Genomic DNA, 72,089 nt, shown 5'->3' on the forward strand with positions numbered 1-72,089 from the left:
TGCGAGCCCCTCTTGAATGCTAGTTTGACGTCTGCATGCACTGGCAATGTTGTAGCTTCTGGGCGGGCACGGGCAGTGTCCTCTCTCTCCCTCTTGTTACTGTGCAGCTACCAGCTGCTCAAACTCCGCCACAAAGGCTCCCACACCTCGTGGATGTCGGCCGGCATCCTGGTCGCAATTCAGCTCCCACTGCGGCTGCCTCCTCATGGAAATGGTCCTTTGGTCTCTACTACAGTGACCTCTATGTTGCTCTCTTTCTCTCTTCACTGGTCTCCTTTATACACCTGCAGCCCCTTGACAGAAAAGAGAGAGTTAAAACAGGGAGGGGAATTTCTTTCTTTTTCTTCTAGAAAAAAAAGTTTACTTTTACATGGCCCCAAATAGATGTTCATGTCATGTTAAACTGGTTTCATTTCAACCAAGTTTGCAATTAAAATGCTGAAGTTATAAGAACTATGTTATTTCAGTATTGCAAAATAAAATTACATTTAAATGGCTAACTTAGATGCATATTCTTTTTACCAAGTATTAAATATTGTTTACGTTGCCAATAAAAACTCCAAAACATGTATTGCTACTACCACTAGGTGATAATAGCCTTTACAGACCTCAGGAGGGGTCACTATTGCTTGGGATGATGACCTTTCCCACAACTGAGGGCCCTTTGCTTCTCCTCTGGCCATAACTTGGTGGCAGGTAATTATCCAACGATAATGGCCCCTCTCTCGGTCTGTAAGGCTATATTTAAACTCAAAATTCTTAAATACAATGTCAATACTATTGTGTTCCTAATTCCCATGTTGCTAACAAATACAGCATTATTTAACTGTTGATAGAGCGGGAGTGCAAAGAAGCAAGATGGATGGAACTATCACGATGGGTGGATCTGACATTCTCTTTTGCCGGATCAGTCATTTTTTCAAAATTGATCCTATTTTCGAAAATGTTGTACTTCTTCTCTTACCTCCCATGTCGTCTACCCAAATTAATCTTCTCCCGAAGTAACAGAATGCTGAGTGAAATGCTCTCCTGAATAGGAATAAGCATGCATGCTAGACCTGTCAACAAGGGAGCATTGGCCATCCCAGATAGAATTGTAGGTATACAATTATTGGCTATAAAAATGCAGCGTACAATACCATGGATGGCTCTGGAAATGGTAGCATCTCACATCTTAAAGACTGATGTGCATGTAGTGTGACTGCCCTCCCCCTTTTACTCTGTAAAAAGGTGCAAACTAGAGTAAAGCTGTGACCCCCTCGGTTCTGGTTCTACCGCATGGAATATAAAACAAGAATGAGACAACTTCATATAATAATAGTCACATAGTTACATTTATTGAGCATCTACAAAACACTTGAGTGGAGAGAGGCTACAACATATGTTGTTAAGGCTCTCTGCCTTACTTAAAATCTTTTACCCTTAAATACTTTTTTCTCAGCTGCATTAGCATAATACGTAAATTACAAAGGGTCCTTGAACGGTAACTCACAGACAGGGTGAAGAGAAGTTTCGGTGAGTAATTATAGTGAAATACACTGACATGCAGGGGGGAGACTCAACATGTGTTCTTTTCTATCCTTAGCCTGAGCTCAGGGGGATGGTCGCCACCTGCTGGTATTTGTACATGCTATTTTGACCGCAAGCTATTTTCTGGCTTGAGAACAGTGCCTGCAACTTAACACATACAGAGAGGTTGTATGAATGCTGTTTCGGGACCACAGCAAAACTGTTGTCTGACATTTTATCAAAGAAAAGAGAAGGAACTGGAGTTCATTTAATGTATATTTCCACAACCTGTTTGCCATACTTGGTGATCTCCTCTCATTCATTCAATGTATGCACTGTGTACCATTGATAGATGCAGAATCGGACCACATATAGAGACCAGGGAACATTCTAAATAGTTCCTTTCCCTAACAATATACAAGGCTTGTTGTGGTAGGCTGGGCCTGACAACACTGAGGCATGTGTAACTGGCATATATGGCTCATAAAAAGCTGGCCATCTTGCCTGGTGAGCCCAAGGATGACAGAATTTCTTACTACAAGAGGATGTAGACTGACCCAGCAATTGTACTGGCAGCAAATATGTCAAGATCACGTTGTGCTGCTCCAGCTCATTTAGCTTGTTATGTAGTGTCTGTTTCCCAGTGGTTTCAAACTTGTGGCATATGTGAGTAGCACCAACCATAGGGTAGAGCTTGTTGCGAGTGGAGTGAATGACTTTGGTGCTCTAGAAGCCGATAAGTGTGTGTTTTTGAGTAGTGCTGACCATCATTTGCCCTTTTGCCAATATAGCTGCACTAGTGCCAAAATATAGTGCCGTTGGTGAGTGCATTGCAGAATTCAGGCAGTGTGCATGCATATCGTACCCAGGTGCAGCAGTGGCCCAGTTTTGTGTCTACTGTACATCCCTTGTGACTCCTGACATAAATTAAATGCACAGAGAGCAAGCATTGTGGTAAGGTGGTAAAGTGGCAAGGAGGGTCACCGTTTGAAGCTGCTCTGATAGGAAGGGGTAGATAATGGAATGATGCAGCTCCCAGCCTTCTTAGATTGACTTGCTAGGTTTATAACCAGCTTCATGAGTATCTTTATAATTAGTCAATCAGGTTACATATAAGTTACAAGTAGGACATGAAACACTGGCGGCCCATCACCCAGGCAGAGGGCTGACCAACTGACCAGGTTAGAACATTCACACATGCATTCCAACACTCGGGCATAAACACTCCACATGACATCACAACATTCCTACAGCACAGCCAAGCCATACACAACACATCTCCTACCTTTACATTGGTACATCACACACAGCAAAACATTACACAACACACCTCCCCTCTACTGACAACAACGCAAGACATTACACAACGCACCTCCACACACACCAACATACGCCATACACACTGACTCGCATTGTCAGGGCTAGCACACAACACGTGCTCTGACACTCTACCACTCACCTCATACCCGATGCTCTGGCCAGGCACACCGCGACCAACAACCAATATCACTGTCACACTCCGGACCCTGATGAGGGTGGAAAGAGTCATAGAAGCGCACACAGTACAGCTAAACACAGCTGAATGTGCACAGAGAAGAAAAACAAATTATTTGTGGTAAATAGACCACAAAGTCGGGGTAATGTGTGACCATGCAATGTCTAATACCACAGACACGCCCATACCAAAACCGGGGGCGCTACCACCCGTGCACACATACCCCTGCGTGACTTATGCTGCAGTCGCACCCCTACTGGGAGTGCTACCACCCAGATACCAAACCATTCACCTCGCATGACTACCCTCAGTCACACCCCGACAATTAGTGGAGCTACCACCTGACACAGCCATACGTGGGATAACCATGCATAACCTCATTATAGTCACACCCCAACATAACTGGTGGTGCTACTACCAGAAACACACACTGTTTAACCATGCGACTCATCACAATCACGCCCATTCAGTACTGGAGGCGCTACCCCCAGACATCACATTACGTGGCACTACCTCCCAAATGCCCTTGTGTCATACCATTCCACACCCATACTAAAAACATGACTGAAGGCGCTATCCCCAGAAGTCACACTTGGAAGGCACACAAGCATGCTGACCTGGCACTCACTCATACTCCATTAGCAAAACCATACTTATATATACTTCATATAAGCTTCACCCAAACCAAACTCATTGGAGGCGCTACCCCCGCAATTACCAGACAATCATATCTGCACCCGTATAAGGGATAATTTGAAGGCGCTACCCCTCAAATCACTAAAGTCCCAGAGCAATACAGATCTTCCATACAGTACACCATACATTACATATAACACAGCATGCAGTTCACATTGCAACGTTAAATACCTTTGCGGCTTGATGTATTTCTTTAAAACACCATAAATCATGAATCCCAAACCCAATCAACTCCTAAAAGTCCATGTTGCAATTTAGTGACCTAACTGCTGAAAATCCTCAAGAGGTTATAACTTATCTCCACACGAATGGATGGTGTAACCCCAATCCAAAAGCAACCCTAAAGTCCATGTCACAACTGAGCAACCTAAATGCTGAAAATCCTCAAAAAGTGAGTTCTAAACTTCATTCATGCCCACACCGCACAACATCAACCATCCATAAGAAAGCATAAGCAGATTTAACCACAATTCCCAACAATACCGATGATGCTTATGCTTAAATGTTAAAAGTCCATGGCAACTCCTGTGACCATAAGCTGAAAATCCTCAAAATGATGAAGCCTACACATAACATACCATATCCAAACCATAGACGACCCATCCACACTTAAATGGTAAATAAAGGCACTCGCTCCCTGCAGATGCAAAAAGGTCACCATCCCCTTCCAGACCCAGCTCTCCTTGCAGTTCATGGACATCCTATTCCTCCACTTGTGGGCATATCCAAACCATACTGGAACCCATCCACATGTAAATGCTAAAAAAAAGGCACAAATACAGACAAAAGGATACTTAAGTTCATTCTCCTTGAATCCTTGGGAGATATAGCCTGACACCATCACACCCAGTTCCAAATTGAATAGATCTGTCCCGTGCCGTACAAATTCACTCTCCTTCCCTGGCGTCATACACAGTGATATGCCCACGTCGCAGACTCTTCACTTGCGCACAACATCTCTGCCGCCGCAGCCTTTTCCCAGCTTGACTCACAAGACTGCAATTCCTGTTCTCTGACTTGACGCGGGAAAACACTGCGTTTGAGAATCGCAAGTCCTTTACACGAATTCGGCGGTAACCCTTAAATCCGGCAGTAGCGCTATTACCGCTGGATTTAAGGGTCCGCCAAAGCAGGACTTCGGCGGATTTCTCCCCAGCTCTGAGCTGGGGGGAAATCAGCCGAAAATTTGTGCTATTACCGCCAGCGGGAAATCCGCCGGCGCTATTAGCGCAACATTTCCCCATTGAGCCCAATGGGGAATGGGGCATTCCCGAATGGGCTCAATGGGGAATGGGGATTGACATTACCACCGAACTCGTGATCCGGTGCTATTAGCGCCGGGGAGTTCGGCGGTAGGGCTAATACCGCCCACGCTAATAGCGTTACCGTTACCGCCCAAGTCGTGATGAGGCCCTTTGGCTCCTTTATACCCATTCCCCTCTGATGAGCGCAACAGCACTCTGGGAAAGTATTCTTCAGTAATGCACTTCTGACACTTCCTGGTCACGTTCACCAGCGTTTTATGGGTTCTTTCCTCGAACGCTTCCAAGGCAATAATACAGCAGCAGCCTCGTACATCAAAGACGCCGTAGCAGAGTTCTGAACGCCGTAGCAGAGTTCTGAAACAGACGGCATTCGAAAACGATCGCCGACACATACGTCATTCGCACACCGCCTGCTGCACCTCAAAGAGCTCTGAATGTCCAAACTCCATCCCCGAATAAGCGCTCTTCTCACCCTCAATGTTTTCAAGGTGCCTGCTCATTCCAATAACGGGGACATCTCTTCCAACGTGCAAAGTGAACTGCCCAACCACGGCACTTCTGATACACTGTCCCCCCTTCACAGCACTTCAAATGTCAATGGGCACGAACAAACAGCTCCTTCCTCCTGCTTTCCGCCTCCATACACCGATAGCACCTGATACCCCTCTCTGCGCGGGGCACCAACATGTAGATCACAGCCTCCCAACCAGGCCTGTTTAGCTTCTCACTTGAGGATATGACCCTTCTTCTTTCTTGATCCCCAGGACCCAGGTCTCCCTGCATTCCAAGAACTGCTGAAGGTCCCTCTTGCCTCCATACCTCCCTCCAAACAGGGGCCTTATTTTCCTTCCTCTTCTACTGCCCTGGGTGATGGGCCTTACTTGCGTTGGAGGCAGTGTTGTCCTTCGCCTTCTTCCTGTACCCCCTCGCAGCAGGTTTCCAGCACAGATTTTTCAAGACCACCTCGTCGCCAATGAAATGATGCAGCTCCCAGCCTTCTTAGATTGACTTACTAGGTGTATTACCAGCTTCCTAAGTGTCTTTATAAGCAGTCAATCAGGTTACATATAAGTTACAATTAGGACATGAAACACTGGCGGGCCATCACCCAGGCAGAGGGCTGACCAACTAACCAGGTTAGAACATTCACACATGCATTCCAACACTCAGACATAAACACTCCACATGACATCACAACATTCCTACAGCACAGCAAAGCCATACACAACAGATATATTATATATAAAGAAGTTGGGAAAAAATATCTGTGTGACATATTAGCAGCCCTACCTCTGGTGTCATGGGCGGATCTTTGGAAGAATGTTAAACCTTTCATATTGGGTGATGTAATTGCATTGGATTTTAAGACAAATATTCCCTGGTAGTCCTGCATCCATTCCAATATGGGAATGCTAGGCTCCTCAAATTGGTATTTTACACCAAGTTTGATAGTTAATAACTGGCATTGTCAAGTATCTGCTTGTTATATGAAACACAAGGTAGAATTGAGGGAATCAACTTTTAGTGAGTAGACCTGGTGTGAGATCTTATTTACCCATTGTTCTTGTAGAAGGGCCCATGGATTAATTTTTAAAGAAGCCATAGATATTTTTAACACATTTTGGGACACTAGCCAACATTAAGTGGAAATTGGCAAAAAAGGGCCAATAATGAAATGAGATGTTACGGCGGAAAAGGAGATCTAGAGAGAGTAGTGCATGTCATTATGTTTTGTCCTACATATGAAGAATTTAGGTGCCCATTGTATTACGCCGATTTTAACAACTAAGGAATTTGTGCGGCATAGTCGCTTTTGTGTTCTTACATTCACACACACATTGCATATCTTTGGAAAGTTCCTATCTGACGTGTTTTTCTGAATACAGGAAATATGTTTGGTTGGTAGTAACTAATTGTCAATTTAATCTCTATTAGTGCTCTATTTAATCTCTCCATAACATATTTAGTGTTTATTTATTGATTACATTTTAACTTGTTTGATATTGTTTTTTTAGATAAACTGAATTGATCTGAAATAAAGTATGTGTGTTTGTGTAAGAAGTGTTTTGTACGTGTGTAATGGAATAAATGCACGCCGTTAACACACCCTATTGTTTAATGTAGTGGGTGAATGAGTTGGGGGCTAGCATAAAGTAAGGATTAGTCTTCCAAGTTGTCAATACTGCTACCGGATTATAATCTTTCTAAATTTGCTGAGAATGTATCCTTTTTGTTTTTCATTTAGCAAAGGAGAGGGAACTTGCAGGAAAAAATCACCCATAACAGTAATGGACCCTCTAATGATTGAAAGTAAAAGTGGCTAATTGCTAAGTGGAAAGTGGCTGGAAGTTGTAAGAAAGGCATGGTATCAACAGTAAAACAGACACAAGTAACCACAGTTCAAGGATGTTTATCGAACCTTCGCAAGGGTGTGATAAACGCCTAACTAAATCTAAATCTACAGATGGGAGCAAGCTATGACCATCAAATAATAATAATGCAGTCATTGTGGAGTCTTGTCAAAATAAAAAGACCTATACTAAATAAAACGATTTCCAATCCTTACCGCTAATTTAGCAATAGTGTGGGGTAGTGTTCATGAAAAAGAAAGAAGTGTTCAGAAAATGATATGTGTTAGGACTGATTTTCTATACTCTGGCCTGGTGGACATATGTATAGAATGCCAACCTATATTGTGACAGGAACAACTCTGGGAAGCTGTAGCCAAACCAGATTTGGTAGCAGTGACAGGCGGTCTAGGTTAACGTCTTCAGAGGTGGTGAGCATGTAAGGGGTCCACAATGAGGTCACACCATGGGAATCATGGATTACACTTAGACAGGATGTATAAAAATACCGTTATTTATTTATGGACAAAACACACAATGAAAAATGACTACTAGCAAGTAGAGGTATCACACAAGACTAATACACTAAATACATATATACATTCATAGAGCATAATACACATCAGAAACTTCTGCAAAGGAAAAGTTAGAATAGTATTATGCACTTATGGTCCACAGAGATGATCCCTAACTAGAATTGTTCAGTCCTAAATTGTCTGGGGCCTTTTGCCCTCAAAAGTTCAGGTAAATGTTCCACAGAAGTTATGAAGCAGGATAAAATGTAGTTAGGGTTTCTGGAGTCCAGAGAAGGGTTTTTAGGGTTAGGGTTCAAGTTAAACTAATGCCCAAAAGTAACCCCAACAGTGAGATGTCTTGTGAAATCAAGCAATGGCAAAGCCAATACTGTTAGAATTAAGGTTTATTATAAGCCCTTTGACTTATAATGGGAATATAGGGGCAGGTTAGAAGCTCTGTAACTTACCCCCCGTACTCCGATTCTTCCCCATACTTGGCAGGACAAAGTAAGCGGGTCCGACATGCTTGTCCCACTGAAAGTCGCAGTCCTCAATTCACAGGGGTTGCAGGTTCGAGCTCATCTCTGGTTGGTGTCTTTCACTGTTGCAAGGCCTCTCGCTTAAAGAATGCAACAAAACTCGATGCAGGACTGGACTTGGGTCAGGTAAACGATTTCGGATGGTAATCACCGCAGCATGGTGACGCAAAAGGACTCAGCCGCCACGGTCAGGCTATACCTCCTATCTCGGATCCCCTCGATGCAAAGACACCGGAAATTCACAGAGTGTAGCCTTGTATAGCCAGCTCAGGATTCGCCATTTTCAGGCCGGAACTCGGTATGGTGACGCCGGCAGCACAGTAGCCCAAAAACAAAGCTGGTCAGCCACAGGATGGTTCCAGGGCACTTCCGAAGGCTTCCTTTGGCAGGGCACTGAGTAGACATCAGGAATGGATATACCCTCCACTCCAAGGGACGCGGCTCCTTCGCAGGACTGGTAAAGATCACAAAAAAGACAAGGCTCCTCCAGGACAGCAGCAGAAGTTGGTCGCCAGGCCTCCTTGAGTCAGGTTTCAGGTTTCTTCGCAGGTCTCACAGCTGGACAGGATACTTAGCTCCTTCAGGTTTCACCAGGTTCTCTGAAGAGTGGGTGCAGGGGTCCTCTTCTTATCCTTAAAGCCGGGTGAGAACAGCTGCCCTCACTAGCCAATAGCAGGACTAGCCCACACAATCCATCAGTGGTAGAATCAGGAACAATGGCAGGAACATTCATGCATACCACTCAGACAAACCAAAACCAGTTTGACGATTGAGATCAGACAGTCCCAGACCACATCCTGCCAACAAACACACACAGCCCTCCAGTAGCCAGCCAAAAGCTCTTGCTTTCCAGGGCACTGGAAGTCCTTATGAGGATTTTCCTGCCCTCTCAGGCCAGGAAGAAGGCTAAAGGACAAGATGGCAAAAGGACAAGCGAAAAATCTTGTGGCACGGTTGTGTTTGACCAGTAGCCACAGCAAACGTAGGCAAACGTGGTAAGGCTCAAATGAAAATTCCCAAAAAGTGGGAAAAGGTGACTGTTCCCACCAGCTTATCCCTTTAGCACACCTAGAGTAACCAAAAATCATCTGAGTGTTAGTCTAGGGCAAAACAAAAATGGATCTCATTGTACTGCAGTGTAAGCTGCTGTGCACAATGATAACAAGTAACCACAAATGATACAAAAGTAACCAAAAGTAGTAACACAGTAACACGACTAAAGGAAATAATTTTCTCAGCACTGACAGCCTGAAGGAGATATCAGTTTCTCCATGACATATGAGCACAAGCCAGTGCAGTGAAGCTTAGCGCTTCACTGCACTGTAAAAAGTACAGGTCAGATACAAAAATAAATAAAAGCAAAACGGTTGGGGGTTCCATAATGATGGGAGAAAAGGTGCTGTAAAGAGGACTATTTCCTAACAGTATGTCAGGATGTTCGGGCTGTTGTCCTCCCATCCCCACATTTTGAGCACAGGGCAAGGTGGTTCACTTGAGCAAAGCACACACTATGGCTTCTGCGGCACAAGGATACAGTTCCATTACCAGCATCAGGACCTTCTGTGTCCAAGTCTCTTTACTTCTTAAAAAGTCTCTTGAGGGCCTGATGTACAAAAAAACAAGATGCAAAAGTTATTTTCCTTTTATCAGCATTCAAATTGGGTGTTCACCCTGGATCCCCCTCAGCTGGGCTCAGATACCTTTCAAAAACAAAGGTTCAATTTTGGATCCCCCTCTTCTGGGCTCAGATCCCCTTCTTACAGTGTTTGGAGAATATTCTTTCTCGGGTGACTCTTGGTTCACCCTGGTTGCCTCTCTGCTGGTCTCAGATCCCTTTCAATTTCCCAATTAGTCTCCCTCAGCTGGGCGATGACCAATTGCAGTATACATTAAACCACTGAAGACCTTTGAATGTGCACAGGGTTTAGCTTGTCCCGTTACAGGATCACTTCAATCTCAAGATTCATTTTTTCGCAAACTTAGCATCAGTTGGATACCTAACAGAGACTTTCGAATGGGCACCCACCGGGCGCTGGCCCACTCTGTCTTCTGTATCTTTTCTTGGCCTCCCAAAGTTCAGTCACTCCTTTGTTTTCCAATTATATTTGCATCGCTCGTCACATACGTCTCACACACTGTTCGCTTAGATATCTTCATACAATGTTCTGCTTGCAACCTTGGTTCAAAACACAGGCTGGTTTGGTATCAGTCTCCCTGACTCACCGGCTGTGATGTCTTTACTGAAGCTGCTTTGCTGTAGGAGCCAAGGACCATAGCATGGCGGCAATCGCTCCTCCCCGCCTTGGTTATTGATACGGGAGACCCCCGGGTACCTCTGACACACTGTGCAGGTTTCAGCTGCTTTAGTACCTGGTCTTAGGTTTCTTACTTTCCAAGGCTCCCGAAAGTAAAGGTCATTAAAGGTCAAGGGAACTTCCCACCTTGCAACCCTCTCTGGTCTTGCGTCATTCTTCTCATATTAAACTGCCATCTTTAAACTGCTCTTTCCTCGTGTGTTTTGCCTCGCTCAGAGTGTGCTTTCGTGCTCTGCCTTTTATCCTTGTGGGGAACTGTGATGGAAGTCAGGTGGGTGTAATGATCAGTAATTGCCTGACCTTGCCTGACCATTGTATTGGGGCATATCAGATATATGGCTCTGGTGTTAGTCCATTGTCGCTCACGATGAGCTGTCCATGAGAAAGTTTCATTTCGGGAAAGGGGTGGAGGTTGAGTTCCTAGGTATCCTACCTGGTAGGATGGGGAAAAGGTGTTACAGGGAAGAGGACACTGCATCTCACCATCCAGTGTCTCACTTCCACTCCCCAAAGACCCCTCATCCAAGTGATCCTCCCGCACTGGTCCACCCCCAGGAACTGGATCCAAAAGCGATGGCGGTGGCCTGGCCACCTGCATGACAGATTCCTGGGGACTAGCGGGTGAGACATCTTCAGGTTTCTCACAAAGTGCAGTGGCAGACCCACAGCGCTCTCTTTTGTTATAAAAAATGAGTAGGGAGGTTGCAGCGTGTTTTATTTTCTTCTTGTCCATATGAAAGTGGATCCGTCAACTAACGCCATGTCTTAATTGGTGAATTTCAATCTCTTGGTAGATGTCATTTATTATTGTTTTCTTTACAGGCATCCCTTACTCTGATTAGAACCTATTTTTGTTCTTTTTATTGTTCAAATTGAGCCACCCGTTGTTTTGCTTACGTGCTTATTTAAGCCCAAGGAACAAACTCCTTAAATGTTAATCTGGAATTTGAGTTCTGAACAGTAATAACACTTCTAGGAAATGCACTTCGGTAAATCTTCTCTGCTCTTGCTCATGTTTTAATTGGGAATTTATGGAGTGAAACAATTTCCAGGCTTATCAGGTTTTTGGAGATAATGTTTTTGTTTATCTTACATGCGATTGTGTCATTTTGCTTTTAATGATGCATTAGCAAGCTGTTTTCAAGAATAGTTGAATTCAAACTTTTCAAATAGAAATGGGTAAAAAGAGGTAGAATCCTGTTAATGATTTAACAGCTATTACTACCCAGACATCTAAATGTGATGCGATTATGCACAATCGCTAGGTTTTGATATTTATCATTTACTTGGTCTCTGCATACGTCACTTTTGGAATACTTTCCTCAATATGTGATGTGCAAAATAAAGAAAACAATATTGTTATTTTTTCAATTGGACTAAAGTTCAGTCCTAGTCATTATTACAGTTGGATTCTATTAAAGGCAAAGCTGCAAGTATTATACACTTCCCTGATAATAGCAGCAAGAAAATACACATTTTGGGTGAAAAATGTCAACTGCTATAAACCCCTCCTCCAAGTGCTCCTCCTCCACTCGTGAACTCTAAATATAGATATGTCAACTCCAACTTCCTTCATGATCCTCTTTTTAAGCAATCCTCGATTAAGCAAAAGCCAGGAATGTGATCATTTTCCAGGCAGCCTTGTTGCGTCGAGACAACACAAAGGAAGCCGTAGAAAGAGTGAATACTCTATCATTAACAGGGTTCAAAATTGAGATTTGATGAGCAGGAGCTAAAACCAGCTCCTGTGTGTCGAGAATTACCATGTAGGCACAAGCTACCGCAGGGGAACCAGGAGCTACCAGAGATACCACTTTAACTTTTTGTCCATTTTGTATGAACCATTTTGTTTAAATGTGTATTAGATCTGTTCTAATTCTTGTTTATTAACATCCTCAAATACAAAGTTAATATCACATTTACATCTTTGGAAAGCAATAGTTGGCCCTAGGAGCCAAAAGTAGATCCTGGAAGCTGTTGGTTTCAAGCTTACCAGGCTCTACTATGCTAGAAGCAGGAGTGAAATAGCTCCCAGCTCCCCTCAATTTCGAACACTGCCTTAAGATCTATGGCATGAATGTCTGACACTGTACAGAAACCCACAAAACACATTCATGTCGCTAGCTTAGGTGACGGGGATTTCAAGGTCAACTGATCATTAATGGGTCAGTCGCAAAATAAAGACAGAACAAAATTAATATGCCACATATGTGAGCATTTTGGGTAACCCTTATCCCTTTCAATGAAATGCATACTAAAGTATACTGCCCTCCACAAAGACCATCAGCCAGCTCCTAAATGGGAATAGCATGCCAACAAAGATAGACTTCTGATAAGAAGCACTCTCTGCTGACTCTGTCAGTATGTTTGCTACCTGTGTTGTAGCCACCTTAGTGGGATCTTGACCCTCATCCTCCTGCAAACAGCAGCTGAACCAGGTGAAATGCCTGATGAATTCCATCTATTTCAGATATATTCCAGGCCATCGGACAAGTTTGTCTTGCAAAATCCACAGATTGGGTGAATCTCTTGCCATTTCCAGAACTACGGGGTCCCTAGCCGAAGAAGACCAAAAGATGGGATTATCACCAACCAGGCTTTCTGTATCTGAACATACAACACCAATCTGGGCATCATGGGTTGCTGGACCCCAACTCTATACACATATATCTACTTCTAGGACTAAAGGATCTGTATCCCAGCTGAAGAATGCAGAATCTAGGAGCAGAGACATGTAAATCTACCAGAAAAGCACCCAGAGGTGAAGAGGGCAGTCCACTGGATCCATCCAACCATCCAATGTTGGCAACACCAATCCGCTACCCCATTGTAAATTCCTGGAAGTTTCTTCACCTGTACCTTGATCTGCATGGTGTGAGAAACCAGAAGGTGTCTCACCCACTAGTCCTCAGGGGTCTGTCATCCAGATGGCAAGGACAAGGCCATCGCTTTTGGATCCAGTTCCTGGGGATGGACCAGTGCGGGTGGATCACCTGGGTGAGGGGTCTTCACGGAGTGGGAGTGGGACACCGGATGGCAAGAAGCGGTATCTCCATCTCTGTAAGACCTTTATTCAATCATACCAGGTAGGATACGTAGGAACATAACCCCCACCCTTTCACAACACAAACACTTTCTCACAGACAGCTCGCTGTCAGAGAAAACGGACTAACACCCAAGCAGTATACCTGACATGTCCCAATACAATGGGTAAGCAGGGTCAGGCAATTACTTACCATCACGTACACCTGACTGCCATTACACTTCCCCACACGGATAAAAGGCAGAACACAAGAGCACACTCTGAGCAAGGCAAAGCGCACGAGGAAACATCGGTTCCAATTTGGCAGTTTAACACGAGGAGAAAGACGGCGAAGCAGAAGGGGATCGCAAGCAGGGCAGTGTCCTTGACTTTTTCTACAAGGAACCGTTACTTTCATGAAACCTCAAAAAAAGAAAGCATAAGACCAGGAAACCAGGCTGAAGGATCCTGCATTGTGTGTCGGAGTTACACAAGCTCTCTTGCAGCGATAATCAAGGCAGGGAGAATCGCCTGCTGCCGTGGTACTGTCCTTGGCTCCTACAACAATGCAGCACCAGTGAAATCAACACAGCTAGTGAGTTTGGGAGACCGATACCAGACCGGTCAGTGTTGAAGCCAAGGATGCAAGTGGCAACATTGTATGGTGAGCGCTAAAGCGAACAGTGTATGAAATGCATGTGATAACCAACGTGAGTAAAATTGAACAACAGATGAGTGATTAAACTTTGAAACCAAGATATAATACCTTTGAAAGAGTAGTCCGGCACTGCGTGCGTGCTCATTCGAAGGTCTCTGTAAGGTATCCAACTGAGAGTTGACAAAGGTGAAAGAGTGGCAAAGAACTGTGCATCAAAGTGGTCCTGTGGCGGGTCAAGCAAAACCCTAAGCACAATCAAAAGTCTTTGATGTTGATACTGCCAAGAAAGTTGATGATAAAATAGATAAAGTTGGTCCGAGCCTGAATGAGGGAGATCAATTGAAAGCTTCGGGTTAAAGCGAGTTTGTGTTACAGTGAATTAAATTGGTCCAAGCCCGGATGAGGCAGCCTAATTGAACATTGTGTTGAAAGGATCTGTGCCCGGCTGATGGGGATCAGAGGTGAATAGTGAATCACCTAGAAAATTGAGTATGTGTGAAATCCTAAGAGGAAAATAACGTATTGTTTGTTTGTCGGATCAGGCACTCTGAAAGAAGAGACTTGGGCACGGAAGGCTCTGATGTTAATGTTTGAACTGTGTTATCTTGCACGAAGAAGAATAACCCCAGTTTTGATGGTTATTCTTCCCTGTCTGTTACAAGTTCCAAAAGATTCCACAAGGGTTACAAATATATTTAAGACCCACTCTATGTAGACAGAGGGTAGACATTGTGAAAATGTGGGATCAGATCCTTAAAAAATGTTCACTGGATCTGATCCTTTTGACAACTGAGGTACTTGCTAAATCTTTGAGTACTATCGAAAATGAAATCACTGACTTAAAGACATAACTCAATCGTTTCAAATCAGAATCCGAACTCAAAACCATTTTGGAGGATATAAATCAAAAGATTGCTTCATACCAGAGGGATATTGAGCGATGAAAGCTTAGGAAATTGAAGAGGGATACATTTGATTATATGAGCGATATAGTATACACTTGGCAGGAGTATTATGCTCAGAGCTGAAATTACAGATTTACTAAACAGAAGCAAGGTCATTCAGGTACTGATATAAGCAGTGATAGTAGCTCTGGGAATAGTATTCCCACCGCAACCTCTATAGTCCCTACACGTGCACCTGTCTCTAAACCACTAGCGAAGGTTCCAGTACCCAGTATTTCTGGAACGGTTACCTCACCGTCCCAGTCCAAGGTTATTTTTTTTGACCCAAGAAAAAAAACAGACGAGGTAAAAAGATCAGTCCGTCAGCACCACAAGTAGTTGATGAACATAACATTGTGGTTAACTTCTCTAGTAAAGGTTTGACACCAGGGCGACTTAAGATCCTTAATGGGGGCTTTTGTTTGTGCCAACTGCTAATACAAGCTTGTTTGAAGAAAATAACCATTTGCATGGATTAGTATTTAAGATTCGTTTGCAAATATTTGTTTACGCGCAACCTCCAGTGGTGGAAGAATCAGTAACATTTGACACTCTAGAACTGCTTCCTAAGAGTACATATGACCAGCCCATTAACAATCTTGCTTTGAATATTTTCTAGAAATAGGTCATGGATCAATGTCAACAAATTAATTTTCAGAAAGGTTCTCCATGCAACATTAGGAAAGCACAACTGTTGCAGATTGAAATTTTAGCTAAAGATGAAAATGTAACAATTAAGCCTGCCGAGAAAGGGAGAGCTATTGTCGTGAAAGTTGTTTATCATTATTGGAGGATGAATCCACCTACATAAAGATAGAGAGTGACCTGATATATGTGATTAAATCATTGATTCAAGCAACCTTGGAAGTAGCAGTTGATAATGAGTGGATTAGTGAGAAAACGCAGGTGTTCCTGATTAATCTTTTCCCTATAACTCCGGTCTTCTACGGACTGTCGAAGATTCAAAAACATCAGATTTAGCTGCCATTGAGACCTATCGTGGCAGGCACAGAGAGTATTTTCAATCCTTTGGCCATCTATGTTGACAAGATCTTGCAACCTTTGATACAGGCAATACCTACCGTGAGACAGGCATGGTTTCAAGAGAGATGACACAGACAACAGATATATATTTCTAAACAAAGCTTTATTAATAATCAGGATGGTGTAACACCTATGCTATGGTTGGATTTTCCATTCCTAAAGAAATCTAAGGAAAGTCTATGTCCACAAACTCCAAACCAAAAGCATGTCTGGGTCAAAACCTATGCTTGTCCTCACAACTACAATAAAATCTAGTGGGGAAATATTCTCATCCAATTATAAGTGCTCAAGTTCAATACAGTTCCAATTTAACTTCGTTTCAAGGAGGTTTGATCATGTTCTGAAGTTACCTTCTGTAGGTTCATTGGCATCACAGTTCGCATGAAACGAAGGTCTTGGGTTTCCCTTCCTCAAGTTCAAATGTAATCAAGTTCATACAACACTGTGATCTTACGACTCCCTTCCCCAAGATAATCACTCTCTAGTTCTTTGGTTCTCAGGGTTCCCTTCCCCAGGATTTATACTGAACCGTTCACTTGCTTCCTCGTTCACAAGTTCACAAGAAAATGCATGGTCCATTTGACCCGTCCTTTGGTTAGCTTCACCAAGGGCACACAGTTCTTTGCTGCTTTTCCAATATTTAGTGGGTTCTGGTCTAGGCGCAATTTGTCAGACCACACGGTCCACACATTACAGGTCAGGCAACCAGGAAGCACATACCTTATCTGTGATTTGACTCTTGAAGTTGGTAATGTCAGTGTTAGGAAACGTCCTGGTCTAGGCAGAGGTGTTAGACCGCACGGTCCACCCATCACAGGCCATGCAACCATACGTTTCCCCATAGTCGTGTTTCAGTAATATTCATAACAACTCGTCACTTTCACATTATTCTTAAAGTATTATTCTGATAGTGGGTTACTTGATATACTCGATTGTCCCAGAATGTTTATGCAATCTTTAGGACTTCCTAGTTTAATCAAGTAACCGTTTTCTTTTAACTCAGTATTTCACAAAAGTAGCGTTTGCTTGGTTTCACTCAAACCACGACTTTCCTGCCGCTCAAGATTCAGGAAATGTAATGTTGTGTTACATTAATCAGGATAGCACCTTTCATTCCGTTCGGCTTTCAATTAATATAACTTTAAGTTGTGCAAGCTTCAATAACACCTTTTATGCAGTTCGGTAGTCAATAAGTGCAAGTTTCACTTGTGTGGGTTTAAGGAGCACTTGTCGTACAGTTATGGTATTCAATAAGTTAAAGTTTCGCTTGTTTGGGCTTAAGCAGCACATTTCATGCAGTTCGGTATTCAATAAAGGCAAGTTTCACTTGTTCTGTGGACCGTTACCAATTCCAAGTTCTCTTGGAGCGCTGCAGCATTCCCAGCGTCTCATGACACTTACTGGGTCTCTGTAGCTCTGTTCAGGGTCTTCTCTCCAAATGGCAAAACCAACTCACCAGTTCGTCGGGTGCTCCACTCCGCACACGCCGGCTTCCGTGCTTGGCTCCTCCTCTGCTCTTTATTTGTGCTGGTCGTACGCCTTCCCCACAGGGGCTCCCAGTCCTGCACAGACACCTTGACAAGAATCTCAGGATCTTCATCGGCAAGTAGGCGTCTCAGCTTCTCGCTCCTCAGCACAGCAATTGCTTGGTTCTCTTCTCCTTCTGCGACTGCACCTTTCATGTGCTTCTGAATTCCACCTTTTATTCTCTCCTCTATTACTAACAGGCTGCAGGTGAAATGAGGTATACTCAATTGCCTGACCCTCCTTGAGCCTATTAGTGTGACATGTCTGATCTTCATTGCCACATGCCTTCAGAACACTCTTCTTCCTCCCAGTACCATAGTGGTGTTTATAAAAGTAAATCTGCACTACTCATAGTTGCCTCTTCTTCTTCTCAGTACTTAACGGAAAACTATAGGGGAGGATGGGTTGAGATTGGGAATAGCCCATAAAGGCTAAAGGAGGGGAGGGGAGGTCAATATCAGGAAACAAGGGATACCATATCTCGCCTTTGGGTACCCTCTATCTAATCCCCAAAGACCATTCACTCAGGTGATTCTCCCTCCCTTGTCCACCCCCAGGATCAGGATCTGGCAGCCTTACCTTCTTTCTGGTTATCTGAGGGGGTTTTCTAGGAGGGCTAAATATGAGAATGCCCTCATATTTCTCACACTACCTACTCACGAGATACTACACATTTTTTTAATTGTGTTCATGAGGGTAAAGACTTTAATAATGATTGGATTCTGTTCTCTTTGGATGTGTGCAGTCTGTACATATCGATTCCTCATAATGAAGGTAAAAAAGCGGTATGGAATGCAAATGTATAATGCGCATATCTGAGTAACCAAGCAAAAAGATGCATCTGGGCGCGTTTGATATAAAAAGATACACAGTCGGCGGAATAGAAAAAAGAACACATTACTGAAATAGATAGGTTTTCAACTTTTTCCTAAAAAAGGAAGAATGGATTCTTTTGCAACTGGAGGCAGCAAGGGCTAATAAGCAATTTGTAATTGAACGCATTCAAATCATTCTATTTAATATCAACTTTCAATACAGTGGCACCTTCTATGCCGAGGTATCCAGGATGTCTATGGGTTCTGTGATGGCTCCAGCGTGCGCAAATATCTGTATATATTTGAGAAGACACACATATTTTATCATCCACACTGGTCAACTATTGAGGTTGAATCGAATCATTTCCAACCCAGAGGCATTTGACTTTAAACGGGTTGTTCTGCAGATTAAATGTGCAGCCCGGGGTTACCGGAAGAAGTTCTACAAGAGGCGCCACGTAGATCAGACCGACTCGATAGGGAAAGGCTACAAAAATGAATTGACAAAAACACACAAACCCCTCTCCTTTACATCTATAATTACTCTAGACAAAGCTTTCACATAGTACGTATGATTTAAAAAAAATTGGAAGATCCTTCACCATGACCCACAGTTTTTTATATGATTTCCAAAGCTGCCCATGATGGCGTACAAACGTGGTAAGAACTTTAAAAACAGATTGGCACATGCAGAGAAGGCTCGAAAAGATAGATGGTTCTGAAGACAGGCAGGAAAGGTACTTTTCCATGCCTCTCATGCAGTAATTGTAATAATGTCATCAAAGGTAACAAGATTTCCCATTCCTACACAGGTAGCATAAAATGCTTTGAGGTATTACGCCACCTGTATTACATCAGGTGTTATCTACTGCATCAAGCGCCACTGTGGTCTATTATATGTTGGCCAAACTTCAAGACCAGGTTGTGAGAAACATCACAATGACTCACAAGTTCGTTTTATGATATTGGGGGTAGTTAAGACCTTCAATAGAGGTGGGGATTTCACTACACAGCTTTTACAATATGAGACATCTTACTGGACAATGTACCGCCTAAAGGGCTGAACGAGGATTGTATGTCAAGACCTGGAGGCTCAGATTATGCTTTTCTCTCAACTTTACTTCTCGAGCAGCATCAAACAATAACAGTAATATACAAAAAGCTAACAAACTACAATCTCCATCAGTTTTGAGGTTTTTCGTAGTCCTTAATGTTATTGGTCCTTTTCAAAATGTGACTTTACTAAACCAATAGTCTGAGTCCATCCCTAATAACTTCTGTCCACCATCCTATCAACACCTCTTTCTTTGCTGCTTGGGCAGCCAGTTAAGTGCATTTCCGAAATGTTTTCATTCTGTATTTATGTGAAGTATAATGTGATGTTTGAATACATATTAGGAGTGTACGAGCGCAGTTACACCACGCGCAGCGTTAGTCAGAGGAGTCGGATCATATCCGCGAGCTAAGGAAGGGCTTTCTTTATACCTAGAGTGGTCTGCAATAGGAGAAGTGTTCCGGCGGCTGCAATAGGAATATTAAAAGAAAGGGAGCACTACGGTCACAGAAGTGATCTCAGCGCACCGGCGCTCACTGATCACAATTCCGTGACTGTTATGGTGAACGGTGAGGCACAAAGATTGCAATAGCTAGGGAAGTTGAAAGGCTTCATACAGTGTCAACATAAAATAAACCACGCGAATGCAGGATAGTCGAGGGCAGCTGATTATCCACGGAGCTCGACAACAAGACAGCACCACCTCGTGACCAGTAAGAATGTATTCTCTATATGGAGAAACAAGCATTTATATTGCGACTGTGAAATCAGGGAAGGACCTGGTTAACTCAAACGTTCCATGTGGGTAAAAACAGGTCTCCTATTTTTGCTCTTCCCTAGTATTGTCACAATTATGACTGGTACAGGCCCAAGATACCTGTGGTGGAAAAAATAATAGTGGTATATTGTTACTTATCGAGGCCCTAACATGTCCAACTCCAGCGAAGAGGGAAAATCCCAGGTGAGCCAAAAAAGAAGCAGCCCAGCATGGGACAAGTGCTCCATCAGGCCCTGGGAGACAGCCTGGGTCATAGCGCACAGCAGCTATCAATGATAGAGGACTGGCTAAAGTTCTCCAAAGGAATGGGAGCACTTAGGGGAGCGAATGGACAAGGGAATGAAAAAGGGGGAAGAAAGAAAGCCTGCAAGGCCAGGAAGGTCAGGACCCCACCCCCTCCCACCCCCTGCGGTCGCCACTGAAATGAAAGGGCGAGAGATAAGCAATGAGACCAAAAAATAAAGAGCGCAGATGGCGTGATGCAGCGTCTGACAGCTCACATGAATATGAAGAGGGAGATTAGTCTTTCCAATCATCACGGGAAGAAGTAGAGGTAATATCCTCAGATTATGAGGAGAGTATTAGAGCTTCTAAGAAAAAGAAATTAGAAGAGGAAGAGGCTGGGAACGACTTCGACCCAGACGCCTTAATCCATCCACTTTCCTCAGAGTGGGATCCGTCTGTGAAAATAGCAGCGTATATGAAAAAAACGCTTTGGACACCCCTGGCAAAAGAAGCCAGAAATAAGTTAAAGGCAGAATGCCCGAGACCTCACCTACCAGAAGGAGTAGCAAAACCCCTGACATTGATGACGGCATGGTCACTTTCCTGGGGAGATACGTTAAAGACATCAAAAAAGGTTTGGACAGATCCTGGCGTTCATGCAGATGTTGGCCATTATAGGGCCATTGACAAAAATCATGGATATGGCAGAGGAAACAAAGGAGAAAAAAGAATGCATAGATCCAGCGATTCTATCTGGATGAGCCCAGAGAGCGATATCTTTACTGGGCAAAGCTAACAGCGTGATCATGGCAGAAAGAAGGAGGTCCATCTTGGTTAAAATTGACCCAAAACTCAGCGAGCTGGCCACATCAGAGGCAGCCGCAGCTGCCAAAGGGAAACTGTTTGGTGACACCTTCATAAAAGAATTATCAAGATTTGCTAACTCCTATGCGACAATAGATAAAGCCCAGGCATCCCTGGAAAGGGTATTTGGCAAACAGGTTTTCGAATGGGCTGGAAAGGGTATTCGGCAAACAGGTTTTCGAATGGGCTGGAAGAGGTAGGGGCTGCTCTACCAGCCGCTACTCATTCAACAGGTTCCACCATACCAGCGCTCCTAAGCCCGCTATCAGGTCTGTAGCCACAGCCAAGTCTGCACCTACCACTGTTGATATGCCCTGCACTGCTGATGCCCCTGCTCATGTGCCATGCATTACTGTTGTGCCTGTACCTACTGCTGATATGCCATGCACTGCTGATGCCCCTGCTCATGTGCCATGCATTACTGTTGTGCCTGTACCTACTGCTGATATGCCATGCACTGCTGATGCCCCTGCTCATGTGCCATGCATTACTGTTGTGCCTGTACCTACTGCTGATATGCCCTGCACTGCTGATGTGCCGGCGCCCCCTGCTCATGTGCCATGCATTACTGTTGTGCCTGTACCTACTGCTGATATGCCATGCACTGCTGATGCCCCTGCTCATGTGCCATGCATTACTGTTGTGCCTGTACCTACTGCTGATATGCCATGCACTGCTGATGCCCCTGCTCATGTGCCATGCATTACTGTTGTGCCTGTACCTACTGCTGATATGCCCTGCACTGCTGATGTGCCGGCGCCCCCTGCTCATGTGCCATGCATTACTGTTGTGCCTGTACCTACTGCTGATATGCCATGCACTGTGCATGCGCCCATTGCCAACCCCATTCCTGCAACCCCCCTCAAATGCGCCTTGATTAACTGCAGATCCCTCACTGCCCACTCCCTTGATATCAATGATCTCATCATTCTCAACAACCTAGACCTTCTATTCCTCAGTGAAACCTGGCTTTCCGATGCCTCAGGACCTGCCCTCGCCCTAGCTATCCCACAAGGATACCTCATCTACAGACGAGACCGCTCCTCCCACAGAGGTGGAGGGGTCGCCATCATTGCCAAAGATTCCCTCTCTGTTGGGATAATCCACAAAAACCTTGATGATAGCTCTGACTACCTCCTCCTAAAACCTAAGCTCTCCCATAACCACACCATAGCATTTCACCTCATCTATCGCCCTCCAGGCATCTCCTATGAATTCCAAGAAGCCCTCACCCACTCAATCACAAACAACCTCAAGAAATCATCTAAAATCCTGCTCCTCGGTGACTTCAACCTGGGCCTTAACGACCCCAAAGACACCCACGCCAAAGCTTTAAAAAATACGCTATCCACCCTTGGGTTCACACAGACCATTTCGAGCCCGACCCACTCAAAAGGCCGTACCCTTGATTGGGTCGCTCACCACAACTGCCCTATCAGCCCCACCCTAATCACTCCTCTGCCATGGACCGATCACCATCTCATCTCCTTCAACATCAACACCTCTAGAGACTCTCAACCTCCCACTACACCTCTCCCCGCCGCCCTCACGCGCAGCGCCAAACTCCTCACCCACGACAACCTCTCTCAGCACCTCAATGTACCTGCACTGCTTCCCCCTTTCGTGAATGACCCAGTTACCCTCGCCAACGACTTCAAAAGGGTCCTCTCCCATGCCGTTAATGTAGTAGCTCCCCTCACTCTTAAAAAAGAAAAGAAGAATAAACACTGCAATGCCTGGTTCACCCAGGACCTCTTTCAGATGCGAGGGAAAAAACGAGCGGCACTGACGACCTGGCGCAATAACCCAACAGAAGCCACCCATCTAGCATTCAAAACCTCCTCTAAACGCTACAAAGCTGCCATTACTGAAGCTAAGGCAACGTCATTCAATGCCAGAATCTCCTCTGCCAAATCAAGAAGCCGCGAAATCTTCTCCATATTCAGAGAACTGGAGACACCCCCTTCTCCACCCTCTCCAATAGTGAAGGATGGATCCTGGTGCAATGCGATCCAATCTGCACTGCTTAATAAACTTGAAACCCTACAAACCAAAATACTCAACCACCAAAAGGAGATATCCAAGCTAATAACCAACAGTCATTCCACTCCACCGACCAAGCCTCCTAACCCCTCCCCCCAGTTCGATTTCAGAGACATAAGTGTCTCAGAGGTCATCTCTCTCCTCCAAATCATCAAACCATCCAACTGCAAGGGGGATGTATGCCCAGCGCAAGTAATTAAAGACTGTGCCCCCTCATTAGCCCCTATCATAGCCGCTTTCATCAATGCCTCCTTTCACTCTGGCGAAGTCCCACTAAATCTAAAGGAAGCCTGGGTTCGCCCGCTCCTCAAAAAACCCTCACTTGATCCAGCCATCCCAACAAACTACAGGCCAATCACCACTGTCCCCTTCCTACTGAAAATTCTGGATAAAGCAGCCTACCTGCAAATACAGAAATTTCTAGAGGACAACCATCTCCTTGGCCTTAGGCAATCAGGGTTCCGGCCACGGCATGGAACCGAAACAGCTCTCCTTGACCTGAAGAATCAAATTGATGACCTTAGAGACTCAGGAAAGCCTGCTCTCCTCTTGCTCCTCGACCTGTCGGCAGCATTTGACCTAGTCAACCACAAAACTCTCTGCCAGCATCTATCGTCAATAGCGAACTTCTCAGACAATGCCTGCAAATGGATAGAATCATTCTTGAAAGACAGATCTATGAAGGTCTTCTCAGACTCCTCTTCTGCTGACCCCAGCACCATCAAGTGTGGCGTCCCGCAAGGCTCATGCACGGCCCCCACCCTCTACAACCTCTTTACAAGGCCCCTGTTCAAAATCCTCGACTCCATGGGCATCTCGTATACTAACTATGCGGATGACACCCAGGTACTTATCCCCCTCTCAGGTGACTACACATCTGACCAAAATACATTGAACGCAATCTACTCAACAATTCAAACCTGGATGGCAGAAAACTGGCTCTGCCTTAACAGTGACAAAACTGAGCTCCTGCTGGTTGGCTCACCGTCCACCCTAAATAAACTAAACAAACAGTACTCCTCCTTCGTCATAGACAGTATCCCCATCACCGTCTCCCAGTCCATCAAAACCCTTGGAGTGTACCTTGAACCTGACATGTCCATGAATAAACAGGTCAACGCCATAACCTCCACATCCGCCTACTACTCCAAACTCATCAATGCGACCAGACCATTCCTGACCCAACAAAACTGTCTCACCATCGCTAGAGCCATCATTGGCTCGAGACTCGACTACTGTAATGCCCTATTCATTGGTACCACTGCCAAGAATATAGCCAAACTCCAAACTGTTCAGAATAACGCGCTCAGAGCTGCCACAGGCCTCTCACGCAAAGACCATATCTCTGAACTCAGAAGACAAGTCCACTGGCTTCCTGTCAAGCAAAGAATTATCTTCAAAGCCTTGGCCTTAACTCACAAATGTCTCCATGACCTTGCTCCTCCTTACCTAAGCCGCAGGATTACCAAACCCATCTCTCAAAAACCATCTAGACTACAATACTCTAACCTCCTGTCTATCCCTAGGACTCACAAAGCGCGTGCGGGCGGCTCCAGCTTCCCATCAGTTGCCCCCACCCTCTGGAATGCGCTCCCTCCGCACCTCAGAGCCATTGAATCCCACACTGCATTCCGCAAAGCCATCAAAACTAACCTCTTTGTTTGAACTCTCAAAACCTACCTGCAACGCACTGTAACCTGTAACTACCCAAATGTTTTCAAGTATTTTTTTCTAGGGCGGCTTCAATGTAACCCTCAAGTAAGCACGCTTAACCACTGTTCCAGCGCCTCGATGTCTGCGGGCTGTTTGTGCGCTTTACAAATTCAAATAAATAAATAAATAAATAGATATCAATGGAAACAAGATGAAAGGAAACCCAACCCATTCTTTCCATCGAGAGGAAGAGGAAGCGGGAGAGGTTGGAAACATATGGAAAACAATCATCAAAATACCAAGAGGTGAGACTAAAGGTGCAAGCGTCAGATACACAGACTCACGCAGTAGGGTGGAGAGTGGCTAAATGTTTAGAAAAATGGTGACTGATTTCATCAGATGCGTGGGTTTTAGACACAGTCCGAGGCTTTCATATAGATTGGCAAACCAGACCAACTCAAGGAAGATGGCCAAACGCTCTAATGGTGAGCATGACAGATGAAGAGCTATTAGACACAGAGATAAGAGAGCCAGCTCGCAAAGCAGCCATAGTTCAAACGGCAGATACAGAAGGGAGTTTCATAAGCAACATGTTCTTATTGAAAGGACGGCACAAAATAAAACCAATTATAAATCTAAGGGAACGAAACTATTTTGTAGTATACAGGCACTTCAAGATGGAGGGCATTCACCTCCTGAGAGACATATTAAAGCAAGGGGACTGGCTAGCCAGAATAGATCTCAAGGACGCTTACCTGACTATTCCCATTGCAGTAGAACAGCAAAGGTTTCTGAGATTTCAGTTGAAGGGTCAGATTTGGGAATTTGCATGCCTATCCTTTGGGCTAGCGTCAGCACCGTGGTGCTTCACGAAAGTGATGAAACCGGTGGTGTGAGAAACCTGAAGATGTCTCCCTGTCTAAACCTCGAGCATCCGTCATCCAGGTGGCCAGGACACGGCATCGCTATTGGATCCAGTACCTGGGGGTGGACCAGTGAGGGAAGATCACCTGGATGGGGGGTCCTTGGGGAGTGGGATTGGGACAGTGATAGTTGAGATGCAGTATCCCCCTTCATTTGCCACTTTTTATTCATCCTCTCATGTAGGACATTTTAAACCACTGCCCCACCCCTTCCAACCAGAACACTTTTGCACACCATGAACGACAACAGACTAACACCAGAGCTGTTTACCTGACATGTCGCAATACAAGGGTCAGGCAATGGCAGGCAATTGATCAGAATCACACACCGGATGGCCCTTTCCCTTCCCCACAGGGATAAAAGGTGGAGCCCGAGAGCAGAGTACGAGCATGGCAGACAGCATGACGAGACGACTAATCAGGTGCTGCAGTTCAAGAGAGGGAGCAAAGCAGCCCGAAACCAGAGGGTGGCAAGGAGAGACGTTACCTTGCCCTTTTCGTCCCAGACCCGTGGAACCTTCATGGAAGAGAGCCTAGGACCACGAACAATAGCACAAGTGTCCTACAGCATATGTCAATGGTACACAGGGCGAGCCTATGCCGATAAGCAGGAGCGAGGGAAGCTCCCGTGACTGTGGTACCGGCCTTGACTCCAAGGAAGAGGAAAGCCAAGCGATTCATCACAGCCAGTGAGGCAAGGGGAGAACCGATAAGAAACCGGGCTTTGTTGAATGAGAATCGCAAAGTGGCAAGTTTGAACCAAGTTCAATGGATTATGAATGAACTGTAAAAAGTGTTAAAGGGGAGATCAGCTGAAGAGGGAAACCGGCACCATGTAGGTGCTAACTTCAAAGACTCTGGTCGTTCCCCATCCCAGCGAAACAGCAGATACCAGAAGGCCATAGGAGATCCAGCGAAAAAGGTCAAAGTGGTCATACTGAAGGTCAAGCAAAATCCCTGTACAATCGAAAGACTTTGATCTACAAACTGTGTGACAGAAAGGGAAGTAAATCCCACAGTGCGAGGAAACAAGGGAAGCGAAACCGACCAAAACTTTAAGTGTATAAAAGAGATGGCAAGAGTTAACCTGACCAAGGGATGCCAGTGACAAAGGGCAACACATAGAGTCCTGAGAAACAGTATGTTAATCGACGTGAACCCTGCTGAGGATGTCCACTATGGAATGTTTGAAAAGACATTGAGAAACTAAGGGAAGAGAAATCATGCTAAAGAGATTTGAGAAGAGGGGTCCGGGCCCAACCGAGGAAGATCTGGGAGTGAAGTCATCACTCAAGTACTGGCAGTCAAGAGGGGTCAGAGCCCAACCGATGGAGATCCAGTGCTGAAGCTGTCATCCAAATTTCATTGAGAAAAGCACTAACATATAAATTAAGGAATCTGATACGCGAAAGTGTCTGCGCCCAGAAGAGGGGGAGCAAGGGGTGAAGCCATCACCCTACATGAACTTTTATTAGCAATTGAGAAGGGGTCAGTGCCCAGAAGAGAGGGGCCCAGGGGTGAACCATTATCACCCTAAAGACCTTTCATTTTGTTGAAGGAACTTTTATTTTATTATTTTGAAGACTTCAGGTCCTCGAAGCCAAGAAACTTTCAAGTGAAAGGAGACTTGGTCATCGACAGCCCTGATAGCTGAAAACTGTACTGTCATCTTGTGCTGGGAAGACTCGAGAGTGTACTGTGCTCCATGATCCCACCTTACCCATGCTGAAAACATGGGGAAGGAAGACCCAGGCTACTGCATCCTGACATATTATTTGAGAACACTTATTTCTTTCCTTGAAAACTATCCCACAGCCCTTTTTGTATTAGTTGTAAGGTTTGGCAATGGGTTTCTCAGTATAGGGCCTATTTATTTGACACGACATCACTAGGACTGCCTTATTTTTCATTTGATGGTCGATGATGGCTCCTATCTTAGATTTAGGTTTAGATTAGGCATTTCTCCAAACTGCATACCTCTTTTATTGTTCAATAAACACCCTTGAAGTGTGATCACTTCTGTCTGTCTTACTTGTTGCCACCATGAGTTCCTTACATATGATATTAGAGGTGGGATCTGATTCAACTTGCCAAAATTGAAAACCCATGCTACTAATTGTGGTGCCACCAAAAGGGAAAAATAGGATAGTCGGTCTCCTAGAATCTGACCGCGTATCCACATTGAAAGAGGTGTTATCCTCTTAGTTAAACATTCCATTTAGTCAATAGGATCCCTTCTTCAAGACTCAAGTCTTGCTAGAAACCCTTCCTCTCTCTCATTATAACCTACAACCTTGGGACCAGATAATTCTAAAAGTTCAGCCGTTTTTTTCATTCATTAGACCCAGTGCCTAGAATCCCCCTCACTCTGGGCCCTTTCTTTTTCAGGACATTCAGTCTTCATCAGTAGCGCGACCATCAGGGTTCCAAATTAATCTATCCCAGTCCACTCATTCAACAGACTCAGAATCGGAGGACTATAAAGATTTTGAGACCTTATCTGAAGGGATCAAGAGTTGTTTCTTCTCTGATTCAGACACCTCAGGGGAAACCGTTACACCTTCGGAAGAAACGGCTGCTCTAACCAATATCATTGCCCAAATAGCAGCCCACCAGATACAGGCCAAAAATAAACTCCAAGAGAATGTAACCAAACTAACTGAGTTACAGGCAAGACCTTCCCTTCCCCAGAGCGTACATGGTATGGTGTGGTATTGTTTATTTATATAGTGCATTTATATAGTCAAGTGTTTGAAAGCGCTCAAGGAGGGTGGGAACATGGGGAAAAAACAAACAGTCGCTCAGAGGCCTTGAAATTCGGAGACGATCATAGGCTGCACAGGCAGAGTAAGTGCGTAAAAAGTGCATTTGACAGATTGAGGGAGAGCAAATAGGCCTGACGGCGATTCTGCAGTTTTAGACAGTGGAATTAGTGGTGAAGACAAGGTAGACAGACATGCGATCTTCGGCACAGTGCGTATGGATCGAGCAAGTGAAAGGAGGTTTGCAGGGAGGGGGAGGATCAAATGCACCCGGTCGGTAGAGACTGGGGTAAGTGCAGAGAGAGCCACTCTCTTGGGTTAATTTCTTGGGTGCATTGAGTGGGGTAGGGTGTAGGGCGCATAGGCAAGTGTGAGGGGGGAGGACTGGTGGGGTTACCAGCGACCAGTGAGACTCTGAGGTACACCGCCAGCCAGTCAGCATGGTGTATGGAGGAGGAGGGAGAGAGGGAAAAAAACAAATAAAACTATGTTAGCAGGGTAGAGGGAGAGAGAAGGAAGAGGAGAAGAGGAAGATCCTGAGCGGTTTCTGGAATTTAAGGAGATCTGGCTCAAGGCGCAGGGTGGCAGAGAGGTTATTCCAGAGGGAAGCGCATGCTGAGGATAAGGATCTCGCTCCAAATCTCTGCTTAGAGAACGAGCTCACTTGCACAAGGTTGGAGGAAGATGAGTAGAGGGCTTGTGAGGGACCGTATTTAGGTAGACAACGTTGCAGGTGGGTATGTCCCAGCCCCCAGAAGGCCTTGTGAACAATGCAAAGGGTCTTGAATTTGATGCCGCAGGGAGCTAGTGAAGGGATTTCAGTGACAGAGAGATCTGGTCCCTGGGCTTAAGGCCAAGGATAAGTCTTGAGGTTCTGTTCTGGATGAGTTGCAGAGGGTGCAGGGCAGAAGAAGGGAGGTTCATAAAGAGGCTGTTTCAATAGTCTAGCCTGGAGAGAACGAGGGCTCTGGAAGCAGTGAGCCTCTGGGGGAAGTGAGAAAGGGTAGAGTACCTCTGAGGTGTAGCTGATAGTTAGACTTTTTAGAGATGTCTGAAATGTGAGAGGCTAAGGAGAGAGTGGAGTCGAAGATGACCCCGAGGTTTCTTGCTTCGCAGGTGGGTTAGGGCGCAGGGCCAAGGGAGGCCGGCCAGAGCGAAAGTGGGAAAGTGGGAACAGGGGTCCCAGTGCAAATTATGTCAGTCTTAGGGCGTTGAGGCAGAGGTTGTTTGCAGCACACCAAGACAGAATGGCAGACAGTCAGATATGAGTGTGGAGGAGGCAGCTGAGTGTAGCCTGAAAGATAGTTGAGTGTCATCCGTGTAGCACTGGAAGTTAGAGGTGAAAGTGGCGATCAGACGTGCCAGGGCAGCCATGTAGATGTTGAAGAACCAGGGGGATAGGTTAGATCCCTGGAGAACGCCACAGGTTGAGAGAGTGACAGTTGAGAGAAAAGCTCTGAGTTTCACCTGGGATGGGTAATCTGAGAGGAAGGAGGTTCACCAAGCCAGAGCCTGACCTGTGATTCCCAGGGTGTCGCGGAATGGTGCGATCAGGATGTCGTGGTTAACCATGTCGAAGGCAGAGGAGAGGTTGAGGAGAATGAAGATAGAGGGGGAGTTAGTGTCAAGATTTGAGAGCAGGTCTTCACGGATGTTCAGAAGAGCAGTTTCCATGCCTCTGAATGCTCTAAAGCCAGATTGATGTCGTGGAAGGAACCAATAGATTTGTTGTGGTGGGTCAGCTGAGTGATGGCCAATTTCTCAGGAGTTTGCCCACGAAAGATGGAGATAGGACGGTAGTTTGCTGGAATGGAGGGGTCAGCAGAGGGTTTTCTGAGCAGAGGGTGCACAAGGGAGTGCTTTAGGGCAGTTGGGAAAGCTACAGTGGAAAAGGAGAATGTGCAGAGATCAGCCAAGGCTGGGGCGAGGGAGTCGATATTGTCTTTGATGGTTTCGGAGGGGTGGGGGTCCACCTGTTTGGATGAAGCCTTCATAGATTGGACTTGTCTGGTGACCTCATCTGGTGTGATGGGTGAAAGAGAAGAGAGTGTAAGAGGGGGGGGGGCAGAGGAGGCTCTGGAGTTGGTGTATGCTGTGGTGTGGAAGAGAGGGTAGAAAGGATGTCTTGGGTTTTTGTGGTCAAGTGTGGAGCCAGGGCTGAGCAAAGGTTATTGGTGGGTGTGACAGAGGAAGAGGCTGCTGCAGGATTGGCCAGTTCTTTGCAGACTTTGAAAAGTTTGGCTGTGTTGTTTGAGGCCGCAGAGGTGCGGGCTTGAATAAAGACTCTTTGTCATGGTCACTAGGCAAGAGCCCAACCCTCCACTACATACAAGGTCCCAATGGACCCAGTCTTGGCGCCTATGTCACCAAGCTCATTTCAAAGTGTGCTCTGCACACAGAATACCAGGGGCACGTGCATCAAGGCCAGGCATGGCCCGATTATCACTGGGCAGGCACGTGCAGAAGGCAGAAGGAGGAGCTAGGTGGGGCCTCAAGGCAGAGCCTACAGGGAGCGGCCAGGGCCAGGCTATATAAGCCGGCCCCACCCGAACACTGGCACTTTGCGTTAGTTTGCTACGTAACGCTCACCGCCGACCAGAAGAATATTACCTGATCCAGTACGTGCGCTTCCAGTCTCCGGAACCCTTTGTCACCTACCTGATTCAATGCGCGCACCTCCAGCCACCTAGACCATCTTACCTGGAAAGCATCATCACCAGAGGCTTTGTCACTCGCTTCCCTCTCTACAATCACTGTGCATGCCTTACCTGAGATCACACCACCGTCGAAAGCACAGTCATCTGCTTTCACTCGGCAGTCGCAGCGCAAGCCTTACCTGTGATCGCTTCATCGCTGGAAGACTCGCCATCTGCTCCCGACTCGGCCGCAGTCATACTCATCTTCCTTGAGTCCTCGACAGGTACAGCACAATAACCTTACCTGTTCCGTATTCTATCGACTCAGGACCTTCTTCAGTGCTACCTCCAGGCAAATCTTCACCTCCAACCACCATCAGGACCCAGATACCGTCCTCTAGCCATCGGCAACCTTCCGCACCTGCAAAGAGAGTAAGAGACACAAGGTGAGCGATCGCACAGACTTTAACCCGTTAAAGCGGCATTATTTACGAACTTGGTGCAGTTTCAGAAATCACCAGCTTACCTACCAGTGGTGGAAACTCCCGGAGCTGTTTCTTTTTACCATCACGCACTCCTGAGTCATCTTCATTGCTACAGGGGAGAAAGAACAACATACCCTTTTAAACAATAAGTGTCATTACAAGGACACGGACAATACGAAAGTCATAAACACTTACCTTCAAGACAGAATGGTCGCAGCCAGTCTGGACCTCCGCAATCAGGACCAGTGACGTAACTAGGTCCATCCGCAGCACCCCTGCTGAAGGAAAGCAGGACGGAGAGCTCGCCCTTACATACTATCAGGTGAGCCTGCATGGGTAAACTTCTGCACACCACATTCTGGCACGAAAGGGCGGAAGGGAACCGCGACTCCACCACGCTAGCCTCATTGTCTCTCACCCTTTTGCCAGAACAGGTACAGTCTTCCAGGCCCACGAAGAAGCAGCTGTTAGGGGAAAGAAGCAATTTGAGGGAGTCAACTCCAGGGAGGGCTCCAACCGTGCCCCTACGCCCCTGCAGAGACCAGGTGAGTGTAACACTCTTTTGTTGGTGCAGATGCAAAGTCGATAATGCCTTTGAAGGAGGCGGCAGGCCAGTTTGTCAGATGGTTCACCTGATTCAGACCATTTCTGCTCAGCTGCCCTACACTTGCGTTTAAGGACAGCCAGGTCAGAGTCGTACCAAGAGTTGCACTTTTTGGAAGACATCAGTCAGACCCTCATGACAGGAGCAAGAATGTCAAGAGAGATTGAGGTTGGCGAAGGCTGTGTCAGGGTAGGAGTCAGCCAGAGGAATGGACAGAGGAGAGTAGGAGGAGGCAAAAGCAACCACTGTCACTTTTTTCATGGGTCTGGTGACTTTGAAGCTAGGTGGCTGTGCTGTATGCATTGCTGCAAAAGGAGAGGAGAGTTTCAGGTGAGTTGAGATAAAAGAGTGGTCAGTCCAGGAAAGGGAGGTAGAGAGAGGGATGTCAGTAGAGATGACAACTACAACCTTATCTCGAAGGTGAAGATTTTGGAAAATGTTTTCTAAACTTCAAACGCCTAGCCGACCAATTAGGTTGGGAAGAGAACCCTAAGAGATGTTATTTGGGGCCTTTACTTAAAGGGGAACTCCAAACTTCCTATCAGTTACTAAACCTTGCACAAGGAGCCTCCTTCCTATTCATCAAGGAAGGCTTCATGGAAAGAGTAGGGCAAACCTTCAATTTTAATCGGCAGACATTACGAGCCATTAGGTTGAACCTGGGAGAAATCCCTTGAGAAATGGTCAAATGAATTAAGAACATAGTAGCCCTATGGATTAGTAATAAAACTCTAGATGAACATACGGAGATGATTACCCTAGAACAATTTACCCACTCTGTATAGGTCGTGCCAACCCCTGCGCCCTCAACTGAGTATAGATATCATGATAGGCAGATCAAATGGTTCAATTATTGCAGAAATTAGTTTTATACTGCCTTTATTTAATATGCACATGGCAATGTACATATTTGGGTTTGAATAACCCAGGAAGTGAAGGGTGCTTTAAATATCCCTGTTGGGAAGGAGCTAGCACCTTCCTGCACCCCCAAATGCTTTACAATTTGGCAAGTATTCTCTATGCACTAGAGCACTGAGAAAGCTTTTTTCATGCAGATATAATCACACACAGGCGTGGCCAGGCACTAAATGAAGATAGTATTTAAATATACTGTAAATAACTATTAGCTGATTGAATTTGTAAAAATGTTAAATTGTATTTAGTTTTTCTCAAAGCACGGTAAAACTAGTAGGCTCTGTGCCAAAAGGAATGTAGCGTGCGCTAAAAATGGACCGCAGAGCATGCAGTGTTGCGTCACTGAGGCTAGCTCTGGCAGAGCAAACGAAGTGGCTGAGCAGCTGTTTCCTGTCCAAAAAACCCAAGCAGGCTGGGGCTCATGTACACAATGCAACATTATGAGAAAATAAGGTTTTAGGGGAATAACTGGGCCAAATAAAATATGAGTATATTGAGTGAAGTATGGAGAGTATGACGGGAAAATGTGTTTATATATAAATGTTTATAATATAGCAAAATGAGGATAAACAGGAGCTACAATGTATTCTTGCATAGCTAGCAGTATGTTAAGTAGTTTATCCTAAATGGAAACCCGGCCATGCAGGAAGGAAGACTGCAGCATCCCTTGTAAGGCAAGAAGGACAGTTTTGGATGAGCCATGCCAGTATATCCAAGGATCCAAGTTAAACAGTATATAAGGCTCCTCCTTGGCACCAGTCTGCAGGAGCCAGCCACAGAAGAGGGACAGAATGCAGGTCGGGGAGCAGAGTTCTTTGTTCCCTCCATCCTCATTTCTGTACAGATTAAATGTGTTATCCTTGCAAGATAAAGACTCTTGGCCTTCATTCCCTAGAGGGGTGAACTGTAATCTGGTGTGAGCGTGATTAGGGGTAGCCGTATACTTAAGGGGTACCCCTGTAAGTTGGGCTACCTTTCAGTGGTGACCTCGACATGATCTTAGTTTCTTGCCCCCGTACTTTACTAAGCCACAGGCCAGTCAGCCACTCCCATCTATAGTGACCGGTCCCCTAAATCAAAAAACACATATTTCCTGAGCGGTTTTAGTAGAAGCCATTTTAAAAGAAATCCTCTCCACTCACTGAAGCAGGGCGTGGCTCTAGAAAGAAAGGCCAGCATGGGACTTTGTAACAGAGGAAAACTCAAGTGAAGCACACCCATGTGAGTATACTCTTGCAAGTGATAACAACATGGGAACATGTATGTATGATACAGTGATGTGAAAGATAGTATGGTGATGTGTATATTTACTATGGTGATGTAAATGCTACTATGGTGATGTGGATGATGTACGAGGTCAATGGAATAGATGGAATAGGGCTTTTTGGTGAAGTGTTATGGAATAGAACTTTTGCTGATGTATTATGGAATCGGACTTTTGGTGATGTATTATGGAATAGGATTTTTTGGTGATAAGGAATAGATTGTATAGGATGGATTGCATAGGATTTCAGGTGATGTGTTAACAAGTAGATTGGATAGGAGGTGGGTTATTTATTGAAATTGTCGCGTATTTCTGTTTTTCTACTTTTTATAATGGAAAAAGGGAGGCTCAGCATATAAAAGACTGAGATGAACGGGAACCTCAGCATATAAAACACTGAGCTGAAATGGAACCTCAGCGTATAAAAGACTGAGATGAAAGGGAGCTTCAGTGTGTAAAAGTATGAGATGAAAGGGAACCTCAGCGCATAAAAGACGGAGATAAAAGTGAGCCCCAGCTTATACGGACTGGGAGGTAAGGGATCCTCAGCCATAACAGGTAGAGAAGGTAGTACCACGCATTTTTCTTTTATGACGATAAAAGCAATAGTTGGTATTACAAAGGATATAGGAAAAAACCGTAGTGACTCGCTATCAGGAATGGGTCTGGGTTTTAGTCAATCATTTTTTGTATATTTTCTCTTTCTGTCTTTTGTGGTAAAAAAGGAAGGAAGGTGGATGAGTCGCAGTGTATGTGTATGTGTGAAATCAAAGTGGAGAAAGTATAAGAGGGGTGGGGGAAAAAGTGGGTTGATCTGTATTTTTGTGTAAAAAGCTGAAGCATGCATAGCAATAGGGTCTAAATGAAGCACTAGGGACGAGCACAACATTTTGGAGGAAGAACTCCAATAAAACACATGCATAGGGTTCTGTCACTGCATTGTGTCAGAATAAATAAACAATGGATAGTAGAAACAAATGAAGGGGTATGTCCTGCTCCTAGCCAGAGCAGGGCTCCCAAAACAGCAACATGCTAGAAAAAATGGCCGTCTTTGTGGCAGCAATATATAAAGGGAACAAATCCCAAAAAAGAAAAGAGATTTTAGATCTCTGTCAAGTATTTCAGGATATGTAAGATCAGGAAGGTGAAAAAGAGATCCAATGTAGGGCGATATACTCTGTAACGCCTAAACCTGCAGTAGGCTATACAAACCCAGTATATAAGCCTCCAGTGGTAGAGAGAGTGTCAACAGGATTATCAGGATTAGCAACTAGGGGGACTCAAGAGCTTTTGCACCTCTATATAACCCATCCACAAGCGCTGATATGCCTGTAGCATCGGTGTACCCAAGGAGTCCACAAGTGTACATAGACTTAGAGTTAAGAGCATTGCGAGAAAGGATAGTCAGGTTATAAGAACCTGAAGAAGTATCACCAGAAATAAGGGTACCAGTGCAGAAAATAGGGAAATGGAAGTCAGGAGTTTTTTTGTTTAGGTTTAACTCTGGGGCAATAAGAAATGTTTGTGTTGAAAAATATTATGGGCAGAGGGTATGGACGGACCTGGTACAACAAATAGAACAAGCAAGGGAAAATGGAGGGGAAGATCAAGGTGGTAGAAATATTGAAGAGGCAGGGCAAGAAAGAGATCAAGGAGAGGAGGCAGTGAGAAACCCGACTCTACCACAAGAGGCAGTGAGGAGGGACAGACCAAGAAATAGACCAGATTTAATGGTGGTAGTACAGATCAGAAGTTTACTACAAAAGGGGTAAAAGACAAAATAGATATGCAGATGCCTCTTATACATAAAGGAGTAGGGATAACGCAGCATGTGTCATGGCCTCAAATGGACAAAAAAAGCTCTCCCCAGCTTATAGCCAGAGCTAGTAAACGGATCTATGAATTTGAAAAACAAACAGCAGGGGTAGCCTTAGCACTAGGAGTTTACTGGTCACCATGGTTGGGGACCAGGCTGGGTACATATGGGCATGGACTGGGGTAAGTCTTGCAGATAATGAACATGATGTAGGGGGGCATGGCTACGAGGCCATGTAAGCAGACATGCTTGTCGTGAGGCTCCTAGAGATCCTACAAACATCCGTTGAAAAAGAGCAGCACCCGTTGCTAATCTGGAGCCCGCATAACCCTTGGAATGGCTGCAAGAGGTGCTTGAAGTCCGGAGTAGTTGAAGACTGGCAGATAAAAAGGGCGGCCCTCCGAGACAAAGAAGACGGGAGGAGCGGATCGATGGAGGCGCTTGCCGAGTGATGAACACTGGGACAAGCGAGGCATTAGGAGGGGGCGCCCTGAGGAGTGCCACCGGCGCGCACAAGTGCTCCGTGTAGCTCTGAAACGGGCGAAAAACATTTGCAGGCAGCACGAGTCGGAGAGACTGCCGACGCTAGGACCGCGCCGGAGTCGGGTGGAACGAAGCGGACCCTGCAGCCCGAGCGGAATCGGTCCCCCGAGACATCTGGTGGGCAAAGGGAGGGACGGGCCCCGACCCTGGGCGGACCGGACTGCGGCGCAGGGGCTGGAACCCCCACCCACGGGCTCTCTCCTGCCTGTATGCAGTGGCCCGAACTGCACAGGGGACCGTGACGAGCATCGACCCGGCTGGATGGTGCGGGGCTTGCGGGCTGAATGGGAGCCCGTGCTCGAGTGAGCAACTCAACAATGGAGCAGCCATAGCACTCCACATAGTGAGAGATTAGGCGCAGGGATACGGCTGGAGGAAGCTGCAGAGGCAAATGTGAGCAAAACATTAAATGTGCACTAAATGGGATGAACGCACGCATGCATATTATAAACTGCTTCAGCAATACTCAGGAAGCCTGTATTGGATCCGTGAACTGACTGACAACAACCTGCACCGCATCAAGATACCCCCTGGCACAATTGCAACACACTAAATAGCACAGATCATAAGGCCAGATGCATGACCATCACTAATATCCTGGCACTGGCCCAACAGCAAGGAAGTAGGGAAGGAGTGGACCGGCTGGCCATCGGGGACACAATGTTTCCGATGGGCGCGTAGCCCTAGGATATGACAAGAGACAAAGAGGCCCATGATTAAGAGGCTGCACGTTAGCCGGCCAGCAAGCCCGGTGTAGGGTGTACTCAGAATGTGAATGGTGGCTACAAGGCCCATGTGTGTGGCCTGAAAACTGACACTGGGGCTTTCAATCGTAGCAGTTACCCACGGGTGTTCCGGACACGAATCATAGGGCATCCCTGTGGACGAATAAAGGTATTGAAGAAAGACTCATATAATTACGTGGGAGAGCACAACTCATTGAGGCGAATAAGGGCTGGGCTTGGTACACTTACGAGGTTGCCTCCCTGGACGCAATAGACTGTAGCGAACTGCAGACTATAAGTGGCGGGACAGACCCACGCCCCATAACAACAGCGCTATGTCCAACAAACCTCCTAGACTCAAGGGGAAGCAGCCTACATTGGACGAATACGCCAGGACGCCGCCCGGCCCGGAAGGAGCCAAGAGTAAGGACAGGCCTCCTGCGGGTAGCATGGCCGTCACGGGCACGAACCAAGAGGTCCTAGCCGCAATTGCAGACCTGAAGCTGGCCTGGGAAGCCAAGCTTGAACTGGCTGTGACCGAACTGAAAACAGCGCTGGACCGCAAGGTTGGAGAGGTGCAGGAAGAGGTGAACCTTCTTCGGCAGGATGTTAGGTCATTGGCGGAGCGCACTGAGAACCTCGAGAAAGAGGTGAGCCCGAACACAGCGGACTGTGCCTCACACAAGTCGGAACTACACGCCTTGGTGCAGCGGGTAGGCAATTTGGAGAACAGGGCGGAGGAAGCGGAAGGACGCGCCCGGAGAAATAACATCCGCATCGTGGGCCTGCCAGAGGGAGCAGAGGGCCACAACCCCACGGAATTAATTGAATCCATGTTGTTGCAGGAGATACCTGGAGGGGCCCTGTCTCAGGGGTTCGCGGTGGAAAGGGCGCATAGGGCTCTGACGAGGAGGCCGCCACCGGGTAACCCGCCTAGGCCAGTGATTGCCAAGATCCTTAATTACCGGGATCGAGAAAGGATACTGGGGCACTTCCGCAAAGGAGTAACAATTCAAAGGGGGCGGCAAACATAACGGCCTACCCAGACTATACCCTGATGGTGCAGCGGAGTCGAATGAACTTTGGGCAGGTCAAGAGGAGATTGAAAGAAGCGGGCCATAAGTATATGTTGCTTTACCCGGCGAAATTGAAAGTCTTCCACAAAAACAGAACCTTATTTTTTGAAACTCCAGAGGATGCCATGGGATGGCTCGATACGCAAGGTTGCCCACAGGAGCCGGACATCCAGACGAAAGGAGGAGATGGAGGAGATAAGTAATGTGCAGGGGGGCACCTGAAGGGGGTGCGGTTTGAGACTGTGGGACTTGACTATAGTCAGTGATGGGGCCCATTGGCCGGTAAAACCAGTTTGGTTTGGATAATGAAACACGAGCACTGTGATTGATGCTTCATCAAGGAGCCTTGCAGAGCTAGTCTGCATACCCCCATTTAGAGATTAGTTAGGTCGCCAATAGTGTGGTGACACCCTGCTGGGGTCTTGGCCTGGGGTTCCAGGGTAGGTCCAAACGCGGGGGAGCCTGAGATCCAGGGATGGAGCTGGGCATTTTTTTGGGGTAGAGGGGGAGTGGGGAGGGTAGGGGTCGTGTGCAGTGTTTTGTTGTAGTTGAGGAAAGGGAAGCAGGGGGAGGGGGGAAGGGAAGTTTGCAGTGTTTGTAGTTTTGGGAGGTTTGAAGTGGGGAGCGAGCCTGGGTAGACTGAGACGGAAGTGGGATCTGGACTGTACTGGTGGGAGGGGAAAGGGAACTCTCATACAGAAATGGGAAAGGGAACTGGTGGGCCATCGGAGGGAGTGGAGAGGGGAAGAATATCAAGTCAATGGCATCGGGTAATCTTAGAGTCGTGACCTGGAATGTGCGGGGCCTCAATAGTTATCTAAAACGTAATAAGGTGATGATGTACCTAAAGAGGATGCGGATTGACATAGCTCTGCTACAGGAGACCCACCTCACCAAGGAGAAGTTAGAGGTGGTTAGGAGAAAATGGATGGGTACTGTCATAGGCGCCACATACTCAGCATATGCAAGAGGAGTGATTACATGGATGGCACCCCATGTGCCATTTTGGCTGCTCAGTTCGTCGACAGACCCAGAAGGTAGAATGGTGGTGGTGGCGGGACTTCTGGAGAACAGAGAAGTGAACATCATAAATTTGTACGCCCCTAACCATGATACAGCAACATAATTTAGGTCTCTATATCGTAAAGTTAGCCCCCTGGTCGGTGGCGCTATGGTGTGGGGAGGGGACTTCAATTGCACCTTGAACCCCAGAATAGACAGGTCAGATGACAAATCAGAAAAGCCGGCGCCAGCAGCCAAGGCGCTGAGTACACTGTTGACAGACCTTGGCTTAGAGGATGTGTGGAGACGATTGTACCCTATGGATAGGCAATACTCTCATTATGCTGCGCCACATGACCTGCACACGAGGATAGATTATGTGTTTGCTGCTGCCGAGATAGTGGGAGAAATGGTGGGCGCGGAATACAAGGCCCGGGTGCTATCCGACCACTCGCCTTTGATCGTAGAGTGGCGACATCAACCCCCCAGAGCGCGAATCCCGACATGGAGGCTCAGAACTGAGGCTCTGCAGGATGCAGGATTCTGAAAGGATTTGAGGGAGGCCATTGAGGAATATTTTGAAATTAACACAGGCAGTGTACGCTCTGTGTGAACGGTATGGGAGGCATTTAAGGTGGTGGTGCGCGGGGTAGCTATATCAAAATCTAAGGGGCTCCAAGGGGGAATTGAACAGGAACTGCAGGAAGCATAAAGAGAGCTAGAGGGACTGATACGAAGTGGGGGGACCACCTGAGAGGACAGCGCCAAGATAAAGGACTTGAAGATGGCTTGTAGTGAACTCTGGGACAGATTATGCAGACTAAATTTTAAGAAATATACAGAGAGGCTGCATGCAGGGTGAGATAAACCGGATAGATTACTGGCCTGGTTATACAAAATGAGACCCCCCGCCCGGTAATCAGAGAGGTCAGGGACACGGAAGGTCAAATCTATAATACCCAGGAGGGGGTAAACGGGGAGTTCCTCAAGTATTATAGACGACTATATGAGGACGCAGGAGAGGAAATGAGCCAAGAAATACATGAAACAATAGAGGACATAGGGCTGCCCACCTTAGATGATCTAGAACGCGCAGATTTGGATGCCCCCATCACCGCGGATGAACTGGAGGTGGTGATCCAACACTTACCCACGTGTAAGGCGCCGGGGTCGGATGGGTTACCCAGTGAGTTTTATAAAACGTATAAGCAGGAGCTACTTCAGCCGCTGCTCGCCATGTTTAATGAAGCATATGAGCAGGGGGAACTGCCACCGTCTCTCCGTGAGACAGTGATCATCCCGCTCCTGAAACCAGGCAAGCCAGACGTTGAGTATGGGTCTTATAGGCCCCTGTCTATGCTGAATCAGGACAGCCAAATACTCACGGCAGTGCTGGCCAATAGACTAAAGAGGGTAAATGGCAAGTTGATACACCCGTACCAAACAGGCTATGTCCCCGGTAGAAACATCACGGACAACCATAGGAGGTTGCATCATGTCATTGATCAAGCCGAGGGAGACTCGGGCGAGCTGGCTATCGTGTCGTTGGACGCGGTTAAAGCCTTTGACTCAGTGCGGTGACCATGATTGAAGGAGACCCTGAAGGGATACGGGATGGGGCTGGGATATATCAGATGGGTCCAGATGCTATATAGCTCCCCGATGGCGAGAGTTAAAACGGGAACCACAATCTCAGATAAATGGCAGCTCAGCAGGGGGACCAGACAGAGATGCCCCTGGTCGCTCATGTTATATATTTTGGCATTAGAGCCGCTGGCAATTTGCCTGTGACAACAATATGGGGAGGTGGGGATACGTACGACAGGAGGCACACACCTGATATCACTATATGCAGATGACATGCTCCTTTACTTGCTCTACCCGGAGGAGAACCTGCAATATGTGCTGGAGGTGATGGATCGGTATGCCACCCTCTCGGGCATATCGGTGAACCCTGGGAAGTCCAGTTTGTTCCCCTTGGGAAGGTATAAGAGCACCCCATTGGAGAGACTGCCCATCCTGCAGATACCCTGGCAGCCCATGACATTTAGGTACCTGGGCGTAAACATTTACCATAGGATAGAGACAGAGCACAAAAACAATACAGAGAAAGCGATTGAGGGAATTAAAAATAGCATGGTGTTCTGGTCCTGATTGCCCCTAGCCATGATGGGAAGGGCAGCCCTGCTCAAAATGGTGGTTCTGCCCAGACTCTTGCATTTCTTTGTAAATGTCCCGTACCTGATCCCCAGACACTTTTTTGTGAGACTTCATGGCATGTGCAGGGGCTTCATATGGGCAACTCCAGGAATAGGGTGGCCCTGTGGAAACTACAGAACACATGTGATAAGGGGGGCATAAACCTGACGAATTTTGAGCTATATTACTTAGCAGGACAGCTGTTGTATGTGGCTAGGTGGTTGTCTGCAGAGGATTCGGCAGAAGCCAGGCTCTTGCAGAGTGATTCAGCTCCATACTTCCTGAAAGAGACAGTGTGGCTGCACAAAACTAAAATAGCGGGGATGGGGAGACTACTGGAGGTGGGCTGGGAGGTTTGGCACAGAGCATGGAGAACTGTGGGTGACCCAGACCGGCTTTCTCAGCAGGTCCCGCTGGCGGTGTTATGCGGGGATGAGTCCCAACTGTTCAAGGGGGTCCGCAGATACTGGGAATCGGTGGGCCTAGCCACCCTCAGAGATATATGGCAGGAAGGGGAGACATTAGAGTTTCAGAGGCTACAAGAGGAGACTGGGCTGCATAGAGGCCAATACATCACTTGTACCAGGCTCATGAAACGGGTGAGGGAGAGGTGGCCTGAGACGGTGCTAGCGGAAGAACCTGATGCCACCCTGTATGTATGATGTCTCGGAGGGTGGGCATGAAATATCTAGGATATATGAGCTCCTGAGGGCGAAGGCAGGGAAGGAGCTGCTCCAACTGAGGTATGACTGGGAGGAGGAGGTGGGAGAACCCATGACAGAGGGACAGTGGGATAGAGCTCAAAGGTACCATAAAAAGGTGTCCCGGAATGCGAGACTCCAGCAGATCCAGCTGTATGTCACCCACAGAGCCTATTTGACCCCCGTAAGAATAGCCAAGTTTGGAGGCTCGGCTATACAGAAATGCCCAAGGTGCGGGGAGGAGGAGGCAGGGCTGCTGCACATGTTCTGGGCTTGCCCTGAGGTGCAGAGGTTCTGGGAAGAAATAAAGACGAGAATGGCCAGTGGAGGAGTGGCGCTTGACGTTGGGTCTGCTTGGGCATGCATGCTCGTGAATTTTCCCAGGCCACGTCACTCCAAGCATATCAGTAAGATGAAGGACCTGGCCTATATCCTAGCCAAGCGTAGAATTGCAATGTGTTGGAAAGCGGCCTAGAGTGGAGATATGGTGGACGGACCTCTTGAGATGGGCAGAAGCAGAAACTGTGGTATGGTTTGAAGCTGTCACTAGGAGGGGTGAGGAGGAAGTGGGCCCCCTGATAGCCTGGAGGCAACTAGTGATCACAATGGCGAACCCCCACCAGGTCAATCATGAAACAGAAGACTAAGAAGAGTCGACAAGCACTGAGATTCCTGAAAATGGACATGCAGATGGCACCGATAGAACGGCTCGAGTTGTGGGGAGGGAGTGGGGAGGGCAGAGAATAACATTGTATAATATGATGTTTTGATACTGATTATGTACGTCCTAAAAAAGGTTGTAATGTTTGGTGTGTTGTTTGTTAAAATAATAAAAATTGTTTTAAAATAAAATGAACATGATGTAGCTTACCATGCGGTAAGGGCAATGGTATGGGATGCCCTACAGAGGATGTACCCAGATACCCCTGACTTAAATTCTTTAATGCAGTACAGAATGGGTGATGATGAGGACCCAGTTAGGTTTATTCTTAAGTTACAGGAAATGTGGAGAGTTGAGACAGTACAATTTTTGTATTTTAACGTAAAGGGGGAGGGGGTTACCAGAAGAGGTCCAGAAGGCATTAGATACAATTGTGGGAATTGAAGCCAAAGTGTGGGCAGAGATACAAAGTATAATAGTCCACAATTGTAAGGGAATCAAGGAGCGGGCAGGTAGACAGCCCAGAAGCGGCAAACGGACGAGGCAAAAACTAGTGAAAAAGAAACTAAACAAGGTTGTTGTCCAAGCACCGGTAAAGGCGCCGGCTCAGGGGGAAAGGACAGGAGACACTCAACAAATTGTGAATGCCACAATTGCGGCACTATGGGGTGAAGGGACAATGGGGTCAGGGGGCAGTAACCCAACCCACAGTGGCAGTATGAAGAAGCACCAAGGGGAAGAGGAGAATTTCGAGGAGCAAAAGCAGGATGCTTTGGAAGGATAGGGCCCCGGGGAGGAGGATTGGGATCATCACATTGCTGGTTTTGCGGGAAATGGGGGCATCTCGCAAGGGAGTGCAGGAACAGGCCTGCGATGGGATTTAATTATGGCCCATCACCTCCAGGGCAGGGATTCCAAAGGCCTCAAGGAATGGGACAACAGCAATTTCAGCGATGGGGTCAAAATCAGTTCCCTTATGGGGCTGACAGGCAAGGGCAACATGGGCAACAACTACAGCAGGGTGAGGGAACACAGTTTAACAGGATGGCAGGGGGAACAGGTGCCCCATTTCAAGGAGTTACAATGACAGGGGTGGTCCTTTTTCATTCCCCGGGACAAATACATATTCTGATTAGGACAGCCCACGGATAGCACTTGCATGTTCAATCCTACTGATAACTGCACACTCTGAAGAGGAACCTTTGGTGGAGGAGGAAATAGGAAACATGCAATTTATATTTATGGTAAATTCAGGTGCAACTAAATCATGCATTATGGAGGGGAATTTTCCATTATCAGGTAAAACTCTTTACACACAGGGACTCTCTGGGGATGTTTTTACAGTTCCATACACTGAGGAGCTAGATATAAAAGTGGGAGGGGAGGTAGTACGAGCCCCCTTGGTATATTCAGAGGGTTACCCTATGAACTTGTTAGGTAGGGATCTGCTCAGTAAACTAAATGTAACAATATCATTCACAGATCAAGGGGTAGTGTGTTACACTCCAGGGATGTGTGTAGTTCGTGCAATGATAATAATCAATGCAATAGCAAGGGAGTCAGTAGTACATGGGGTTCCTGTGGTCCCAGATATATATTTTTTTATGGTATTAAGGTATTAGTAAAAGCAGAGCCTTCAATTGTGATAAAGTGTTAACGAGTGCCCACAGATTGTATTTTCCAATACATGGTGCCACCCGAGATGGTGCCAGATACAATATTGTCATTAGATTTACAAGGACTAGTAGTGTCAGAAAAAAGAGTATTCCTGATTGGACCAATCCAGGACGGGTACGAGTGGTGCATAGTCCTATGCATAGATCTGATAGTATAATTAAAGGAAATGACCGATGGGGAGTTATTTGAGGACAGTGAGCAAACTGGGGAGATTATGTTGGGAATCTGCATCCCCTGTGATATCATGGTGCAGTATAGGAAGGTACAGTGCCCCCGGATGGCAGTGGTGGCCCAGTCTTTATTTTCTGAGGAGGACATGTGATATGTGCCAGCACAATTATGGACTGTTAATCCACATGATGTTGGGTTACTGAGAGATGTGACCCCAGTATATTGAAGTCAGGTGCTTAGCACAATCATCCAGTATGTGGAGGATCGGTTTGTATGTAGTGAAATGAACATCAGTGCAGGAGGGATTCTGTTGCATTATTGCAATTGCTGGCTCACAAAGGGTACAAGGCAGAAAAAAAGCTGCAATACTGCCAACAGGAGGTACTATACTTGGGACAACTCATTTTTGCAATGGGGAAGGAATATTACCAGATAGGGCGGCGGCAGTATGCGCCAACCCTAGGCCCAGTACTGTGAAGGAAATGTAGCAATTTTTCTGAACTTATGTAATTATTGTACGGCATGGATCCTAGAGTATGCAGTCTACACAAGGCCACTGTTACAAAGTCTCCGGGAAGGATAGAGGACTTAAAAGTACATTGGAATGGACTCACAAAATGACTAGACAATTTGAGGATTTATGCTATTTGCACGGCCCCTGTTTTAGCAACTCCGGATTATATAAAGGAGTTTTATTTATTTGCCCACTCTGATGAATGGCTCATGCATTGACGAAGGTGACATATTATATGTTGATGGGTCATACATAATTGACATGGGGACAGGGCGGAGGAACACAGGGGCGGTAGTGGTGTGCGTCAAAGGGGGGGAGAAAAAGTAACCACCCCTGTAGAAAGTGAGACCATGGTTTCATACATAGCATTGCCCATATTACAACTGGACCATTATTACTTGGGGAACTGATCAGCCTCAGGTTTGAAGGTCCATTTGAGGTGGTGTTCTGTACTCCTCTCGCCATCCGTATGAAGGAGTTAGATATTGGGTGCATGTCTCGGATGTCTGAAGAGCACCTGAGACAAGGCAAAGCTCAATCAACAAAGTATTTGTATTTGTATTTATTGTTTTATATAGCGCCTTAATCCAAGGTGCTTTACAGTTAACAACAAGAATACATAAACATGGAACAGTAGAAGCATTAACAGTAAAAATGAATCAAACCAGAAAATTGGCATGTAGAACAATTTGCATGAGAAAAGGGGAAAGGAGAGGAAGGGGGTGTGTGGAAGGGGGAAGAGGGAGAGAAAGTAGTGAGTAGAGTGAGTAGTAGGAGGAAGGAGAATTTAGAAGAGAAGGGGAAAGATAAAGAGAACAAAGGTAAGGTTACTAGAGGGAGGGAGAGAATGGTGAGAGGGGGAAGGAAGTCAGGGAGCGGATTGAAGAAGGAGTGATTTCAAAGAGGAGTGGAAGCAGGAATAGGTGTGGGAGAAGCGGATAGTAAAAGGTAAGGAGTTCTAGTGTAAGGGGGCAAGGAGCTGAAAAGAACGGAAACAAGAGGAGGCACAAAGGGGGGGGGAGACCGAGAGTAAGAAAAGATCAGCAGAACGAAGAGAGCGAGAGGGGTGTAGAATGAGAGAAGAGAGGAGAGGTAAGGAGGAGCAAGGTCATGAAGAGATTTAAAGACAAGACAAAGGAAGTGAAATTTAAGCTGGGAGTGGAAAGGAAGCCAACCTAAGTGAGAAAGGGAATTGGAAATAGAGTTGTGAGGGGAGAGAGGACAGAGGGCACGGATGGCAGAGTGGTAGAGGGATTCGAGGGGAGCAAGATGGGAGGCGGGCAGACCTAAGAAGAGAGAAGAGCAATAGAAGAGGCAAGAATAAATAAGGTAAGGAAGTAAGGACATAACTAATAAAAGAATTTAAAGGATCCATGCCAGGGTGGTGTGCAGTGGCACACGCCTGATTTTAAAATTTTTCTTTCTTTTCTTCTTTCATTTTGTATTGTTTTTTATTTTTTATCTTTTTTTATTTATTTTTTTTTTTAAGTTCCAAGACCCGGTCGGCCCTGGTGGAAAAAGGGTCTCTTTCTCTCTCTCCTTCCCTGCCCCTTTCCCTCTCCCTTCTCTCTCCCCCCCCTTTTGTTAGTTTTTCTAGAAACGTAGTAGTATAATTGTTGTGTGTTTGTATTTGTATTTGTATTTTATTGATTTATAAAGTGCCTTACACCAAAGCGCTGTACAAAGAACAACATGATACATAAAATATGAACAATAAACTGTTGAAGCATAACAATATGAATCAATCAAACAACAAAACAATGGAAAGAGCAATTAAATGAAAGCGGGGGAAGGGAGAAGGGACAGGTTGGGGGTGGAGTGAAGGAGGAGGATGGCAAGAGGGGGAAAGGGAGGGAGGAAAAGGGGGGTAGAGGAGGGGAGGGAGAGAGTCAGGGAAAGAGAGAAGAAGGGGGAAGCAGAAGGGGGTAGGGGATTCAAGGAGGAGGATGGAGAAGAGATTTCAGGGAAGTGCGGAATGAAGGGAAGGTGGGGGAAGAACGGATGGCAATAGGAAGGGAGTTCCAGTATAAAGGAGCTAAGAGCTGGAAGGAGCGAAAACGGGAGGAGGCACAGGGAGGAGGATGTGAAGTGAGAAGAAAATGGTCAGCTGATCGGAGGGAACGGGAGGGAGAGTAGAAGGAGAGAAGGGAGGAGAGATAGGGGGGGCAAGACCATGAAGAGATTTGAAGACAAGACAGAGAAATTGTTGTAAATTGTGAGTGAAAAGGGGCAGAGTGTTGAGGGGCAGTGAGGTTGGATTGGTTCCACTGAAATAAACTCTTCCTAACATTTTTTTTAATGAAAAGTTTTTATTGGTTTCATACGGAAAAAATAAACAGATTACAAATTTGTTTTCTAGTATACACGAAACCTTTAACAGTTTTCCTTTATACAAAAAGAGCCAATAATTCCAAGATCAAGCCTCCGTCTTTCTTCAACTTAGCCATTATCATCTCTCTCACTCCGTTCTCAAATTAACATCCAACCGTATGCCCAGACATCTACACCTATATATGAAAAATGCCCAGATTAAGCCTTTCCCTCATTGTCTTCTTTCTTTAGGACTATCTTTGCATTGATACATTTCAACATTGCCGAAGTCTGACCTTTTTGTTGCCAATCAGAACCCAGTCCCAATAATCCTCCGGGCTTAATGTTCCCCTCCTACAGTCACCCATATAAGAAGCTCGTTCAGCTTCAAGGTTTTAACAGATCATGGCTATGTGATAGAGAGATTCTACTGTTCCCTTTTTGTTACAGAACCGACAGTTATTATTCTCGATTCCCTTTTGGCAATGTTTGAATTGGATTTCTTTTGTTGGCATAATGTTCATTCTGCAGTGAAGGAGAAGGTCTCTATATAATACAGATGGAAATTGCATAAATAATCAGGAGGTTCATTTAAACCCCTCTTCTCTGTCCACCACCTAAATGCATTAGGTAGGTCAGACCCAGCTTCGATGGACTTGATCCAATCGGCTCTTTCCAGAAGATCTTTTACCCTCAGCGGGTTCTCCTTCAATGTGGTCATGTCAACCTCTAGGAGCTCTAGGGTTTCTCTCATATTCACATACCAATTAGCTAGCAATGTTTCCCTATCATCACTTTCTAGGCATAGTATGGAATAAGAACTAGAAGGTTCTTTCATGATGCATCTCCTGAAAAACGAAATTTCCTTCCACAGGACAATAGATGCCAATGATGATAGTCTCAGTTGACGTCAAATTTTTGCTGTAGATAAGCAATTCGGAAGCCTTAAAATCCTTCGCCAAAACATGCCTTCCATTTGTGACCATATGTTTTTATTTATGTTTAGTAAAGTCTCTGCCCCGTAGCTCAGAACTTGTATGACCTTTTGTCGATAAAACCTTAGGATTGGTAATATTGAAAAGGCTCCATAGCATCTGTGGATGTCATGCACCAGCCCTGGAAGCTTGTCTATCGCTGGAAGTACTACTAACATGTATACCAGAAGCAAGCCTAACGGTCTAGTCTATTCAAAGAGGGCCGCCCACTTCTATAACCAGCTGATCAGACTAGCGCTTGGCGCGTTGTATCGAATTGCTACCAGCGCTGCCAGTCCCTTTCAGTGACTCGCTTTCTCTATACAGCAAAAGTTCCTAGCTTTTTTTCTGTTCCTTTCCACTTGTGGTGTTTTCAGGTTTTCAGGTAAGGTGATCGGGATCTATCCAAGCTGTCTAAGCTTTCACTACGCGTTTACTTCATTACACGCGTATTCCTTGTCCGTGTTTACTTTTGCGTCTCTCCCTGTCCCGCCGTGTACACCCGCTATCGCGGTTGGGGAAATTCTGTATCTTTTCTGAACTATTCCCTTGTCTGTGTTTCCTCTATTCCTTCTCTCTTCCACTCCGTACGTATCGGCTTGTTTACAGTCTATGCCGATTCATTCACGGAGGTCAGTGATACCGAAGAGACCTGCGGTATCCCCGCACGCTGAATCCAGCAACCGGCTCCTTATACTATCTCGGAGTGTTCTATAGCTGGAATTGGCAGACCAGCGTTCCTGCTTCAGCAAGTCTTCGACAAGACCTCGGACCTTTTCATCTCTACGGTCTTGAGGCCATCAGGGTTTTTTGCCTATACGGCTTTTTCCCCGTTTAGGGCGTGCTCCTCTGGTAACCTCCAGTTCTGTATTAGATTCAGACCACGGAGGCGGCTGAGGGAGCGCGGCCCTATTTACGACAAAAAAAGGAGAAGAAGAAGCCAGAGAAGAAGATCAAGAAGAGAAGCTCAGTCAGGGTGGAGGAAGAACCTGACCAAACAGGTGAGGAGGAGTCAGGGGAGGAGGAGACCCCGCTTGACAGTATACAACGCCAAAAGAAGGAAATGGCTTCGCCCGAACAGCTCCAAGAGATGTGTAATGCCATACAAAGCCTCAGAGTGGACCTGCAATCACTACATGCTGAAAACCTTCTTCTCCGACAGCAAGCTGCGGCCCGGGAAGCCAGCAGAGATGACTTACCTCCGATGCCCTTTACTTATGGAAAATATGACGGAAATCCCAAGTACATCAAGGAGTTTCTCGATGCCTGCTCAGTCTACTTCTCTTTTAGACCTCGAGCATTTGAGTCTGGAAGAGCTCGAGTAGGATTTCTCATTTCTAATTTGGCTGGAAGTGCCCTTGCTTGGGCAATCCCTCTGGTTACCAGCCAAGACCCTATGGTAAATGACTTTGCTCAGTTTGTACAGGGATTCAAGAACAGATTTGAACGCTCTGACGTGCAATATTCCAAGTTTGATGCCTTCCTCGAGGTTAAACAGGGGAATCAGGATCTTCAGAGCTATATTGCCCACTTCCAGGCCTTAGTAGTGTCTACCAAATGGCCAGACTCAGCACAACAAGCTCTATTCCGATGAGGCTTGAATGAAGACCTTAAGGACGAGCTGGCCCGAGTAGTCAGGCCTAACACCTTCCAGGAACTGGTGAACCTAGTACTCCAGATTGATTTCCGTCATCAGGAGAGACGAACCGAGAGAAGAAGAGGAAGAGGACCGACCTCCCAGCATAGCCCTCCCCAGAGAAGAAGAGAACGTCCTACTCCGGAGGAACCTATGCAAATAGGGTCGACCAGAGGACCTCTTACCAAGACAGAAAGAAGGCGGAGACAGGACCTGAATCTCTGTATGTATTTTGGGTCAGCTAAACACACGTTAAAGGACTGTCCAGACATACCCTCGAAGCGACAGGGAAACGCCAAGCCCCAGGTATTTGCAAGGGAGACCCTGGGGAAGCCCGCACAAACCCTTGCAGTTCTACCAGAACCACTTCAGAAGGAATAGAAGATAATCGTTTGATGGTGTTCGAGGTTACGTTTACTTGCAGATCTGGACAGAAGCTTTCAGTACTGGCCATGTTGGACTGCGGAGCCGCAGGAAACTTTATAGATGTAACCTGGGCCAAGGAGAACCAAATACCACTGAAGGAAAAGGACAAGTCAGTACCGGTGGAAGGGGTGGGCGGAAGTCCTCTAACTTCCGGACCCATTACCATGGAGACCATTCCCATCACGATAGGAATGGAATACCATGTCGAGACCCTGCGCTTTGATGTTATCAGAGCAGCTCATTTTCCGTTGATCCTGGGAATCCCATGGCTGAGGAGACATAATCCCAGAATAGACTGGACAAGGAATCGGATCAATTTCAACTCGGAATTTTGTCAAGAGCATTGCTTGAATCCGAGAGAACCTTCGACTGAAGTCCGATCCAGTCTGGCGAGTATTCAAGACCGTCTTCTGATATCTTCTTTACCTAGACACTACCAGCCTTTTGCAAGAGTGTTTGAGGATCATAACCCGAGACTCCTCCCACCTCATCGCAATGAGGACTGCAGCATAGACCTCAAGGAAGAAACATTGCTTCCATTCGGACGCATGTATCCTCTATCCTTAACCGAAAAGGAGGCCTTGAAGGAGTATCTAGCAGCCAATCTGGCAAACGGTCTTATCAGACCCTCGAGATCTTCAGGAGGAGCATCATTGTTTTTCATTTCAAAGAAGGACTCCAAGGAACTATGCCCCTGTATAGACTACAGGGGTCTAAACAGCATAACCGTTCAAGACAGATACCCGATGCCATTAATCAGAGACATACTCGAGGCAGTTCGGAATTCCAGGGTGTTCACCAAGCTCGACCTTCGAGGGGCTTATCACCTGTTAAGGATCAAGAAGGGGGGCGAGTGGAAGACGGCGTTTAGAACACCGCTGGGGTTGTTTGAATACTGCGTCATGCCATTCGGCTTGGTGAATGCTCCAGCTGTGTTCCAACGTTTTGTCGACAGGATTTTTGCAGACCTGTTATACTTGTCAGTAGTCATATACCTTGGTGATATACTGATATTTTCCTCTTCATTGGCTGAACACAGCGTCCAAGTGAGTGAAGTCCTCCGTAGACTGTCAGAGAACAATCTGTTTGCTAAACCAGAGAAGTGTACTTTCGAGGCCTCAGAGGTACCATACCTGGGGTTCATCTTATCCGCCAAGGGAATCCGTATGGACCCATCCAAGGTTCAAGCAATAGGCCAGAACCCACCTCAGTTAAGGATATCCAACGATTCCTGGGTCTGGCGAACTTCTATTGCAGGTTCATACCAAGATTCTCGGATCTCGTATTACCCATTACCTGTCTTCTCAAAAAAGGAGTAACATTCCACTGGGGACCTGCCGCTAAGGAAGCCTTCCGGAGCCTAAAGGAATCCTTCACCTCTGCCCCTGTTTTGGTCCAACCTGACCAGAGTAAACCTTTTGTTCTAGAGACGGATGCTTCTGGAGGTACATTGGGAGCTGTTTTGTTACAGAAAGGAACCGATGAGTTGGAACACCCCATAGCTTATTACTCCCGTACATTGACAGGAATTGAGAGGAACTACTCAGTACTCGAGAGAGAACTGTTGGCTATACGTAGTGTATGCCAAGAATGGAGACATCTTCTGCAGGGAGCCTTACACCCGTTTATCATCTGCACGGACCATCGAAATTTGAAGGTTCTTCAACAAATGGAGTGCAGAAACTCAAGGCATGCCCGATGGGCATATTATTTCTCTAACTTTGACTTCCTGATGACCACATACCAGGATCCCAAAACAGCGTCGCTGATGCTTTGTCCCGAAGCTGGAACGTAGAACAGCTATCTGAGGTAAAGACAGAGAAGATCCTACCAGGACACCATTTCCACACAATAGCAAATCTTTTTCTTCAGGAAGTTAGAGAGGAACTACTTCATAGCACACAGGTGGAGAAGGACTCCTGTCAGTTGCAGGAACGCGAGGGATTGTTGTTTCTTCCTACACCCAGTTTGAGAACACAAGCGATAAGATTTTGTCATGAACTTCCCTTAGCAGGACACAAGGGAGAGAAGGCAACGTTTGAGCTAGTCTCCAGGAATTTTTGGTGGCCATCCATGAGAAGAGACATAACATATTATGTTTCTACCTGTCCCACTTGTGCCATCAATAAGACACCCCGTCACAGACCCCATGGTCTTCTACACCAAGCTAAAGCACCAACACGTCCCTGGGAAGACCTCTCACTGGACTTTATTGTGGAACTTCCTACCTCTAAGGAGAAGACCACAGTCTTAGCTGTAGTGGATTCGTTCACCAAGTTGGCACATTTCATATCCCTTTCTGGGATTCCGTCAGCATCAGAGACCGCTATGTTTTTTCTTCGCGAGGTGGTTAGGTTACATGGTTTACCTCGTTCCATTATCTCCGACAGGGGAACGCAATTCACCTCAAAGTGTTGGGACTCGTTATGCACCCAACTAGGCATCCAAAGGGCCCTATCATCTGGGTTTCACCCGCAAACCAACGGCCAAACAGAGAGGTTAAACGCCAACCTAGAACAGTATCTTCGCTGTTTTTGTAACAAGGAACAAGATGATTGGGCAGTACTGCTACCTATGGCGGAATTCACCTATAACAACACCTACCACACAGCAATCCGGATGAGCCCCTTCAAGTGTACGTATGGGTACCATCCTCACCACCTACCAGGTATTTCCATTCTCAGAGGTCAAACTACCACTCCAGCCTTGGAAAAGATGCTTACTGATCTTCACAGAACCCACACGGAAGCCCTACGAACATTAGAAGACGGCCGCAAAACATACTTTTGCCGATACCAAACGGAGTGCAGTGCCTCTTTGGAAACCGGGAGACCTAGTCTGGTTGTCTACGAGATATCTTCCCCGGTGGACACATAGGGCAAAGTTTGCTGCCAGATACATAGGTCCCTATCGGATTAAATCTCAAATTAATCCGGTTGCCTTCCGACTACAGCTACCTCATACATTGCGGCGAATACATCCTGTTTTTCATTCCTATCTACTCAAGACATATCAAAAGGATCCATTCAAGAGATCTAGGAGGAGAACTGTGGTAACATCCCAGGAGGAACCAGAGGAATATGAGGTGGACAGGATTGTGGATTCCCGCTACAGAAAGGGAACCTTACAATATTTGATCCACTGGAAGGGCTATCCCTTAGCCGAAAGAACATGGGACCAAGAACGCATGTACATGCCCCCAGACTTGTACAGCGATTCCATAGACTGTATCCGGGGAAACCAGGAGGGAGTAGATATAGGAGGGGGCATACTGTCATGCACCAGCCCTGGAAGCTTGTCTATCGCTGGAAGTACTACTAACATGGATACCAGAAGCAAGCCTAACGGTCTAGTCTATTCCAAGATGGCCGCCCACTTCTATAACCAGCTGATCAGACTAGCGCTCGGCGCGTTGTATCGAATTGCTACCAGCGCTGCCAGTCCCTTTTAGTGACTCGCTTTCTCTATACAACAAAAGTTCCTAGCCTTTTTTCTGTTCCTTTCCACTTGTGGTGTTTTCAGGTTTTCAGGTAAGGTGATCGGGATCTATCCAAGCTGTCTAAGCTTTCACTATGCATTTACTTCATTACACGCGTATTCCTTGTCCGTGTTTACTTTTGCATCTCTCCCTGCCCCGCCGTGTAAACCCGCTATCGCGGTTGGGGAAATTCTGTATCTTTTCTGAACTATTCCCTTGTCTGTGTTTCCTCTATTCCTTCTCTCTTCCACTCCGTACGTATCGGCTTGTTTACAGTCTATGCTGATTCATTCACGGAGGCCAGTGATACCGAAGAGACCTGCGGTATCCCCGCACGCTGAATCCAGCAACCGGCTCCTTATACCATCCCGGAGTGTTCTATAGCTGGAATTGGCAGACCAGCGTTCCTGCTTCAGCAAGTCTTCGACAAGACCTCAGACCTTTTCATCTCTACGGTCTTGAGGCCATCGGGGTTTTTTCCCTATACGGCTTTTTCCCCGTTTAGGGCGTGCTCCTCTGGTAACCTCCGGTTCTGTATTAGATTCAGACCACGGAGGCGGCCGAGGGAGCGCGGCCCTATTTACGACAAAAAAAGGAGAAGAAGAAGCCAGAGAAGAAGATCAAGAAGAGAAGCTCAGTCAGGGTGGAGGAAGAACCTGACCAAACAGGTGAGGAGGAGTCAGGGGAGGAGGAGACCCCGCTTGACAGTGGATGGCAATTCCCTGGTTCGTGAGGGCTTGCAATTTAGATTTTAGCCAGACTACATGGGTGCTTTCGAGATATTTCTATTAATTTTGACACCCAGGTTTGTAACCACATCAGTGACCTCCAAGCCTATATTATCAACTTTCCATGAGAATACTGTTCTTTTCCTTTTTCTAGCAGCTGACATAATCAAGGCTTGTGATTTCCCTACATTCAGTTTCATACCATTATTGTTCAGGTAATCATTAAAGGCGACTATTCTCCCCTGCAGTCCAATTTCAGTTTGGTCTAAAAAAACTATATTGTCTGCATATAGTAACCATGCTAATTCCCTTCCATTCATTTTTGGTGGGAACGCACGGATGATGTTTTGTGAGATGTTCAAATGTGATATATATGAACAGAAGAGAATGGGGGCTAATGCACATCCCTGTTTTAGACCCCTAAATGTCCAGATTTGTCTGTACAGTCGACCGTCAGAACCTAATCTGACCCGGATAGATGTCCCGGAATATAAGGCTTGGACTGCCTCCAAGATATCCGCTGGGCAATCCCATGCTTTCATTTTATCCCACCATCTTGATCTATCAACTCCATCAAAAACTTGGTGGAGGTCCAAGAAGGCCATAAAGTTTGTGGTGTTGTTTAATAAGACTCTCCGTTTCAGTAGTTTCAAGAAGAAAATGTTCAGCTGGGTCACAACCCCTGTGAGGAAGCCAATCTTTTCTAGGGTCCAAAATTCCCATAGAGTGTGCCCACCTGTTCAGGTATCTAAGTACAAGTGAAGCGAAAAGTTTTCCCAGGGAGTCCAGAAGGGCGATAGGGCAGTAGTTCTTCGGATCCTTCTTATCGCCCTTCTTGAAAATAGGGACCACCCAGCCTTCCCTCGAGGATTCTAAGAATTTGTCTGAACAGCGAAAAAGCAAAACCTGCCCATACTTCTCATTTCACTACTGGTGACCCCATCCGGACCAGCAGCTCTCGATGTACTGAGTCTCTTAATCATTCTCACCAGATCTTCCTTATCAAATTCAAACCTCCAGCCATGGGTCGACCTTTCCTCCATTTTTTGAGGCTTTGAAGCTGGAGCCATGAACAGTTCATTATAGTAATTTACCCATTTTTCTTCGGATACTCCCCCAAAGAGGCAATGATTTCTACTGCCTCCACTGTTGTTAATTAATTCCCATAAGTTACGGGAGTTATTGCTGCAAATTACTCGCAGCATGGTTTCTGCATCCTGTTGTTTAAATATCTGTCCATAACTCTTTATCCAGTTTTTATAAGTTTGGCTACATTTCCTAAGGAGGAGCTTTTTTTGAGAGGAGGTACTCCGTTTTAGTTTCCTCCTTTCAGCTCAATAGATCCGGCGTTATTTAACCACTTCCATATCATATATATGACTTTTTGATGAATCTAGTCAGAATCCATGCGTATTCCACTAGTTCATCATCGATGGCCATTTCATGTTCTAACCATTCTGCCAAGAGTGGTGGAACCTCCGGAGGAATCTTTAATCTATTTAGACCTTCATTTATTTCAATGGGGGGCATAAAAGTAGGCTCAGCCCATTCTTTGGGAATCTGGATAGTGACAGATGGAAGGTCATGATCGCTCTGACGAGTAGGGATCACTGCAAAGTTTGATATCAATTGGCTCAAGATTGGGGAGACGAAGCAAAAATCCAGGCATGCAGTCTGCCGCTCATTTCTCCAAGTGTTTCTCCCCGGCCTATCACCTGTATAAGAACCATTCACCAATTCCATACCATGCGAATAGATGTCATTCATCCATTTCCTAGCCAGACCCTGTAGTTTATCCTGGCAGATCAGGATTCCCTCCTTTGACAGAAGGCGGAAGTTTGGATCTCCACAAATTAGGATTTCACACCTACCACCCTCGATCAAAAATAGGTCAATTTTCTTCACAATCGTTTCCATCCACCGCTCAGCTAGAAGACCCTTCATTCCTCTGTAAACATTAATCAGTAAGAGCCTCGATGGACCTTGTTTGAGAGTTAGTTCCAGTTTCGGGATCTGGGTATAGGCATTTGGAGTAGAATGGGAGCTTACTTTAATGCCACCATCGACCTTTATTAGAGTTAATAGACCAGAGTAAGGTCCCCCTAGAGCCCCCTTCAATGCTGGATTCCAGTATACCTCGTAACCATCACATGCCGGTTTTTTTCTCAACCAATTCTCTTGGAGGCAGATGATGTTATATCCCCCAATTATTTGATCTTTATCAGCGAAGTCTCACTCAAAGCCCCTGGTATTCCAATAGCCTAGTTTTAACTCCTCTGCCTCTGACAGTTCCAAAGTCTATACATTCCTTTTTACCAGTCTTCCGGTAACCCATGACCAGTCCTGATGGTCTAGTGGTGTTTTCCTTTTATCGTTCATATTTTGTTGGTCATGTTTTGCACCCTCTTCATTTCTGATCGTGAAATTTCCAAATTCAGATAATTTTTTTTTCGAGAATGCTCGGATGGGTGGCCTTGAGGTTGTGTCGGCACTGTCCTCTTTTTTTTGGGGAGGTTTTGCGGAATTGCTCTGCTGGATTGGCTTTCTCACAGCAATTTTTTTCCACTGTTTGAGTTACCGTGAATCCCTTTAAGTCGTATCTCACAGCGAATAATCTTTCCTTTTGTTTCCATAGAGCTTCTTTAGTCTTAATCGACTCTAAGTGCAGGATTACTCCATCTCCTCTGGCTTCTGATATAAATTCCACCACTCTTATATCCTCCGATGTTATATTTCGTAAGGCAGGCACATGTCGGATGAGCTTTAGCACATTACTTCTATTCAGAAGCAACTTTCTGTCATTGGCTCTTCACGACAATATTTTCTTTAAATTATCCCTTCAATTGGCCCAGTTGGTTCTGTTGGTGTTTCCATTGTTACTCAGGCAGTGATGTGATTTCAGCCTTTTATCTTGATAGTTGTTCTTTCTCTTGTTGCTGTCCTCCATATTCTGTTTAGCAGTAATTTGCTCTCTGAATGACTTACTATTTATCTGAGGGGGCCTCATTTCTGCTGAGGAAGATCTTTGTCTGATTCTTAGGTTCCCATTTTCAGAATCACGTCTTTTAGTTAAGTGCTCCTTTTTCCTTTTTTCCTCCATCGTTTGGAAGGCTGATGTTAGTTTCTTCTTATCAATGTTAGATGTCATTTGATTTGCAACTTTCCCTTAAATCGGGTCAATTCTTCTTGTTTGTCAATCTACTGCCAATCTGAGGCACTTAAATTATTCCATTGATCATCTTCTTCTTCTTCTATTAATTCTACCAGGTCATTGAGACCACCCGCCGATTGGAATGAGATGTCACTACTGTTATCATCATTATTTTCATCCGCAACAGTTTTCGTGGTTATTTAGAATGTTAAATCTATATTCAAAGATAGTTCATTCCTTGCTTTTTTTTAAGCTACTACTGGGAGTTCCTGGGGTGGATTTGGAATGTTCCTCAAAAAGGCCCTTGAACCAGTAATTTTTTTTTTTTGTTCGGAATTGCTTTCATGTTTTTTTGACTTTTTTTCAAGTAGAACATCACTCTTTCTTTTCTTTCCTCCTCTCGCAGCACTTGTTCGAGGTGCTTTAAAGATTGAAAAGGCATTTATTTTTTAAGGTTCAACATTTAAATCCTTTACCTCAATCAGTTCCTTAGGAGCCTCAATCACTTCTTTTTCCAAGTTAGTTATTGGGCATGCCTTTGTGTCCTTTTGATTTTGGTCTACCGCTTTCCAATGGGCTCTCATCCACTTTGCATCTTCGACAAGGGCTGTCATCAATATCATTTTATCATTTCTTTCACTCCTTGCTAGGCCACAGAGTCTTCTTTGCCATTGGTTGGAATGCTCAGCTTCTACATCCAGCCGTTCTTCATATTTTTTGTTATGGCTTCCATGTTATTCCATTTTGGTTGCCAGGCATGTATTAAGTTTAGCTGGTCCTGCATCGTGGAGTGAATAGACTCATATCATTTACAGAATGGCGCTAAAGAGATCGTCTACGCAGCCATAACTGTGTTATGTAAGTTTGCTCAATTAGGTGAATCCATGCTTGAGTCCTCAACTGTAGAAGCATTTTTTGAGTCATTGGTAGTGTTAAGACACTCCTTGGTGTTGCTTAAGTCAAATTGCAGTGGAGTCCTTGGTGAGGATTAATTCCCCATGCTGTTAGGATAGTTCTCAGATATCAGTTCCGATAGAGGCAGAGGACGACTCTTTGTTACCGTAGGGACAGGTGGTAAGCCTTCGTTCTCCGGAGTCACTGGCTCTTCCTCTGAATTTGTTTTGGTGTTTGTCAGAGTTTCGGATTCTAGGGCCTCCAGTTTATCTTTAATAAAGGACAAGCTTTTCCGTCTTTGATTCATAATTTTTTCTGATAGTGCAGATAAGTCTCCAGCTAGTTTAGCCGCAAGTTAGGAATTTGACATACCAGGTAATGATGTTCCATTGGTATTTTCTGTGTTAATATTTATCTCCTTGGGTGGGGAGTCGGGAACATTTTCAGCTTTTCCATTTCGCAGCGAGCCCTAGGGACCCCTTCCCCACCTAGTTCGTTTGTTTCAGTCTGGGGTTCTCTTTCCGAGTTCATCAAGGAGGAGTCTAGTAACATACTTCCCATTGTTAATTGTAAACGAGTCCGGGCTCCTGTTAGCTTAATTGGTTCTATATATACTTTATTGAGCAACCACGCCTTTTTCTCAGTGACTTTTGATTATATGTAGGTGAGAAATTCGTTTAGTTCCCTATATCATGCTATTCAATAAGGGGGCCCTAGATCCAATGTGCAGTAATCCTACAAAGCCCCAAACAGAACCGCATATATTGTCAATTGAATCACGATGGTTGTTTTTGATTCTCAACCAATCAGACAAAGTTCAATGGATTTCAGTAGGGTGCAGCTCTCCCTGCCTTACAGATTCGCTTGCCTTCCCTCGCGGCACCGTCCCTGATGAGAGCAGCACAGGCAGAGCAGAGGCACGCAGAGCAGTGCTGAGGTCTGGGAGTCCGACTCTTTTCACAAGTGAAGGGTAGATGGGGTAGATGGTCCGCGATGCAGGGGCCGACTGCCCTCCTCTATCAGCGCTTCCACAGCGCTAACACTCGCAAATACTCCCCACATGCTCCGCATATGCGGAAGTTGGTGTTTTTAAACAGTAGGCTCCGCCTACAGACACCGATCTGAAAACATTCACGGTAGCAAAATCTCCTCGGAACTTTGGACAGTGTCAGTGTATCGGCACACTCGCCAACACTCCCCACACGCCTTCATAACATTAAATGTAGCAGAAAAATCTCATTTTAATTCTTTTTTCACAACAAAGTACATATACATTTCATAGGACTGCCATATAAACTGTATAAACCATACTTAAACAACATCTCTCACTACCACCTTTCATGCACATTCATGCCTTCGCACACTCAGGCATTTACCATATACTCTAGCACATATAAACAATATAAACTGTAGTTCTTTTCCCTCTTCACCTATTTACAATAGTGACTTTGGACCCACATTCTCTTTTTCAGTATGCCTTTCTTTTGCACCACCCAGATTGATTCGTGGCCAGTGTCTACATATGTTTCAGTCCCCAATTGGCACCAGTCTTGCCCATAGTTCTCAGGACCTTCTTCAGGATACAAACAGAAAAGCAGTTCACTCTCTGTGTATGCCAAAATATATAAGGTGGTAGATGTCTTCACAAGTTCTACAGTTCTCAATCACCTAAAAACAACAAGCACACTTGTTATAATCCAACCTTATAATCTTCAGTAAATTAGAACGAGACAGACTGAAAAAGCTATGTGAAAACATGTACATCACAATCAAACCGGCGGATATGGGCGGGGGGATTGTTGTAATGGACACTGTGAAGTACGAAAAAGAATGTTTGAGACTCCTGGCAGATACTAAGGCATTTAAGAAACTTGATCGAGATCCCACATCGCGACTACGTGAGGAGATTGGCAGTTTAATGACCCATGCTATGGAAGAAAATTGGCTCAGTAAGGAAGAAGGGCTCTTATTGGTGAAAGCAAGCGTCCCCAAAAGGCATTACCCTCCCCACAAAGAGAGGCAGTAAAGGACACACCCCAGGAGGGAATGAGACCAAGACCAAGTGCGGGTAAAAGTAAAAGGCATTTTATCTAGTCAAATAGGGCATGCAAAGGACTCTGCAAGCTCCGAGAGCGCTCTGCCTGACAATAGCAAAGCCAGTCTTATTTGTTACAAAACCATGTCATGAGTCCCACACACTATAGGGGGCACATAGTCTTGGGGATTGGGTGGCGTCGACTAACTGTAGGCGCAGCAGTGATGAGCAGCTCCAGGATTGGTGGACATCAGCGTGGTGCCAACGTGGGGTGGATGGGTCAGCTGGGCTTGTCGGGGTGGGGCTGCCAGGCCAGACGCGGTCAGTGTCGTTGATAGATGGTTGCCCTAACATTCTGCCCTTGTGGCCACACACACAAACACTCATCCGTTTAGACGATTCCAGTTGTCCTGCAAATCCTGCAATATGTTACTCTAAGGGATAATAGGATACTGGAGAAACACATGCAATTTGAAGCTTTACCAATACATCAGGGCACTGTTACTTCTGACCTGTTGACCGGGTGTCATAAACTTGGGTGTCTGGTCTAAGGGCATGAAGTGAACTGCCCTGTCATTCTGGTCTTGTTAGATGTAGTGAAGAATTACTTTATGATATGTTAGTACAGGGTTGCATATCTGCTTTCCAAGGCCCATCAACTTGGGGTGAGCCGGAGTACTACTGGATCAATGAAGGTGCACCTTTGGCCCTTTGAGGCGGTGGGGTTTAGTACAAGGTTGTAATTTGGATAACACATGAGGTAGCATTAGGTCTGGTGGTGTACTCAGGAGCATAAAAGCAATACGTTCAAAGGTGATAGTACATTCACATTCTTGTTCATGCATTTAAACTGTCCCACTGCACAACACAAACATATTCTCTGTAATGCTTTTTCCGCCTTCCTTTGTACTTAGCAGCATTCGTTAGTTAGCACTAGGTGGGCTGTATCAAGCCCTTTCATTGAGTCTTCTAGGCACATGGTATCTTACACGGGCTGAGGTCATTCTTACTTTACCAATACTATGAACTTTTATCCCTTCCCCAACACGGGTGTTTATAATTAACATAGCAACTCTATGAATTGGTAGTCTTTGGTACGTGGTTGACACTTCATTTGGAAAAGATCGACAGGGGTTCATACGAGGAGGGCATTAACACCATGGGCCTCATTACACGGAATGCGGTTAGGGTTTACCGGTACCGGTAAGGGCACCGGTACTGGTAAACCCTTACCGCCTTACTACGAGGTCCCTTTGCGGGACCCGACCTCAACGGTTGGTTTTACCAGCTGTTAAGGAATGGGCCCGCAAAGGGACCTTGGTGCTAATTACGGTACCGCAATTTGCGGTACCGTAATTAGCTCCTTCCCCATTCCCATTGAGCCCTATGGGGGCAAAAATGGGAATGGGGAAGTGCCTTGGTGAATGGGGAATTACCGCCCCCGCTCACCTTGGAGTAGGGCGGTAATTCTGCCATCCACCAAGGCGGACACAGTAAAATACCAGCGGAAACCATGGCACTAATAGCGCCATGGTTACCGCATACCGTGTAATGAGGCCCCATATATCTAAAATGTTAGGGGGTTAGATGCTAGGTCGGGCCTGTTCAATTGAGATGGTGTTTGTTATTTTCCAGGCTTGAACCAACAGTCAGGTCACTTCGGGAACAGTGATGTACTGCGGAAAGTAAATGATACAGTGTTTGTTCTGATACTTGTTTGTGTCTGGTTGCTCGTGGGAACGGGCCTTCAGCGGATCTACCATGGAGTGGATGCGCCGGGGGAGGGCATGGCTCCCTGTGCACAGTGAGTGGAGGCCAAGCTGCAGCATTCGCAGGCAGGCTGTCTCGTGGGGGTTCAGGTCGCTATTATCTGAAATGGAGTCCTGATGCTTCCAAAATGGAGTACATTGTCTGTTACAGTACAACACGATTGGCCCTGTGTGTCGATCAGCAGCCACCCCGCCACCTGGGCCCTGGTAACAGGGGTGCCCCTGACGAGCCACAAACCTCACATGGGTGGGATATGTCGGGGAGGGGTTCTTATAGACCTATCCTCCCATACATTTCCCCCCTTTCGTTACTTAAGTAACGAATACTGTAACTCGCACAACCTCTGGCGCGCTTTTTCATTTGCAACAGCCTCATCCCATGCCGGTGTACCTTTTATTGGCATCCAGGCTCTACACACTCCCCGAAGGCTCTCCCCCCTCCTAGCATATTCATCTGGTGTGCAGGTCATATATATACATCCACTATCTCCTTCCATGTCCACCCATACCTCTGTATACCACTCACGTTCTTGGGGCTCTTTTATTGTGGTGTGATATAACCTATCTACTATGTCCCCATTATAGTATAATGGCACCATTCTATAGTTTGGCTCAGGGTCCTCACCTGTTTGTACGTGAGCTTCTTGCATGATCTGTGCCACTCCTCTAGTGTTGCCCATTGTCACCATCATCATTGCGCCATTAGGCACTGCATTTGCCCAACACCGAAGACCCAGCTGGCACACGCAAAAAGTCAAAAGTAAAAATACCACGACAGGCATCAGCATTTTGACCGTCAGTCCAAGCCATGATGGTACCCAAGAGAAGAGATTGTCGAACCATGTGCTGGCGTCTGCTCCACCTTCGTTTTTCATGCGTTCCCCCAGGTTGTGCACTGCTGTGATAACATGTGACAGTGTACCATTATCTGCGTCTTCAAAAGGTACAAATGTGCAACATACGCTCCTGATTATTTGGCAAACACAGCCGTCCACTAGGACATACCTGTTCTGCATGGTCATCAACCGTAGGGCTCTTAGCTCCACCTTGATCACATTAAACCCTTCTTCAGAGTTGTTGGCCAGCTGGATCAGCTCCCAGCGTGTGATTTGGAGCCATTTTGCGTTTGCCCGCGCCTGGATGCTTGGAACGAGTGAGGCAAAGAAAGTTTCTGCAGAATTGAACTATCGATACTTGTCTGGAATCTGCACCAATAATTCAGAGGAGGCTTTGGATATGACACCTCTTGCACATTTTCGGGAGACAGGGCATACAGTTGTGGCTCTTCTGTTGGCTGGGTGTTTGGCTCACGGGGGCATTTGGTACTCTTTTTCCCCCATTGATATGGATCTCCGGAATCACCATCAAGGCTGAATGCAACGTTGCCAAGGAGCATGTGCCCCTCCAGGATTGCGGGAGGTGCAAATACGCCTGTTTGCCGCAGACCCAGTAAGTGTCCATAAGTAATGCTGTTCCCTTCTTCATATCTGGGATAGTGAGTGTCCAGTTGCAGTTCTTATTTTCACCCATTGAGTTTTTCCCTTCGCCCTGGAAACACAGATCATATGATATTTCTTTTTGCAGTTTGAACGGCTTTTCTATGGCGGTCACCCAGGTCAGTTTCATGATGTGCTCCTTCCAAACTGGTGTGCATGTTTTCTCGATCCACTGTAGTTTTTCAGCCATCCAGTCCTCGCAGTGCTTCAGCTTTGCATGATATTTCTTCGTCTTTCCATTTATTGTCCAAAAACAATGTCCCTTTAATGACGAAAAAAGGTTCTTTCAAACATATCACTCCTTTGGCTCTTGAATAACAGGTTTTCTCATTTTGCAGCATTTCAAAAGATACGTTGTGTGCCTGAAAGGTGTTCTTAATTCTGCACAAAGTGAGATGAAGGAGACATTGGGCATCTCCAATAGAACTTTAGGTGTACCCGAGGCGTGGGGGATCAGGGAACAGACATAACAACTCTCTTTAGTTGTCTGTCTTGCGGTGGAACTCATGTCTGCATACCACTTATTTGACTGGTGTGGATGTCTGGGGTCTTCTATTGTGTCTAGACCCAGACCAGAATATTCGTCATATTTTCTCCTCCCCACCTCCCTCTTCCTCCTACTGCTCTAAGGTAGCTCTTTGCTTCTCGAGCTATGTGTGATATTGGCCCCCCTTTTCCCATGACCCCCTTTTCCCATTTATCATATAGAGATAGAAACCTCTCTGCCTTTTCTTCATTCTCTTCCTTTTTGCCTATTGGTGGTCTAGTTTCTGCTGTTGGGGTAGCTCCTAGTGAGGGCAGTGTGGCAGTAGTATCATACAACCATGATATGACAGAAGGGTTACGATCGTTTAGACTGTACACATTATATTCTGAGACATTTGAGAGTGGAGTTGGATTTATACTCGAGCTACTGTTGATGTTATTTGAGGGCTGTGCATTGTGCGGGATTGTACCATAGCCCCATACAAGCTGGAATCCATTCCATATTAAGTAATCACCCTCTTTGACCACCTTGGTTCCATTTCCCATGTTGGTTCCATTCCCTCCCCCCTCATTCATCTCAATAGAGATGAATGAAATGAACCAGTAAGTAATAAGTCCAAACATCATTGCAAAAAATAAAACAGCACACACAAACAGCCCACACTCATATGAATATCTACGTAAGTTGAATTAATTATTTCCATTTCTAACTACCCTAATGTTATTCGTTGTGGGCTGCCCGTTCGTTGCCATGGTTACTCCTATATGTTAAAACATAAAAGTGTATTAAGCATACTTAAACATTTGTGATCATAATTTTATCATATAGTAAAAGAGAGGTAAAGGAGGGTGGGCAAGAGAGAGAGAGAGAGAGAGAGATACACATTTTATAATTGCAATTCATTCTTATTTACATTTTCATTATTTATTTTCCATTTGGCACAGAAACTATATCCATCACTGTATATTTTCTTGCTATGATTCTTTTACTCTTTACCCGTTTTGATATTAATCGTTTTGCTTTTTATTTTATTGTGAGATCCCTGCTGTCGTCTGTGCTTCTTCTTCTCGTTCCTCTCTGACACTATCATAAGCTTTGCGTACGTCAGTCAAATGTATCCAATATCTCAGGCCCTTTACCTTCACCGCAGTCGGGTGCAAAATATTACTTCATAAGGGCCATGAAATCTTGGGGCATTCCACCTTCGTACGAAACTTCGGACATATATCATATCTCCTGGCATTAACTGTCCTTGTGGGTTTTGCTCAACAAATGTGACTGTCTCATTCCCTTCTTCTCGAGTAAATGGTGGTGCAAGCTGCCTTGATATCATGCGTGCTGCTCTGGTGAGTTTTGTCAGATAGTCATTAAATTCTTCTCCTAGTACTGTGGCGCTTTTGTGCGCAACTGAATGTCTGTGGAGTGGGGAGTGTGCTGTGTGCATGCGTCTTCCCATCACGATCTCGTGCGGTGACAAATGGTGGTCCTTGCTAGGCTGATTTCTCAGCTCGAACAAGGGCAGAGGCAGACAATGCACCCAGCTCTTTTTGAGGGAAAAACACAATTTTGACAGCCTACCCTTCAGAAGGCCGTTGATCTTCTCAACCACGCCATTGCTTTGCGGATGATAAATCGAGCATAGCTTATGCTTGATTCCTAATAGAGCTGTTACTTCTTTAAAAAGTTCATTAACAAAATGTGTGCCATTATCCGAGCGAATCACGTTGCAAATTCCCCAGCGCTGGAATACTTCCCTCACTAAGAATTTTGCAGCGCATTTGGCATCAGGTCGTGCACATGGCCCTGCTTCAACCCATCTGGAGAATGGACAAACGACCACTATCATGTATCGTGCACCATTACACCTTTCTCCCATATCTGCATAATCAATATGCAGTTCTCTGAAGGGCCCCCACTAGTTAGGGTATTGTTCCTCGCAGTGTCCTTAGCGTCATTCCTGAATTGTATATTTGACATGTTGTGCATTCCATTGCTAGTTTTGATATATGTTCATGGAGGCCTGGTACAAACCAGTCCTCTTGAATCTCTGCTGCTATGTGTTGTTTAGCATTGTGGGCTGGGAAGTGTAGTTGCTGGAACGCTATTTCTAAGAGTTTGAGTGGCATTACCACCTTCCCGGTGTTATTCTGACGCCACAAAATGTCTGTTGCTGATTGGCTACAACCTCTCTTTTCCCACAGCTCTTTTTCTTCCCCGCTTGCCCCTTCTTGTAACTCCAGTATTTGTGACACGGGCATTGTATTGTATCCATCTGGGAGCTCTTCCACTACCTATTGGTGCATTAGGTACTCACCTGTTATTTCTTTCACTAAGTAGGAGGCTTCCTTGGCTGCAGCGTCCGCTGCTGCGTTTCCCAAAGAGATAACGTCCGTATTGGACGTATGGGCCTGGCACTTCACTATGGCTACCATGGTAGGTTCTTTCAATGCCTCAATAAGTTCTTTCAGGAGCTCTGCATGTTGTACTGGTGACCCATCTGCTCTGTGGAACCCTCTCTGTCCCCACCTTGCCAACCCGCTGTGTACTGTAGTGGTCATGTAAGCTGAGTCTGTGTAAATAGTGACTGTGCACCCTTTCACTGCACGTAATGCTTCAATGAGTGCTATAAGCTCTGCTGCTTGGGCTGAGTAATGGGATGGCAGGCGATGTTGTACTATCACTTTGTACTCACCTTCTTCCAATCTTACAACTTCCACCCCCACATGTTTTTCCCCCCTGTCTGGGTTTATTGATGCTGACCCATCTATGAAGAAAACTTCTCCTTCGTTTATGGCATTTTTTGCTTACCACCGGGCATTCCCCCTCCTCCCCCTTGTAAGTGGTACAGTCATGTTCCTGCATGTCTTTTAATGTGCATGGTTCTGTAATGAATCTTGCTGGATTTACTGTTTTACATCAGACGATGTGTATGTTTGCACTGGACAAGATTATTTCATAAGCAGTTGCTCTTTGAGTTGTCAGTGTGCTCCTTGATCTTTCTAATATAGCGAATAGGGAGTGTTCCACAAACAGTGTCACCGAGCAGCCCATCACTATTGCCGCACTTTTCTCAATGGCGAACGCTGCGGCTGCGAGAGATTGCTCGCAAGCGAAATGTCCTTGCATTACTGAGTCTCATGTGCCACTGTAGTAAGCAAGTGGCTTGTGCCCCAGGGATGTTTTTTGTGTTAGTACTGCTGTCATGAGGATCCCCTTGCAGTGGGAGAACAGGTAAAACTCGCGTTCGTAATCAGGATTCGCGAGCACTGGCACGCTCGAGATCAATTCCTTGATGGAGGTAAATGCATCACCCATTTCTGCTGACCATTGAATTTCTGTGTTCTCTCGTTGGGCCTCTTTGAGTGCCTGCAATAACGGTCTTGTGTATGCTGCGTAATCTAATATCCATGCTCGGCAGTAGTTACACATTCCTAGGAATTTTTACATATCTTTCACTGTGCTGGGCAGTCTTACTGCTGTAATGGCAGCTACCCTGTCTGGTATTATCTTCTTACCATCTTGTGAGATTAGCTGTCCCAGGTACAACACTTCTCGTTGGCAGTACTGTAGTTTCCCTCTGTCGACCTTGTAGCCTTTGTGGGCCAGCAATGTCAAGAGAGCAATAGAGTCTTTTCTACATTCTTCCTCATTCTTTGAGCAGATGAGTAAATCATCTACGTATTGAATAATGTGCTCTCTGCTGTCATGTTCCCTAGTTCTTTATGGAGTATGCTGTTGAATATGCTGGTGCTCTCACAGTACCCCTGGGGTAACCTGCAATGTTCGTATCTCTTTCCTCCCAGAGTAAATACTGTTAAATACCTGCACTCTTCTGCCAATGGGATGGAGAAGAAGGCGTTTTTCAAATCAACTACTGTGAAGTGTGATGCATTCTTGGGGATGCTGCACAGTACGGATGCAGGATTAGGGACCAAAGGGAACTCTTTTTGAATTACGTCATTAAGGGGGCGTAGGTCTTGGATTATCCTCCATGCCCCTCCTTTTGCTTTTTTGATTGGGTAAATGCAAGTGTTACATGGCGAATTTGAAGGTACTATTATTCCTTGCGTTTGCAATGAGCTTATTGTCTCTTTTATACCTTCTTCTGCTTCTCGGGACAGGGGGTACTGTTTTACCCTTGGCAAAATAGCTCCAGGTTTGAGTTTTATTTTAACTGGGGTGACTCCATGTAATAATACCACGCCATGGGGGCCTGTGGTCCACAAATTACTGGGCACTAATTTCATATCATCATCAAAGAAGGAAGGCGGTGCCCCCACCACTGCCATCAGCTGTACTGGCACCCGCCTCTCTTGTATCATGATGTCACAGGGTATTGCTATCTCCATTATTATTTCACCATCACTTTCTGAATCTGAGAAAAGATCTTCATCTGACAGGTCTTGCAATGCAATGTCGGCATTGATGCACAACACTGTGCGCCACTCGCAGCCATGTATATCCATTGCAATGACGGCTATTCGTTTAGCTGAGATTTGAACTGCATGCAAATCCAAGGATATCACTGTCCCTGGCACAATCTCTGGGCATGCTATTGGTCGGAAGATGAACTCTGCGGGTACCCGCCATTCTAGCTTTTTCAACTCGGGGACTACCCGTGCCAATGTTTTCAGTCCTTGAATAAACACATCAGGATCTACCGGTATGCCTCGCACTTCTGGTGCTGTTGCTCGCGCATGCACCACCAGCATTACACGCATGGGACAGATCCCTGGGGTTGAACAAACTATCCCTCTCTCTGTGAAGGAGTCATATTAAACTTACTGAGAAGGTCCCTTCCAAGCAAGTTAATTGGGGACTGTTCGTAATATAGTAGGGGTGCCCTCACTGTTTTACCCCCCACTGTGACATCTAAATCTTCTGTTTAAGGAACTTCGACAACAGCCCCAGGGAACCCCTGCTCTCCAATTTACGATTAGATAGCGGAAACTGGCCTTCACGTACGTAAACATGATTTTTCAGCTCCCGAGTCCACCATAAATATGAACTGTTTATTCCCTATCTGCGCCCCTATCAATGGTTCCTCTGCTGCATTGTAGGTCTTAGATAGAACAGGACACGCAAGTGCTCCCTGTGGGCTGTCCTATGCTGGATGTCTCATGTTCCCCCCTTGACTGAAGACATTCCCTGATACCACCGCCACTCCGCCATACGGGGCAGGTGCACCGTTAGCAGTCGTGGCGAAGAGGTTACCTTGTGTGTATTGCATATGATTGCAGCTTTGCGGATGCTGTTGTGCATTGTGAGGAGGTTCTCTTCGCTGCTCTACATACCCCTGCTCTGGCTGCCCTTGTGCCCCTCCCATGGGTAATCCACAGGGGCTCCCCGGGTGAGGATGACCACATGGTTGATCGTCTTGATATACATTATTTGGTCTGCTTCTGCATTCTCGTGAGAAATGTCCTCACCTCCAACAATTCCAACAGTTCCCTTGTCCCCCCCAGGACCTTGTCCTCCATACCCACCATTTCCCCCATATCCTTGACCACCCCCGCTGCGGCCCCTGTAGCCACCTCGTCCTCCGCGGAGGGCCCACGCTTGCTACTGCGGACCTCTGTATTGCTCCTGTCCATTCCACTGTGGCTGCCCGTTGCCTGTCCAATTGGCTGCCATCCTCCCTTGTATCGCTACCTACCAGCCCTTCCTCCTCTTCCCCCTCCCTGTCTTGGGGCAGTGCTGCTACAGCTGCAGCGACCTTCACCAGTTTTGTTTGAACTAACTTAGCCTCATCCGCCAACCTTTTTTGGGCAACTTCTTTCTCCCTTTCTTTTATTCTTTTGCAGTGATGCACTATAATGCTTTGTATTTCTGGCCACCCTTTTGCTTCGATCCCTGCTATTTTGTCGAGTGCTTTCTGTACCTCTTTTGGGAGGTCTCTCTTTATTATAAAGTAAAATAGGGATGTTGACTTATACCAGGGCATGCCCGTTTCGGCTCTCCACATCTCTTGCACCCGAAAAATGTAATCCATAGCATCCTCCCCATCATTCATTCTGCACTGCATTACTGACTGTAAATCTGGTGTGTCTGGAAAGGTTTCCCTTAGTGCATCCCATACCCTTGCGTGCACTGTGTTAAAGGATGCTCCATCATGGCGATCACAATCCAATGTTACTCCCGGGAAACCAGCTTTTGCCCACACTCTATCTGCCTGATCACCTACTGCCGATACTAGCAAGCTTTTAACATCCCCTACCGCCAATGGCACTCCCGCGGTATGTTTCTCAAATGCATATATCCACTTACTTGCCCCCCCTGATAGCGAGGGCAATGATTTTAACAAATTGGCTTTATCCATTTGGGCCCAGGGTATGTAATTTGGTCTCCCACCTCCCCTATGTATCAATGGGAGTTGTCGTTTGCTCTTTGTCGTTCTGCCAGTACTCACCTTCAATCCTTTCTTTCCCAACTGTGCCATTCTCCCCATTCCATTTCTTAACCTTCCTGTCCATTCCTCTTCCATTGTCCTTCCCAGAGGTGTTTCCTCTCCTCTACCTGATCTTCCTCCCATCACCACACCCAACCTCCCACTTTCCTGTTCTTCATCCTCAATATCGCACCACAGTTCTTCCATTCCCCGGTAGCCATTCCCTCTTCACCTGTGATTTCTTCCATCTCCTTTGGCCCCAGTTCTATTATTCGAGTTTGCTCTTCCTGAATCCTGAACAGTATTTCCCCTTTCTTCCATCCTTCTTCAGGTG

The sequence above is a fragment of the Ambystoma mexicanum genome, chromosome 5p (assembly GCF_040938575.1).
Source record: "Ambystoma mexicanum isolate Mex_15411 chromosome 5p, UKY_AmexF1_1, whole genome shotgun sequence".
Lineage (NCBI taxonomy): Eukaryota > Metazoa > Chordata > Amphibia > Caudata > Ambystomatidae > Ambystoma > Ambystoma mexicanum.